This window comes from Takifugu flavidus, chromosome 15 (assembly GCF_003711565.1).
Source record: "Takifugu flavidus isolate HTHZ2018 chromosome 15, ASM371156v2, whole genome shotgun sequence".
NCBI classification, from domain to species: Eukaryota; Metazoa; Chordata; class Actinopteri; order Tetraodontiformes; family Tetraodontidae; genus Takifugu; species Takifugu flavidus.
Genome location: NC_079534.1, coordinates 4,004,793 through 4,067,998, shown reverse-complemented (window position 1 = coordinate 4,067,998; position 63,206 = coordinate 4,004,793). Strand labels below are relative to the sequence as shown.

The window sequence follows — 63,206 nt, the reverse complement described above, 5'->3', positions numbered from 1 at the left end:
TCAGGTGAGCTTATACCCCGGTATTCATGGTACTCGCTAGTGTACATTTGGACACATCTGTCGCATCCTCAGAAAGACCAGAAGTTTCCTGCTCGCTCTTGCAGCCCATGAAATTGTCTACCCCTCAGTGTGACACACCCTACCATCACCAGATTTACCACCCATATAATCATCACGGTGGTGCTGGCAAGTTCCTCACAAGAAGCGCGTAATCCAAAGATTCTAAATACATATGTCCTGGTGTTCAGGCTGAGTTTTAGTTGGTCCTCGTGCACTCAGTAGTTAGTGCATTTGAAAACCTTGGAAAGGGATTTGCCCAGTGAGGAGAAGAACCTGGTGATCACACTTTTCTTTTTTCTTGGCATTAACAACTGTTTGTTAATGATCAACATGATTTGATCAACAACTACTGGCTCTTCACAGATGATTGAAAACATAACATTGTCTGGAGAGCCCAACACTTTGTAGAGCAGCTTCTTAATGTTCTTCTCCAGATTCTCAAAGACTTCAGAGTCTGTGTAAAACTGCTCTTCTTTGACTCTTTCCCACACTATTTCTACCAGGTTGTTGATTAGATCATAGGCTGTCATTGGCAGCATCTTTGCATCCGAGCACACCGTGAAAACTACCTTCTCGATGACAAACTTCACATACAATCTGTTTTTAGCTCGCAGTGCCTCTTGGCGAGCTATGTTTTCATCACTTCTGACTGGTGCTGGCAACTTGTTCATCCCAGAGCGGTTCACATAAGGCACCGTCACCCTGTCAATGACCCAGTTTACCTGAGTCTTCAGGTACCACTTCATTAAACCGATAAAGACCCATGCTTTGCTCCTAATGTCTGCATGGACTTCACTCTGATCTTCCCTCTCAACTGTGGGAGAAGGATCTTCTGGTACTGAGTGATGGTAAATTTCATTACTCAGTTCTTGGTTGAAATCCAAGACTTTGTTCCCACACAAGTCTGTGAACACCTGGACTAAGGCATCCTCACATTCAGTATTGTGATCTTCCTGATCCAGAAACTGGGATGAAAGTTTCTCCAGTATCGTCTCTACTGAGTCACTCTTGGCTTCGGCCTGCTTGGAATGTTTCTTCTTCAGCTTAGCAAATATGCGCATTAGGCAAACTTTGGCAAAACTCCTTGCGAAAAACGACTTGATTTTTTTCACAACAGGTTTGACAGCTAATGTTTCTGATCTTGTCTCAGAGAAGGTGCGTATTTCTTCAGCTACTATTTTAATTTCCTCCGATATTTCACGATGCAAGTCCTTACATTCATCTTCTGGAAGATCTACCATCAGAGGACTGAAGATATCCCTAAACTCATCATTGATTTCCTTCCTGATCCCCTCTGCAATGGGTGATTTTATGTCCTCGTCCAGTAAAAGATCTCTTGAACTTAGTGTGCATTCACTAATTTTATGTGGACGAGGGCCAATAAAAGTCTTGATCTCATCTGAAAACTTTTTGAAAATCTCCACAAACTGGACAATCATGGCATTGATTCTGGAGATCGGGGTGATTCGCTGGCTGGCTACTTTTTCACTGCTGGAATATGAATGGTTCAGGTTAGCTTTCACCTCCTTTTGAATGATGTCCGTCAAGGTCTTAATTTCATCAGTGTCTACTTCATCTTGAATTCCCAAAGCTCCTGTTTTGTCTGAGAAAGATTTTCTTCCAGCTTGGTCAGGACACTCTCCTCAGATGTGGGTGTGTGAGACGCCAAAGTTGATACAACGGAGTTGTACAGAGCTGCAATGATTTCTAGAATCAACTCTGCCACTAAAATTGTTGTAGCATCGTCAGGACGACCCTGAATAAAGGACTCCCACTGTTCTACGGTTGTTCTTTCCAGGAAGGAGCGAATCAGTGGATGAACATTGTCCATGGCAAATTCATTTGCATGTGGTGTGTAGCTCATATTTGTTGGACTGCTTGTGAATCTATTAAATATTCAGTTGTTTATTTTAGCCAACATACATTTAAAATGTACAATTGTATTGTTGTATCAAAGCACCAAATGTTTAGTACTTCAAAGCCAATTCACCATAGCATACATTAAAGCCTCTTTAAACATATCAGTTAATATATTAACGTTAATTTCCCCCATGAAAGGCAGTTTCCTCCTTTCATTCTCTGTCATTCCTCTAGAGTTACAGTCTGCTCCAAGCTAATCAGAACACTCTTGCATACCTGTGTCTTCCCTTTGCTCGTCAGCCCAATCTAGCACACCTGTTCAGATCTCAATTATCTAAACCCCCTCCCTATTCACTACTCGCCACATGGGGGACTTGGATTGAGTGAACTACGTAGCGCACTGAATTTAAAATGATCTTTCGGACACTATGGCACACGTAAAATAACGTCATGGTGTCGCATAATAATTATGACCCCGGTCGAAGGTAAAAATGGCCAAGTCCATTTAATTATTTTTAATACACCCCAATACATTCAGCGGCCGTATTTTAGAAATGCAATATTTTACGCTAAAATTAACTTTAGATAGTAAAATAAAATATCAATGTCCATAATGATAAAATAACAATTACTTAATACGTGAAATAATTAGTGTCCCTTGACATTTTCAAGACGTGATGGCACTTCTCAAGTTATATTCCGCTGTTGTAAAAACATTTAATAAAGCAATTTTTCATCAAGAAATGGATCCAGAGCTACTTTTCATCTTTGTAAATATTCTTTTACTGAGATCCTGTCGCCTGGTGAGGAACAGACAATTTTGAAGAACAATTTAAAGTGAGGGAGGGGGGGGAAACAGTGTAGGTTGATTTTTTTTTTTTTTTTTCACATTAATGTTGTAATATTTTAAGATGATAATATTGGACCCCTACTGAAAGAAAACAATTGTAAACTACACATTGAGTTCTTATTTCCCAAAAATTTCATATATCAAACTGCACAGTGGAAATTACCTTAAAAAAAAAAAAAAAGGTCATGTGATACCATCAAGGCTGATGGGATACATTTCTGAGTTAGGGTACATCGGTTGTACACTACTTTTTCCAGTGCATTGTGGGATACATTGAGTGCACTGCATCGGGTCGAGCAAATGCTCACGAAGAATTCGGATATAATTTCAAAATGGCGTACACACTCTTGAGTGCACTATGAGGGTATAGGGGGTGGTTTCAGACACAGCGCTTGTAGATTGTTTGCGATCCCGTGCCCGATTCTCTAGCGTTATTTTTCGGGCCGATTTCTTGGTTTTGACCCTGCCTGTCCTGGTAAACTAGTCATTCTTCCATTTGACCAAGACTGTGCCTGCTCTCTGCCCGTTTCCATTTGCCTTAAGGAGGTGGGTAGTGGGGGGAGGAGAGGATAGGCCGGTATACCTCAATGTTTTTGTATGTCGGTGTAGTAGAGAGCTTTTCTGGAAGGATTTATTTTTTATTTTAGTTTTTTTTAATATATTGTAGGAAAGTAAACGTCAGGACTGCGGTGCTAAGGCACAATGGATCTCAATCTGAATGGTTCTGGCCAAGGTGTCAGAATGACACAGCAACAGCATCTTCAAAACCTTTCAAGAAAAAAAGCCTTTTTGGGGGGGAAATTTGTTTAAAGTGGAAACTTTTCATCTTCAAAAGAATCAGGGAGTCCAATAAATGTATTGTTTTAATTTATCTTCAAAAGTTCATCATACATGGGTTGACAAGATGTATAACGACACACAATGATATCCAGTATGCAATTTACATATTCACAATTCACACAAAACCTCCGGCAGCTTATCCAGGTAACTGTAAATTTTCAGGTGAGCTTATACCCCGGTATTCATGGTACTCGCTAGTGTACATTTGGACACATCTGTCGCATCCTCAGAAAGACCAGAAGTTTCCTGCTCGCTCTTGCAGCCCATGAAATTGTCTACCCCTCAGTGTGACGCACCCTACCATCACCAGATTTACCACCCATATAATCATCACGGTGGTGCTGGCAAGTTCCTCACAAGAAGCGCGTAATCCAAAGATTCTAAATACATATGTCCTGGTTTTCAGGCTGAGTTTTAGTTGGTCCTCGTGCACTCAGTAGTTAGTGCATTTGAAAACCTTGGAAAGGGATTTGCCCAGTGAGGAGAAGAACCTGGTGATCACACTTTTCTTTTTTCTTGGCATTAACAACTGTTTGTTAATGATCAACATGATTTGATCAACAACTACTGGCTCTTCACAGATGATTGAAAACATAACATTGTCTGGAGAGCCCAACACTTTGTAGAGCAGCTTCTTCTTAATGTTCTTCTCCAGATTCTCAAAGACTTCAGAGTCTGTGTAAAACTGCTCTTCTTTGACTCTTTCCCACACTATTTCTACCAGGTTGTTGATTAGATCATAGGCTGTCATTGGCAGCATCTTTGCATCCGAGCACACCGCCGTGAAAACTACCTTCTCGATGACAAACTTCACATACAATCTGTTTTTAGCTCGCAGTGCCTCTTGGCGAGCTATGTTTTCATCACTTCTGACTGGTGCTGGCAACTTGTTCATCCCAGAGCGGTTCACATAAGGCACCGTCACCCTGTCAATGACCCAGTTTACCTGAGTCTTCAGGTACCACTTCATTAAACCGATAAAGACCCATGCTTTGCTCCTAATGTCTGCATGGACTTCACTCTGATCTTCCCTCTCAACTGTGGGAGAAGGATCTTCTGGTACTGAGTGATGGTAAATTTCATTACTCAGTTCTTGGTTGAAATCCAAGACTTTGTTCCCACACAAGTCTGTGAACACCTGGACTAAGGCATCCTCACATTCAGTATTGTGATCTTCCTGATCCAGAAACTGGGATGAAAGTTTCTCCAGTATCGTCTCTACTGAGTCACTCTTGGCTTCGGCCTGCTTGGAATGTTTCTTCTTCAGCTTAGCAAATATGCGCATTAGGCAAACTTTGGCAAAACTCCTTGCGAAAAACGACTTGATTTTTTTCACAACAGGTTTGACAGCTAATGTTTCTGATCTTGTCTCAGAGAAGGTGCGTATTTCTTCAGCTACTATTTTAATTTCCTCCGATATTTCACGATGCAAGTCCTTACATTCATCTTCTGGAAGATCTACCATCAGAGGACTGAAGATATCCCTAAACTCATCATTGATTTCCTTCCTGATCCCCTCTGCAATGGGTGATTTTATGTCCTCGTCCAGTAAAAGATCTCTTGAACTTAGTGTGCATTCACTAATTTTATGTGGACGAGGGCCAATAAAAGTCTTGATCTCATCTGAAAACTTTTTGAAAATCTCCACAAACTGGACAATCATGGCATTGATTCTGGAGATCGGGGTGATTCGCTGGCTGGCTACTTTTTCACTGCTGGAATATGAATGGTTCAGGTTAGCTTTCACCTCCTTTTGAATGATGTCCGTCAAGGTCTTAATTTCATCAGTGTCTACTTCATCTTGAATTCCCAAAGCTCCTGTTATTGTCTGAGAAAGATTTTCTTCCAGCTTGGTCAGGACACTCTCCTCAGATGTGGGTGTGTGAGACGCCAAAGTTGATACAACGGAGTTGTACAGAGCTGCAATGATTTCTAGAATCAACTCTGCCACTAAAATTGTTGTAGCATCGTCAGGACGACCCTGAATAAAGGACTCCCACTGTTCTACGGTTGTTCTTTCCAGGAAGGAGCGAATCAGTGGATGAACATTGTCCATGGCAAATTCATTTGCATGTGGTGTGTAGCTCATATTTGTTGGACTGCTTGTGAATCTATTAAATATTCAGTTGTTTATTTTAGCCAACATACATTTAAAATGTACAATTGTATTGTTGTATCAAAGCACCAAATGTTTAGTACTTCAAAGCCAATTCACCATAGCATACATTAAAGCCTCTTTAAACATATCAGTTAATATATTAACGTTAATTTCCCCCATGAAAGGCAGTTTCCTCCTTTCATTCTCTGTCATTCCTCTAGAGTTACAGTCTGCTCCAAGCTAATCAGAACACTCTTGCATACCTGTGTCTTCCCTTTGCTCGTCAGCCCAATCTAGCACACCTGTTCAGATCTCAATTATCTAAACCCCCTCCCTATTCACTACTCGCCACATGGGGGACTTGGATTGAGTGAACTACGTAGCGCACTGAATTTAAAATGATCTTTCGGACACTATGGCACACGTAAAATAACATCATGGTGTCGCATAATAATTATGACCCCGGTCGAAGGTAAAAATGGCCAAGTCCATTTAATTATTTTTAATACACCCCAATACATTCAGCGGCCGTATTTTAGAAATGCAATATTTTACGCTAAAATTAACTTTAGATAGTAAAATAAAATATCAATGTCCATAATGATAAAATAACAATTACTTAATACGTGAAATAATTAGTGTCCCTTGACATTTTCAAGACGTGATGGCACATTCTCAAGTTATATTCCGCTGTTGTAAAAACATTTAATAAAGCAATTTTTCATCAAGAAATGGATCCAGAGCTACTTTTCATCTTTGTAAATATTCTTTTACTGAGATCCTGTCGCCTGGTGAGGAACAGACAATTTTGAAGAACAAATTAAAGTGAGGGAGGGGGGGGAACAGTGTAGGTTGATTTTTTTTTTTTGTTTTTCACATTAATGTTGTATTTTAAGATGATAATATTGGACCCCTACTGAAAGAAAACAATTGTAAACTACACATTGAGTTCTTATTTCCCAAAAATTTCATATATCAAACTGCACAGTGGAAATTACCTTAAAAAAAAAAAAGGTCATGTGATACCATCAAGGCTGATGGGATACATTTCTGAGTTAGGGTACATCGGTTGTACACTACTTTTTCCAGTGCATTGTGGGATACATTGAGTGCACTGCATCGGGTCGAGCAAATGCTCACGAAGAATTCGGATATAATTTCAAAATGGCGTACACACTCTTGAGTGCACTATGAGGGTATAGGGGGTGGTTTCAGACACAGCGCTTGTAGATTGTTTGCGATCCCGTGCCCGATTCTCTAGCGTTATTTTTCGGGCCGATTTCTTGGTTTTGACCCTGCCTGTCCTGGTAAACTAGTCATTCTTCCATTTGACCAAGACTGTGCCTGCTCTCTGCCCGTTTCCATTTGCCTTAAGGAGGTGGGTAGTGGGGGGAGGAGAGGATAGGCCGGTATACCTCAATGTTTTTGTATGTCGGTGTAGTAGAGAGCTTTTCTGGGAAGGATTTATTTTTTATTTTAGTTTTTTTTAATATATTGTAGGAAAGTAAACGTCAGGACTGCGGCGCTAAGGCACAATGGATCTCAATCTGAATGGTTCTGGCCAAGGTGTCAGAATGACACAGCAACAGCATCTTCAAAACCTTTCAAGAAAAAAAGCCTTTTTGGGGGGGAAATTTGTTTAAAGTGGAAACTTTTCATCTTCAAAAGAATCAGGGAGTCCAATAAATGTATTGTTTTAATTTATCTTCAAAAGTTCATCATACATGGGTTGACAAGATGTATAACGACACACAATGATATCCAGTATGCAATTTACATATTCACAATTCACACAAAACCTCCGGCAGCTTATCCAGGTAACTGTAAATTTTCAGGTGAGCTTATACCCCGGTATTCATGGTACTCGCTAGTGTACATTTGGACACATCTGTCGCATCCTCAGAAAGACCAGAAGTTTCCTGCTCGCTCTTGCAGCCCATGAAATTGTCTACCCCTCAGTGTGACACACCCTACCATCACCAGATTTACCACCCATATAATCATCACGGTGGTGCTGGCAAGTTCCTCACAAGAAGCGCGTAATCCAAAGATTCTAAATACATATGTCCTGGTTTTCAGGCTGAGTTTTAGTTGGTCCTCGTGCACTCAGTAGTTAGTGCATTTGAAAACCTTGGAAAGGGATTTGCCCAGTGAGGAGAAGAACCTGGTGATCACACTTTTCTTTTTTCTTGGCATTAACAACTGTTTGTTAATGATCAACATGATTTGATCAACAACTACTGGCTCTTCACAGATGATTGAAAACATAACATTGTCTGGAGAGCCCAACACTTTGTAGAGCAGCTTCTTAATGTTCTTCTCCAGATTCTCAAAGACTTCAGAGTCTGTGTAAAACTGCTCATCTTTGACTCTTTCCCACACTATTTCTACCAGGTTGTTGATTAGATCATAGGCTGTCATTGGCAGCATCTTTGCATCCGAGCACACCGTGAAAACTACCTTCTCGATGACAAACTTCACATACAATCTGTTTTTAGCTCGCAGTGCCTCTTGGCGAGCTATGTTTTCATCACTTCTGACTGGTGCTGGCAACTTGTTCATCCCAGAGCGGTTCACATAAGGCACCGTCACCCTGTCAATGACCCAGTTTACCTGAGTCTTCAGGTACCACTTCATTAAACCGATAAAGACCCATGCTTTGCTCCTAATGTCTGCATGGACTTCACTCTGATCTTCCCTCTCAACTGTGGGAGAAGGATCTTCTGGTACTGAGTGATGGTAAATTTCATTACTCAGTTCTTGGTTGAAATCCAAGACTTTGTTCCCACACAAGTCTGTGAACACCTGGACTAAGGCATCCTCACATTCAGTATTGTGATCTTCCTGATCCAGAAACTGGGATGAAAGTTTCTCCAGTATCGTCTCTACTGAGTCACTCTTGGCTTCGGCCTGCTTGGAATGTTTCTTCTTCAGCTTAGCAAATATGCGCATTAGGCAAACTTTGGCAAAACTCTTTGCGAAAAACGACTTGATTTTTTTCACAACAGGTTTGACAGCTAATGTTTCTGATCTTGTCTCAGAGAAGGTGCGTATTTCTTCAGCTACTATTTTAATTTCCTCCGATATTTCACGATGCAAGTCCTTACATTCATCTTCTGGAAGATCTACCATCAGAGGACTGAAGATATCCCTAAACTCATCATTGATTTCCTTCCTGATCCCCTCTGCAATGGGTGATTTTATGTCCTCGTCCAGTAAAAGATCTCTTGAACTTAGTGTGCATTCACTAATTTTATGTGGACGAGGGCCAATAAAAGTCTTGATCTCATCTGAAAACTTTTTGAAAATCTCCACAAACTGGACAATCATGGCATTGATTCTGGAGATCGGGGTGATTCGCTGGCTGGTTACTTTTTCACTGCTGGAATGTGAATGGTTCAGGTTAGCTTTCACCTCCTTTTGAATGATGTCCGTCAAGGTCTTAATTTCATCAGTGTCTACTTCATCTTGAATTCCCAAAGCTCCTGTTATTGTCTGAGAAAGATTTTCTTCCAGCTTGGTCAGGACACTCTCCTCAGATGTGGGTGTGTGAGATGCCAAAGTTGATACAACGGAGTTGTACAGAGCTGCAATGATTTCTAGAATCAACTCTGCCACTAAAATTGTTGTAGCATCGTCAGGACGACCCTGAATAAAGGACTCCCACTGTTCTACGGTTGTTCCTTCCAGGAAGGAGCGAATCAGTGGATGAACATTGTCCATGGCAAATTCATTTGCATGTGGTGTGTAGCTCATATTTGTTGGACTGCTTGTGAATCTATTAAATATTCAGTTGTTTATTTTAGCCAACATACATTTAAAATGTACAATTGTATTGTTGTATCAAAGCACCAAATGTTTAGTACTTCAAAGCCAATTCACCATAGCATACATTAAAGCCTCTTTAAACATATCAGTTAATATATTAACGTTAATTTCCCCCATGAAAGGCAGTTTCCTCCTTTCATTCTCTGTCATTCCTCTAGAGTTACAGTCTGCTCCAAGCTAATCAGAACACTCTTGCATACCTGTGTCTTCCCTTTGCTCGTCAGCCCAATCTAGCACACCTGTTCAGATCTCATTTATTTAAACCCCCTCCCTGGCACTCGGTCCCTGTCAGATTGTTTGGGATCCCGTGCCCAATTCCCCAGCATTATTCTGATTTCCTGGTTTTGACCCTGCCTTCTTCATTCTTCCATTTGACCAAGGCTTTGCCTGTAGGGTAGTGTATGGTGGGGTAGAGTAGGGTAGGGTAGGGTAGGGCAGGGCAGGGCAGGGCAGGGCAGGGCAGGGCAGGGCAGGGCAGGGCAGGGCAGTGTGGGGTAAGGTAGTGTAGTGTAAGGTAAGGTAGGGCAGTGTAGGTAACTGTTTTGTCGCAACAATATTACTGTTTTCACGCTGAAATTAGCCCGTTGATGCAATATTTTCTGATGCAGGTCAACCAACCTGTTTTTCACACGACCAACCTCCTGCTGAGAGGGGCATGGCTGGTTTTCCCTCCCATCGCCTCCTCGTCATCTCGTCACCTTTTCGTGCTCCGGAACACTGCGAGATGAACCAAGGACAGCACGGACGCGAGCGAGTCGAGTGTTGTTGCTCCGTACAAGCGGAGCTGAGCAGCTGGTGGAGCTGCTGATCCTGCCAGTGTGCGCTCACATTTGCGGATTTGCGGCTGCAGGAATAGAAGAACGATGAAGATGCTGATGAAGGAAAAGTTTCTGGTGACGAGAGCAGGAAGACGCGTGGATGAAGAAGAGCCGACAGGAGTGATGAAGGAGGGCAGGAGGGGTTGAGAGAAGCACCGGTCTTCCTCATTAAAAGCCTATCAGCCGGCTGCAGCTTGAAAAATGGAGCCAAAAGAGGAGACACGGTGGAGTTTTCGCATTTGAAGGTCGACTAAACGACCTCTCCGAGCTCCACAACCAGCGGTTAAAATTCACTCTGGCTGCGTTTTAACATGTAAATAAAAGGCGATAAAAATAAACACACTCAGGATCTGAAGGTCAAACACTCCCACACATAAATAATGAGCTTCTTATCTTCCTCCTGGCTCATTTCTACAGGAATCTGAATCGCTAATCACAGTTAGCATCCAGAGATGGAGCAGCGTATGTAAATGGAGAAAAACCCCTGAAAAAGTCCAGAAATATATTTAAAAAATTAAGAATGATTTGATGATTTGCCAGTGGTATTAAAATAATGGTTCAAAGGTGTTTTAAACACCCCTGAAATAAGTGACATCGGCAATAACAAGGCTAATTATGCTAACTATACTTCTGAATAAAGGAGTTTCAGATGATATCAGTCCGGTAAATTGCATATTTGACTGATTTATCATGTCCCCCATGTAACACAATTACCCAGGAGCCTCTGGGGCCCTGGCACAGGGTTGGCTCTGCTAACAGACAGAGGTGGGTGGTTTGCTCTGTGAGCCTGTAGCTGCGACCACCTGCAGCATTAAACTGGGTCTGGAACTCACGATGTCACAAATGTGGCGGATTCTGCTGAGCTGCAGCAGCAGGAAGACTTCTGGGTGGTCGAGAGGCCGGAAAAAAGGGGCGGATTTAGCTGCTAAATTAACCCAGAGGCTAATTGATGTTATTAACAAAACAGAATTTTGCTAAACTCGCCGTCGGCAACAATAATCTGACTTTAAAAGGGATATAAGATATAACAAAACAAGAACAGTAAAGGACAGGAAGTCATCGGCCGCCGGTTCGCTCGCCTGGAACGGGAAAATCCCAGCAGAGTCGTGTGGGACCATAAATAGAACAAACAATCATCCAGCGGAATGAAGCACAAACCCGAGCTGAGGGCGCTTAAAGCCCAGACTGGCGACCAGATGATCTGTGATTAACCTCACTTTGAGGCAGCCGCACCTTAAGTAACGGTGGAGGCGGGGCTTATCCCCTCTGGTTGCTCTCGTGGTTGCCATCAAACATGTGGAGACATTGTCTTCGTGTCACACCTGTTTTTGGCTCTTTAGCGTCCCGAGGAGCGGCGCAGGGGCGACACGGCTGTGAAAGTCAAGCTGAACCCAACGCACGAATTATTCATTAGCCAGCAATTAAAAGTGGGCGGGACTAGAATACCAGCACCGTCTCCATGGAGACGATGGGAAGATTGCTGGATTAGCGTCGACACGCAGATACCGAATCACAAAGACCTTTGTCTCTGCATCACGTCGACACAGGTGTGTCACAGCGAAGGAGAAGAACCTGACTTCAGGTGGCACAAACGTTGCTCTGCTAAGATCAGCGTCAACATTAGCGTTACTCACCTGACACACAAAAGTCGTACACCTCCGCCAGGTCAGAAAACGTTGGACTGATGTCACCTGTTACCGTGGTTACTTGACTCAAGAAGATTTGGACCAAGGACGTCAGCAGTATCAAACACAAGGACCAGTTCTCGCCTGATTCCAGAACCGCCTCCACCGGGGCCTCTAACCGTGCGTCTGCTAATATACCTGACCTGTGATAAACCTGTGTCGCTGGAAGCCTGAGTGGGCGGAGCCTAGATGCTCTTGGTGTTGCACCTGGGATGGCCGTATATGCTGCAAACGTTTCCATTTACATTCCAGACAGAACATTCAATCGAGCGCTTCCCGCCCTGTGTGTTCCACCTCCGGAATTCTAACGGTTTACAGGACTGGATGCATCTCGCCGCCGAGCTTTGATTTAGGCTTTCCTTTATGTGCCGAGTCGGTTTCATTTGCGGCTTTAATCAGCGCCGCGGCCTCGCCCGGTCGGAAAATTCCCACTTTATCAAAGCTAAAATGAAAGAGACGGATAGCGAGAAAGTCAAATTCCACCTGCTGGGGAAATGAGGGCGCCAGCTCCATCTACGCGCCGCCGCTACACGCGTGAACAAAGGAACAAACATTTGATTTGGTTAAAGAGATCCGCTCAGAAAATACATTATTCATCGACTTCCTGAAAGCATCTCTGTTTGCTGGAAACAGGGAAACATCCACAGGTGATTCCTCACATTTACCCGCCTGCGTGTGACATTTACGACCTGCTCAGACGACATCAATAAATAAACGTGTGTTTACCCTCCGGATCTGGGATCGTAGGTTCGGTAACGTCAGGATGCTATTACAGGTTCCCGCCGCCAGGAGGCGCCGGGCAGCTAAAGCAGGAAACAACGTTTCAAGTTGACAGAATCGTTTCAAAATGAGAGAGAATGAAGTTAAAGAGCTAAATAAGAGAATGTGGCCATTAAATGACTCGACAGGTTTCAATCTGAGGTGTCACCTTAAGATAGAAGGACTCTGGCGGCACAGAAGGTAGCGTTAGCATTAGCGATAACGAGCGGGAGGCTTCTGTAGGTGTCGGATGTGTGAGGTGGGAGGTGCATCACACAGCAGATGAGGGGCTCCCGCTGGAAGAAGCCCCCATCGATGGGGCATCCGGACTGAGCTACTTATGGGAATGATCGAGTCCAATGGAACACAGCACAAAAAAGATGAGGCATCACAAAGAGGATCAAAGCACTCTCGAGAACATCACAGCACAAGAAAGACCAAGATGCAATAAAGAAGAGCAAAATAATAAAGGCTATCAAAGCACACGTTGTCGGCAGGACTTGTAATTCCATCGTGACATTAAACATCGTTTGTGTTGCGTGTTGCTCTGAAGGTCACCTGAAGGTTGTGAAAGCCTTGTTAAACATGGAAAAGACAGCGATGTTTGAGGGTTTAGCCATTAGCATGTTAGCTAACCTCGGGCTAACACACTGATGATGATGGACGGAGTAAGATGAGATAGGAAATTACGTCCTCTCGCTAATCTCATTCCTGATGGGAAAATGAAAAAAAGGCATCAGTGAGAGTAAGACTGTTAAAAATAGCGGCCTTGAACAGATATATTCGCCCACAACCACATCACAGGACTAAAAACAGGAAGTTGAGGCTTTTATTGAAACGCGACCTGATGATTGAATCACCTGTACATCACAGCTGGCACGTACACATTAATACAGTTGTAATTAACATTTGTAACTATGACGGAGGAACAAAGATAACACGACGGCTTTTAGATTAGCCTCTGAAAGCGCTAAAACGGGGCGTTAATTGTCCGTAATGAGCCGTTTGCTTGTTTCACTCGTCTCTCCTCGCAATTAACGCGGAACAACATCCATCAGATCTGGGGGGGTGGGGGGGGGGGGGGGGGGTGTGACGGGGTCGGACTCTCCTAGGGGCGGCGGGTGGGCTGACAATTGCAGAGTACACGCTCATTACTCATGTGTTTGAACTCAAACTCGGCAGTGACTCACATCTCCAACACCACTCGGATTACAAACCGTGGGTGGGCGAGATAATTACTCGCCGCCTGCTGGGGGGGGGTGCACGGTGCGAGGAAACGCTCAGAAAACGTCTCCCCTGACATCGAGCTAACGGCGGTTCAGCAGCTATAATATACCAATGTTCCTTTTTTTTAACAGGGACTGTTGAGTTGCCAGTTGCCTCAAAGGTTGCTGGTGCAAATCCCAAGTTTGAATGTCTTCCCGTGCTGAGGGTGTTCTCTCTGTGATGACCTCTGACCTCTGGACTTCCTGCCTCTGAGGAGGAGACTGGGACCAGTGTTTCCAGTAGGAGTTCAGTCCAGTTGTTATTCCAGCCACATGACCAGGACTCGAGGATCAGAATATTTCAGCTAGTTTTAAGATTAAATTACACTCTTCTCTATAAATGTGGGGGAAAGCAGGATTAATTCGAGCGTAATGATGGAGGGAAAGGATGATGGATGACCAGGCTGCTCCGCGCTTTACGGCTCACCGTTTTATCAGGTCGGGCGTCGGTTTCCTGCTAACGTGGCGCCTGGATCGGACTGACCTCGCCGCTCAGTCATTACGTTTATCAAAGCGAAGCAGCCGGAACGCGACGAAACCTGGAAAACATTCACGCTAACGACGAAGCAGTAGCTAACGCTAAATGATGATCCTGCCGATACGGCCCACATTTCCAATAGCTTTTCTTTCCGTTAACGTGTCCGCGTTGGCTTCGGCCGTTAATTCTGCACGTGTTAGCGTGATGACCTCTGACCTGAGTGGAGGTTTCAATCTGACGGGTGACGCAGCAGCGGGTGATTGTGTTTATCAATATTCAACACTTCATTTCGCCGTCTGTTTGGTGGAAACATGGAGGAACGGCTTGAGTTTGAGTCTAACAAGCTTCGTTACTGGGAAGATTCGTGTGAGGAAATTCATTACGCTTCGGGAGGAGGCGCTCACACAAACTCGGCTCCCCAGGAAGATCAAACGTGTTGGTCCTGTACATCAAAGGTGATCCGACACGTCAGTCATCAGCGCGCCTCTGATCACAGGCGACAACTGGAAGATTTAAACCAGCTTTTGCTAAGTGGATGCTAGCTCCTCGGGCCTTTTTCCACTGAAACGCCTGTGCTGACAGCTGCACGTCCCCCTGCGCTTCGGTCTGAAGCAGCAAAAACACGTACTGATGTGTGTAAATCGTCCTGTCGTGGTTGTGCTTCCGGGGGGGGGGGGGGGGGGGGGTCAAATGAATCTGACAAAGAAGAAGAAAAAAGCTCCGAAGCGAAAAACAGTCTCGCTATTCATCAAATTGGTTTTCTGTTCAGAAGCATCCGGACAAACTGGTGCGCGACCCTGATGTGTTTTTGTTAGCCGGCAATGCTAATGTTTGTATTGATCTGGCTCCTGGATTCCATCAAAAAACATCAAAGCTGTGCAACTGCTTCCAATTTCCCCCCATGGAAGCGCTAATTTGATGTGGAGAATTGTTGCTTCTTAGCTTCACCGACCAACTGGCAACATCTCGCTGCTTCGTCGCTGTCAAGATCAAAGAACGGGACAATCAAAGTGACTCGGCGTTTCCGTGGGCAACCAATCGAATGTTTGGCCTGAATTAGTTATGCAACCGAATTTCTGCCAACAAAGCAGTTTAGTCGGATTATGGGTGGAGTCGGCGTAAGTCGTAGCGCAAGCGCAGATCGCGTATGCTAGCTCGCCGTCCACATGCTCGCGCCATTAGACCGGCTACAGTTGGAGTTGTCTGTGCTGATTTTAGTCAAGCTACTTTATCGCCGACGAGAAAACACAAACAAGAAAGAATGATGCGCTTTGAAGTTTCGGGAACTTTGGTCATTAAATTCCCATCTGTGCTTGAGGGTTTTCAGAGTGATAAACAGCTGCCGTCGCTCCCTCCTCCGCTCCTCTTCCTCGCTCCGCCGGCGACGCTCTTCACACGTCGGAATCGGCTACATTTTCCAACATCCGGGCGTGTTCGGCTCGGTGGCTTCGTCCCGATTGTGGGGTCAGGAAGGACCCGCCAGACTGGATCAGAAGCATTTCAGAAGAGGCGCGTTAGCGTGGAGGTGGGAGACAGCCATCAGCAGGAGAAGCTTTGTTGTTGGGAGACTTTCAGAGAGCTAAAGCAGCTCCCAGCGGGCCGCTGGCGGCGCGGAGGAGGAAACTTTTACAATGGACAGACGCGAGGCTTTTAATGGAAAACTCGCTGAGAACAGGAGGGAAATCGCTCGGGGACAAAGTCTGTTTGCTGCCTTTCATGTTTCAGCGAAAGGAAGGAAAAAAAGGGTGAGAGGAAGCTGAAAAATCCTGGGAGCTGCAGAACACTGCGGGGGGGGCACTTTTCTGAGGGGAGCTGGACCAAACCCGATCACGGGAATTCTTTATTTCATCATCCCATCCAAAAAAACTCCTCACTATTCCCTGAAAGTGCCGTGTTGACGGAGCGGCGGACTGTCCTTTAATGTCCTTTAATGAGCGCTTCATTACCCCTCTGAGGAGCAGCAACAGGAGTCCTCCCGTCAAACGTTCCCTCTTCCCAAAGCAAACGGCCCTTTTTATCCTCGGACAAACGTCCTCCGCTCACGGAAAGAACACGTCCAAAAGGCGAGGAGGCGTGTTGACATGAAGTACAGATCAGAAGATGGACGAAACCGCCACATTAATAGGTTCAATATTTACATTTAGGAAACGACGCCACCTGTTTGTGCACGTTTCTACTTCCTGTCAGTCTCCGAGCGTCCAGGGGCGGGACAGGAAGTGACCCCCGCCCTTTAGCTAGATAAAATACTCCTTTGTGTTTTCCTCTGAGGTGTTCTGGGAGGTGGCCCGGCTGCTGAACGGGAAATCCGGGCTGTCTTCCTGTTTGACAGCCTTCACTTCCTGGTTCCGATACGTCTCTTTTCTCCGGTAGAGGAACCGGCCGGCTATCGCAAGGCCCGCCACCATCACAAAGATCGCCACGGCGATGACGCCTGCGGGACACCACACGGTTAGCCTCCACGTCTCAGAACCACTGGCGTCAATATGATGGATGAGAAGCTGCTAAAGTGACGCTACGAATATGTCGACGTGTGGCTACGCTAGCGACACCCTCTTGTTATACAGTTAGCCATAAAAGCTAGCCAAAGTTAGCCTTTTCAGTCGAACATACGGACCTCTCGGTGCTGGAAGCCTGCGGCGCTCGTTGGATGACAGCCGGCTTTCTGCGGCGTTAATCTCTGGTGCCGGACTTTTGTGAAACGACTGTGAAGTCCAAACACGATTTGTGCGTATCGCTCCCTCCTGCGGCTACGCTAAATTCCTCCTACCCAAAATCGGCCTTGTGCTGCTAATCTGACATCCACAGATTGTTGGAATTTCACAGGCTGTGACTCGGCCGGACTCTTGTGTTCACCGAATTTCATTATCCGGACAAAGTTTAGTCCAAATTGGAATTCTGAAAAATGGCTGAAGACAATTTCACACTGGATTACTGGACTTTGTGTCTGAATGTGAGGGTTCGTTCATTAGCTGCTTATTTCACAGAAGGTTTAAGAAGCTCCGCCCGGACGCAGCTAATCAATAAAACCACCTTTTCCTGGTGTAACGACCTTTACCTTTAATATCAATCAAAATCTAATCGATCCCTGATGTTTGATGAGAAGATGAGAGGTGGAAGTGGTGGAAAAAAAGGTCTTTGGGTACCTCCAATCAGAGCCGAGTCAGTCCTGACGGCATTGACTAAAGGCTGACCCGAACCCAAAGATCCCGACCGATCTACAGCAGAGACAGTGAGGAGAAGAGCGGAGAAGGGAAAAGTCAGGAGAGACTAAAGGAGGAAGCAGATTTAGGAGACAAAGATCAGGAAAGGGAGCAGAGCCGAGACCGGGTTCTGTTCTGCCGCAGCAACACCGATGAGCTGGTACAGACGAGGCAGAATCCCGTAGCTCACCTGAGCGTTAGCATCACGTTAGCTTCGCCTGACAGCAACATTAGAGCACGACTGGTTCAGACTGGACCCACCTGGCAGGAGGGGGGCGTCGTCCGCTGCGTCGGCGTTGGCTGAAGCCGAGGAGCCGCAGCCGGACCGCACCAAAGGCCCGGTGACGACCACGGGGCTGCGGTCCGGGTGGAGCAGCGCCGCTTTCAGTGGGTTGATGGAGTTAAAGCGGACAACAGAGAGGCAGCCGGTGAAGCCGAGCGAGGCCACCCGGGCCAGTTCTGGGTCCGACTCATCGGCTTCTGCAGAGGAAATGTAATAATTGATAATTGACAGATGTTGAGGAAACAGCTGTAAACCTCAGCGCGGTTGACATGACGACGGCCGGCGAGGACGGCAGGAACGCTGCAGCGACTCCTTCCTTCATCACCTCTCTCCTCCTAAATTCCTTCCGGGTCCATTAGTCGGGCTGATGGATGACGAGGTCGGTGCGGAACGACAGGAAATCTGCTTTCCCGCCGTTTCCGCGGCTCCTGATCCCATCGACTGCCAGCTCTACTTTGACGGGTCACTTTCCGACACGATGGGGTCGACGCGGCGCCGCTCAGAAACACGTGCGCTTTACCGAGACACGTGAGCGGGACCGCGTTAAAGCGGCGGCTGGAGTCAGATATAAAATCTCGAAGCACGTCGGCTGTGGCGGCTCGAGTTCCACGAAAACTCCCGAGTGCCTCTAGAGGAGAGACGCGGCATTGCAGGTCGTTAACAGACCGCCATCGTATCGTGGTATCACGCAAAGATCCCTGGTTCCTTCAGGAGCGTTCTAAAGACGGAATGAAAGGGGAGCGAGGATGAATGCAGCAGCTGCCGTTTTCCTCTTCAGGCCTCGCTCTGATGGAGGCTGCGGTCGTCACGGCGATATCAGAGTGCCGCGGCTGCAGCCTCTCAGCCTCTGGTGTTATTACCGCTCATGTTTCAGTCATCTCTGCTGGAGCCACTCAAAGAGAACACCATCAAGTCATGACGGAGCCAATTAGCGCCTCACCCCGACGTGCTTCCCGGCCCTTTTCCAGAACCGCGCGCAGGAGATCAATGAGGACGCGTCTCAAATCCGCCCCCCCGGGGGGGCGACGGTTCCTCTTAGAGGATTAAAATCTGCGCTCTGAATAATCGTACGGCAGAATTCTGTTTTAAACTCGGTGGTTTGTGGGAGCTAAACAGCCATGACGCACGTTCGAGCTGCACGTTTCGCCCCGTTCATCCGCCGCCCTCCTGTTGGAGGACAGAAGGCGACGTGTGTTACACCTGAATCTTGGCAGCATCACGAGGAGTCACGGGCAGAGTGATGCTCCGTCTAATCAAAGCACGTGAACACGCTCGCGGCTCCTCTTACCGTCAACTCTGCCCAGGACCAGCGACTTGACGGCTCTGAATTCTCCATCGGACGTCAGGTTGAATTCTTCTACGGCCTCCTGGTCCACCTGGAAGGGGAGAAATATTCCCTGCATGATAAACTGCAGGCATCCATCTTCAGCCGCTTTCTCCCTCGTGGGGTCGGGGGGGCACATGAAGCTCTACGTCTAAACCAGCGAAGGTAAACATGCTTCCGAACTGCTTTAACACGTTATTGCTGCCGTCATAAATGCCCAGAAGCTGCAGGTTAATGTCACCAAAACTGCGACCAACCAAAATCTGGCTTCCGTCTTCCCTATTAGGGTTTAGGAGCAGAATCCTGATTCCAGACGCGTTCAAGGTCGGCACCCCGGAAAAGGTCGACCCGTGTTCCAGAGAGTCGGGGTGCTCCCGTTCAGGCGAGCTTCGCCTCACGCACCATCGGGCTGCTGCTACGATGAGCCATTCAGCAGATTCAGACACCAGCGAGAGGCTTCGTATTTCATCGGAGGCTCTTTGTGAGTGTTCTGTCCTCGTGGCCGCAGGTGGTCGACGTGAGGCGAACGCGTTGCTTCCTGGATGGATCGTCCCCGTTTGTCCTCAAAGAAACCTTATTTCATAACCATAGAAGGCGGATGTTTGACGGCTTTACACGTGTTTGGCGCCTGCATTTCCTGTTAAACGTCCTTGAGTTTCCACCCGTGACCAGTGTGTTGTGGCCTTTTTACCTGCAGGGACACGGACGCCGAGCGCCTCCTGATGCTGACGCTGTGCAGTCGTCCGTCAGCCAGGTTCTTCGCTCGGCTCCTCAACACGTCCGCGTCTCTGCTGCCGTCCAGTTTGTACCTCAGCTCCAGATTATCTTTAAACACGGGAAACAGTGTCACAAATGCTCCATTCTGCTCTAATCTGCACCAAGAGCGTAAAGACGTTTAATCCTTCAAACCTAAATCCAAATTGTTTGGAGGGTTTTTGAGATTTTAGAGTTAATTCCCCGTCAATAACGGAACTAATCTGTCATTATTGCTCCTAATATACAGAAAATTAAGTGTGAAAGGGAAAGAAATGACAGTCTGTCCTTGAATGCTGATGAATTAAAGACTCAGAATCCCTCAGATTAATTAAACATTTGAGATTAACTGAAGCAGAGGTGGAGCCGGAAACCTCAACCAAGCAGAATGAAAGAAAATGTTAATTCCGTTTTCTGGATGGTAAATATTTGATGTCCAATAATGTCACACAAAAGGTTAAAAAACAGCTCAATAACCTTTAAATATATTCAACCATTAAGGAGCGGATAAAGGTTAACAAACAGGTCTTATATTCTGGGTAGAAGGCGCTAAAACCCTCAGAATAATGAAGGTTTCCCGGCCGCTCTCCTCCTCACCGTGTGCGTGGACGAGCACGGCGAGGTACTCTCTGTAGAACGAGCCCACGTAGAAGAGCACGGCTGGACTCTGGAACGTCCTGAAGCTCAGGGACACGTTCTCTCCTCGGAGCGAGACGTCAGAATGGATCGAGGACGGAGCGATGCTGCTGTTCCTCGTGAACTCCAGAGGTTCCTGGATGGTGTAGCTCACCGACGTTCCTGACTGGAAGCTGGCTGAGACCTCTGGAAAGACAGAAGATCGACTTTGTCAATGTGGAACGTGTTCGGAATACAAATAAAGTGATGGAGAGGTGACCGACAGGGAGGGAGGGGCGCATTGATCTCCCACAGCCTCTCACTAGGGGGCGCTAGAGGTGTTCAGCTTCACCTTTCCTGGGTACCAGAACTGGGCGATAACGATCACGGCTGTTCTAAAACTGCACACAAGCTTCTCATTTTTATCAACAGATAAATTAGGGACGCACGATAAAGAACTTTCTCAGCCGATACCAGTAAATGATGATTAATTCATAACGTGGATGAATTAAGATGTGGCGAGCGGTGACGCGTGTTTGCTAATTAATCTGACATAAATTGTACTGATGCTTGAAAGTCCTACATCAGAAATATTGAAATTCTCCCTCCTACTTCTGCATCCTCTATTTTTAAAGTTGTTTTGACTCTGAAGTTGAAGAAGTGGTTTTTTTTGCTTCTAAATAACAGATTGAGACAGGCGGCTTTAACCTCTGCGGTCGAGATTGTCCACAAACTCTCAGTAGATGCAAAGCAGCAGGAGAGGACGGAGGCAGGAAGTGACAGAGTGCAGCTCCTCATCAATGGCTGGACAGCTCTCCCACGGAGAGGTCGCTGCAGGTGGCACCACTGATGGTGTTCTCCACTCCAAATCCTCCTTTAGAATATCAAACACACCTTGGGGCCGAAGGCGGTTCCTCCAGACCTACAGAGCTGGGACTTTTCTCTCTCTCTCCGGCTCCTGTCTTCACCAAAAACTTTCATTTCACTTTCATTCCGGAGAGAAACGCCAGCCTGCCAGAACTCTGGATGTTCTGCAATAATTCGCTGAGGTGAGAAGCATTTTGGGGAGCGCAGACGTGCACATGAATGCATCTGCTGACATGCAGACGGTCAAACAGGCTCCTTCCCCCCCCCCCCCGGGGTCCTACCCTGCATCGAGAGGGGCGCGTTACAGGAACCGGTTTCTGAGAGTCAATAAATCACTTCAACTCCTACCTGTCTGACAGAAGACCCCAGCGTAGGCCGAGGGCCCACAGTCACAGTGGAAACCAGCTTCGTGCTCCACGCAGCGGCCGTGGTTCTGGCAGAAGGAGCCGTAGCTGCTGCAGTGACCCGGGCAGCCGGGTCGGACCCCCGGTGTGATGCTCGCCCTCTCCTCCAGGTCCAGCGTGACCCCGTTCAGCTGCAGCGAGCGGATGCAGCCCCGGAAGCCCTTCTGCCTGGACGCGGTGCCTCCTGAAACACAAAAGAACAACAAGAGCGTTAAAAAACAAGGAAGTAACCATCACGGCTCCATTAAAGCTAAGAACTAATGCTAACGCCCAGGTAGACGATGGCGGGACGGAAGAGGATTCGCGTCCACTGCAACAGCTGCACTTCCAGAATCAGATCCCTGTGGAACTCCTGATCAAAGAGAACAACCCTCTAACAGGGAGAGTTTAAGGTGGGCGAATGTGCTCACAGGGAATTCTGCAGGGAGACCAAAGAACAGATGAAAGCACCCCATTCCAGATAAACTCCACCCCAACCGGAGGAGAGACACTCAGCGGGACCTTAATGAATTTATCCACACATTCGTCCACCTGCGTGATGGGAAACTAATTATTGGGATCAAAGGCGACGCTTCTGCCAAACTCAGCAACGGGCTGGTAAAATGTGAGGAGTCTGTGGTTGACGGATTAAGAAAACAACTCATTAAAATCTGTGTGGTGCTTTAATTCCCCCTGTTGCTTCCTCTCATCCCACAAATACCACCGCGAGTGTTCAACACTGAACTTTCACCATGATAAACCGATTCAACTATCTAATCAGATTACTGAAATGACGCCGCCTGGAGTAAACGATCTTTTCCCCGGTCCTCTGTGGGTCCCTTCAAGGACACGGTGCATCTCTGTGAGGAATGTGGCTGTTGGGAGAGCAGAATTTAGCAAAATAACACCCACGTAGATCAGCAGCAGCCCCGGCTGCTCTGAACAGAGCTTACATTAGGATGATCTGAAATCAATGCCGCTGCTTTTCCAGGAATGTGTGAAGCCGTGATCAAAGCGCTCCTCTAAATCCTCTTAACAGCTGCTGCTTCCACACGCGGTGGCAGAGAGGAGCAGCCGAGGTGCAAAAACAATTTCCTTAAAGCTTTTACAAATATAGATTTTTGCCGCATGTGCATTCTTAAAAACCCCACGATGCCGTTACGGAGCTGGAGGGGGGACAATGGCGCAGATTATTAGACCACACAAAGCAATAACACGGCTTACTAATCATAACAATGGACTTCCCTGGCTCATAAAACAAGGCGGGATTACAGGCCGTAAATACAGCCCATTGAAATATGGCTTATGGATTTATACGCCGCCACACAGTAACTTAGAATTCAAACAATGGAAACAGTTTGCTTCACAAATCCAGACTCATAAACAATCCACGAGGGATTTATGAGAGTAAACAAGTCAGCGCTGAGGCCGTTAATCCAAATAAATCTGGGAAATACGGCCTGTTGAAGAGGAGGGACAGATCCTGAATACATTCCATTCGTCGCCACGGTGACGATGCACAGAACCGTCGCCGGGGTTTCGCCTTTACGTATTAATGTTGTTTACTTGGGTGCCTCCCCAGCCTGACAACACTGTACCAGCTGCATCATGAGAAGCACATCGATACATAAAGGGGTTTATTCTGTAACTTCCAGCTAAACATGCTGCGTGGAGCTGCTGCTGACCCCGGAGCAGCGGATCAGTTAAACACATTTGCCTGATCAATATTCTCCTCAGTTTCCCTCCAGCTGCTGCAGCTTCTATCTGGACTTGTTTATTTTCCCTCCGTGTGTTTACAGATATGAACCCAATATCTGCGGGATGATTACGGCTGCTAATAACTTATGGATTCTGAGACTCTGCGGAGCAGAGAACCGATGAGGTCATTTATGGATCAGGGGTGCCGTATTGATGGAGCTGGAGACAGTTTCCAGGTTCGGCTCCATTTCCAGATGGAGAACATGTCAGACTCGCTCACGCGTGCTTTATTTCTGACATGATTAGCGCTCAGTGGTCAGGAAAGTGGGACTCAGCACTTCCAGGTCAATACTGCTGATTTGGCAAAGAGCAGATCAACAAATGTTTACTTTCTTCTTCCAGAGTTTTCCAGATGGGATCCAGCAGAAACAGAGAGGCTCTGCTAATTAGTATTCACCGAGGATGTCGTGGTTATTATGCAGGGACCATGAATAAGGTAGCAATATTGTGGGGAGCTGTCGGGGTCTGAGCCGCACACACCAGCATGAATTATTAAGTAGAAGGAATAAGATAAATGTCACACACAGATGTAAAACCGCAGCCTAGCTAGACTCTCTGCTGAGAAGAGCTACTTAAAGAACCACGGGAGCGTCTGTCAACGATGGACCGGACAGGTGTCCACCTGCGCACGCCTCCCCACCTATGAACAGCTGGCTGTTGAGCTGCAGGTGGAAGTGCCCGTCAGCGGGAGCTTCCTGTGTGGCCGGAGCCAGGTCGTCCAGTCGAAGCGACGCCTCCTTGATGTTCCTCTCGGCCCGGACTCGGTGCCACCGGTTGTCGTTGAGCGGGACCGTCGAGCTGACGCGGACCTCCAGAGGCCCGTTGCCCACGTCGAAGGAGAAAAGCACCTGAGAGGAGGCTGACGGAGGCGGAGGAAGAGACGGAAACACTCTTTGTTAGGCGATACAAGGACGAGAAGGTCAAATCAGGCCAGTTCTGCTAAAAACGAAGAATTTCCAATCAGGGCAGCTTCATACAGATTAAGTCTTAAATGTGGGTTTTCCATATTTTCATGGACTTGCAGGTTTCTCTGAGGCGTCACTCTAATCCGGATTAACTCTCACCCTCACTTCTACTCACAGCTCAGCTCGATCCGGATGAAGTCCTTGATTCCCAGGTTTTCCAGGAAGACTCCGGAGGAGGCCGTGGTTTTGAACAGGAAGGAGATGTCTGCGCTCAGCTCCCCGTGGAAGGTGGGGAAGTGCAGGTACGACGTCTCCCTGTCGAAAAACGCGGCGTTCCAGAAGTTCTCTGGGGACATGGTGAAAGAAAAACGGCCTTCTGATAAAAAGCCCCGAACAAACAGATGTGAAGGACAGATGTGAAGGCTGAGGTCGGCGTTAAGGTGTCTTTATTCAGATGTGAGTCAATCTGGAAATATGCAGGCTAAACAATTCATCTGCATAATTAGCTTGTAAAAGCCGAGGTTGTGAAGGGTGAACAAATAACTATCGCATCATTGACGGAAGAAATTAAACGTTAATCCCATAATCCTGCATTTTCATATAGAATTTCCATGACGACAACAAACCCCAATTGAGAATTTCCATGACGACAACAAACCCCAATTGAGGGAGTGAGATGTTTATTCTCTGATTTATTAGGAGTTCTGAGGGATCAGAGCCAGACTTACTGTCTCCGTGACAACGCAGCGGTCCCACCCTGTAGGCGGCCTCTGACTCCGGCCTGTGGATGTCACCCAGAACCAGCGAGCGCACTGGGAGACTCTCCTTATGGGTGAGCAGGCCCGAGTCTTCGGCCCTGGAGAAGAATTCAATGAATGACTACGCATGTTCCCCCTGAAGCTTCACCGCTGCGTCAGTGTGTTCAGTACCACTCCGCTCTGTTGGCGTCGCAGTTGCAGTAGTGCTGCGGGTCCACGCAGTCGCCCTGCAGGCCGCAGGCGCACTGCTGGCTGCCCGGCTGGGCGCCGCCCCAGTAAGACTGCAGCCGACCAGGACCGGGACCCCCGACCCACCAGCTGAACGGAGAACCCTCTGCAAGGCACAAAGCTGAAGAACGTGAGGGTGATTTTACTGCTTCGTCGTTACCTGACCGAAGAGGTCGCTGGTGCTTTTGGCACACCTGTCTCCTGAAAAGGCAGGAAAGCTGATTACAACCACAAATGCTCCCAGGTTTCTCTCTTAGCATGAAAAGTGAGGAGTGTTCGAGTTAGCAGAAGCCCCGGGGGTCGTGTTTTACATCCCGGCTCCTTCCCCGAACACTGATTGTGTTATTTTTGGATGGCGAGCCATATTTCACAGTGAAAAATCTGCTGTGTTTCACCTCCTGTAAGTGAGCTGGTGGCGAGGAGGTGATTGGAAAGGGCCCTGCTGAGTCAGCGAGGAGGTTTTCCCAAAGAGCAACCAGGAGGGAGCGCCTGGCGGAAATCCTATTTATCTGTGTGTTTTTGATGGCTTTCACTATTTTCAGCGGGGAAAAGGGAATTGATGAACTAGCAATGCTAACACGCTGGTGTTGGATGGGTTTCAGTCCCAAATTGACCCGGATCTGTCGTGATTCTCCGTGTTGTCATGAGGTTAGAGGCTAACAAACATGGATAAAAGGACAAATCTTTCTCACACAGACGTTCGGATATTCACAGACACAGACGAGGTTTCATGCTTATGGATGAGAGCGGAGTCTCCGGATGAAGCTCTGCAAAGAGAGCCGATGAGAATCCCGGATCAAAGCGATGCGGCGTCTTTTACTGATACTCAGCACATCTGAGTCAATACAAGAGCAAGAAAACACACGATTTAACAAAGGACACACTGATCTCAATCCACACTAATCCCAAGAGGAGGTATTGAACTAATCCAGAGAAATCGACCAGTCTGGGCCGCTGAGGGAGAGATGAAGAATTCCTGAATTCTGAAGAAGTTTGAAACAAACAGTAAAATGATGCTGCTGTTGGAGCCAAGTTGTCTTTATCCAATTCAGACAAACACATATCGGCCCCCACAGATGCAGTTATACAAGACTGGGATTATCAAAGACAATCTGAGGGAACACATCAAAGCCCTCACCTGGGGTGTTGAGGAGGCGGGACTTCCTGCAGCGGTAGGACAGCTCTTGCTCACAGTGCTCCGACTGGCCGATGGCAGCCGACAGCTGCTCCTCTTCAGTGAGGAAGTCAAAGTGAACCGAAAGGTGGTTTAGACCCGGAGACGGCCGCAGCTTGGTGAGCGCCGTGTTGTTGTGCTGGATTATCATCCACGTCTTCTCTTCTAGATCAGCAGACGGACATCCATTATTGATCGGTCTCTTTTGCTCTCGCCTGGCTAAAAATGGCTTTGGTAGTTTTGTTGTCATCTTCGGTGCGTTTGTCGTGTTTTTCCTCACCCGTCATGTTGCAGTAGACCAGCTGCGGCCCGATCGGCCCGCTGCCGTCCACGTCGATGTGGAAGTGTCCCGACGTGCTGCCGGCGTGTTTGTACGCCTCGCAGGAGCGCTCGTACGCAGCTGGGAGGGGAAATAACGAGATCAGCTCTCAGAGAGGCAGGAAAGGAAGTGTGAGGAGGACGAAGATCACAGGCTGAGGGTTACAGGTACGGCCTCAAACGTCTGCATCGCCGCCGCACCAGCATCTCACGAGCTGCCTCTCGCCTGTGGTTAGATTCCTGCCGCAGCGTCCCATAAAGTAGGGACGAAACCAGCTGAAGAGGACAGTGATGACTGATGGGAGCATTACGAGTCAATAAATAAAACTTCTGAGCCTCATCGGCTCTGCGTCTTCCTCCCCGTCTCCATAAATCTGCCTCGCCTGCTCGCTCTTTTGCAGCGTTGCATTCGTCACACGCCCTCCGCGGAGCAGCTACAGAGGCTTCTGCAGAGCCCATCGCTGATAACACTGCGAGCAGGGTGGGTGTTTTGGTCTGGCGCGGATGATTCACTGGGCTACTGTTAAATCTCACTTTGTAGTCGATGATTTGGGCGATTTAGACGCAGCTACGGTCTCCGTCACGTACAAACGGGATATAAAATACAGAGAAGAAAGGATGCTGTCAAACCAGGCTGAGTGGGACGGCCCCCTGTACGGGCCCGGGTCCAGCCGGGGAAGAAGCAGGATCATTGCTCCTTTATGAATCAGCAGTAAAGATGTGCAACGCGAACGGCCCGGTTAGGTTCTTCAGCGTTCTTAATTGACAATGATGCGTTAACAGGGCTTTAATGGGCTGCTCCGCTCCAATTTCTTGAGGTGACTGACAGGTGACTTACAGCTGTGGCAGGTGGCGCCGCTGTAGCCGCTGTCGGAGCAGTTGCAGTGGAAGCCGGTCCAGGACTGAGTGCAGCGGCCGCCGTGTTCGCAGGGACTGGGGGAACACCTGGGGGGGGGGGCAGAGATGTTTGGTTTATTAATCAATGATTAATTAAGACAAGAGATTACAGTGAAAGCAAGTGGCGGAAACTTGGTATTTCCAGGGTTTTTCATTATAAAATACTGTCACTGAAGAAAGAGAGTGATTAACACTCCATCTCTGTCTGGAGCTAATTCCAAAATATTCATCAGCATGTTAAAGCTAATTAGGAGGAAAAACAAGTGGAAAGGCTTTATATTTGTTAAAGTTTGGAATATCGCTGCGCTGAAAAACAAATAAGGTCCCTGTGATGAGCTGAAAAAGTGGATTTAGAGATGATCTGAAACACTTTCAGTCCCGCTCAGACAGATAAAAAGAATAATTTCACTTTTCTTCTTTATTATTTCACTTTTATGTGAAAGGTAAAAAGCTGAATATAAGAAACTCTTGTCAGATTGAACCGATGGTCTGAAGGGTTCCCACACTCTTTGAAGATGCTCTTTAAATGAATCCAGCTCCCAGGAGATGCCGCTGAAGCTCTCGGTGTTATTTATAGATAAATATCATATTGCTATAACATCATGAGATCTGAGGGAGGAGGGAGGGAGTCCTGGTCCAAGGAAGTTTCTCTGCATATGTCAGATCTATACTGGAGGCCTGAGGCCGTCACTCACACAGTTCTATACACACACAGTGTTTTAGAATTCTGAAGTAAATTTATCTCAGGCAGAATCCTCTTCAAACAAACGAGAGATGGAACTAAGAGTTCCTGAAGCCGAAAAGACACAAATTCATCCTCAAATCCATTAAAAATCAGCAAACGGATGTGAGCAGAGACTTTACACAGATTTACATCTGATCCGACAGCAGTTTGGTAACAGAAGATGAAGCGTCGATGTAATTTATGCAGGTTCCCAATTCAAATCCTGAATAATCACAAAGCCCCAAGAAAACCAGTATGGCAGCGGATTCCCTGTAGCCAAACTGGCCTGATGCAGCGTTGAGTCCCATTCAGGCCTCAGTGGTGTTGACTGAAAGCCGGGAAAAGGAGACAGAGAGGATGATGGGAAATGATGAGTAACCGTGTTTTTAATCAGCACCGGTTGCTTTCCATCTGTTATTAGACCGGCTGGCACCTTCAGGAGGTCTCTCACTCACACACACACACACACACACACACACACACGCACACACACCACACACACACACACACACACACACGCACACACACACACAACACACGCACACACACACACACACACACCACACACACACGCACACACACACACACACACACACACCACACACACACACACACACACACACACACACACACACACACACACACACACACACACACAGGTTTGAGTCTTGGCTGTGGGAACTATCTGGTCTCTTTTAATCATCTATTCAGAACGACACCCAGTGTTTCTTTATTTCCACACTGGTGTGTTTGAGGACTGAGAAGAAATCAGAACTGAACTGGCGACTTCTTCTCTTTCAGAATAGAAACCCTGACTCTGCAACCTGCAGTCCTTTTTCCATTTACCTCTATCCTGTTTAATCTAAGAGTTAAAGAGCCTCGCAGATAAAGCGCCGCCTTTGGCGTTGATTTAAGTCACGACTCCGTGTACTTCTTTATCCTACATACAGCACTTATTGAGTGTGTGTGTGAGGGACAACACACTTAATTTAAACTGTTAAGGCTGTAATGACTGCGCAATAATCAGCTGTTGTCTAGCGGATCAGCGGGTCTCCATGGTAACCACCATGTATCTGCAGCTGTGTGATTGATTAACTTTTGTTGTTTTAAAGTCACTCTTAGCTAAAGGTAGCCGTTGGCCAGCAGCCCAACAGGTCCCTGGAGGGGAGATGGATTACCTCTCCAAAGGTGATAGTGGAAGGATTTTCTTTACCTGATCTGGGTTTCAAACCCCTCTCCAGGTAGGTGCTATGCATCTTAATGATAAACTAAACCGTGGGGTCTAAAAAGACCACCTACTGTGTTGAATCAGACTCTCCAACTTTATTTCTAGGTTATATGTTACATATGGTCTGAAAACACTATTGTAGAGCTGGAACCCTGGAATTTCAGGGAAAAAACTCCCTGTAACAGGACCAAACCTTGATCAGAACCATGCTGATATGGGGGGGGGGGGCACGCTGAATGATGAGTAGGGCGGAGTTCTCCACCTCCGACGACGCACTCGACCATTGAACATTCTCTGGATGTGGCTGGAGGGACGTGAATGGTGAGGAGGATGGATGTTCACCTCTTTAGAATAGAAATGAACTTCAGCTGTAGGTTTGATTGGGTTGTTTTGTGATCTGGAGCTGGACTAGAGCACATAGGCCCAACCAGGATGGCCGAGTGGTTAAGGCGTTGGACTTAAGATCCAATGGACAATTGTCCACGTGGGTTCGAGCCCCACTCCTGGTATTCCTCTAAATCCTTTCCATGGTGGGAGTTACGTGACTATGGCTGTATATTTTGTTTATTATTATAACAAATCCCATACAGTGAGTACGCACAGCAGAGAACAGCGATACTAATATTATGAGTAGTGGGGGGATTAAACCCAGGCAGGGAAATGCTCGGTGGAGTCGACCCGCTCCACTGAAAAGACGAGCGTGACTGCAACAGTCCACATATTGGCTGCACTGACAGATGGAAAACAAAGCTACACAGACCAGGATGGCCGAGTGGTTAAGGCGTTGGACTTAAGATCCAATGGACAATTGTCTGCGTGGGTTCGAGCCCCACTTCTGGTAATCCTGTTTTACCAGTGGGTTCAAACACGCTGTTTGGAAAATGCTCTCCAGTGGAATATAATGAAAAAGTAACGTCTGCGGGTCTGACCTGTCAGTGATGCCGCACATGTCCATTTGCAGGTGGCTGTAATTTCCCAGCAGCCTCTGCTGCACCATCATGAAGTCGACCGGCTGGCTGTCAATACTCAGGAGGCGCATGCAGCCCTGAAACCTGCTGAAGGTGTTTTTACAGTCCTCAGATTCACCTTCAGGACAACCTGCACCAGAGGGTAAAGAAACCGCTGCAGAGGATGTGTGTGAGGACATCAGTCCTGGCTCCACAATGACACAGGTCTCACCACCAAAGAAGAGCTGACTTCCTGCAGCAATGGAGACGCTGGCGTGAGCCGCGCCGCCTTCGTCATTATCCACAGAGACGGTCAGACGTCCTCGTCTTGAGCTCAGCTCTACAGGATGCCACTGTCCATCACTCAGGGCAGAACCTAAAAAACACACCGGTCAGTCCCTGAAAATGTTCCCCAGGTATCATTATCCTCTAACACTACAGTAGGATTCTCTCTTGATACTTCTTCAGCCTCACCTGCACTGAGCTCCAGCAGAACCCTCCCAGCTTTGTGGATCTGCAGCCTCAGTCTGGCCTCGCTCAGGTAGAGCCAGACCACGCCCCCATCCTGACGCAGCGCAAAGGTGAGCAGAAGCCCCGCCCTGTTCCACGTCCTGAACTGGAACCCCACCGTCGTGCTGCCCGTGGAAGACGTTGTCCCTCTGGGCAACTGGAGGAAGCTCTGGGGGCCGGGGAACGTCACGGCAACGGAAACCGGCTCGTCACAAGAGAAGGTCACATTGCCCTGAAAGAGGGGGGGGGGGGCAACACGAGAGAGAGATAACTACAGAGATAAACGAACACAAATCATGAATATTAATCAGTTTCGACCTTTGTCACAATGATCTCATCAGAAAGCCCTGATATGGGATAAATGCAAACTGCAAACGCCGATGTCAGCCAGTGATGAAGCACCGCAGCGTGGGCGTGTAAGTGAGCCATATAGAGATCTCAGTTGCGGTCCATTGTTTTGAAGAGTGGTAATGACAGGGGGTCTATTGAAGGGCTGTGCTGGTGGTAATACATTATAGCGCCGGCGCTCTCCCGGGAATATCATTCTGCTATCTTTATAATGCTCCGGAACCACAGATGACATCTAAAAGTCCTTTGGTGAGGTGTTAAAGTGATGCATGGAAGTGCAATGAGGATGATGCAGCACCGGTGGAAAAATAGATGGTCAAACACGAGCTATAAAGTCCCATAAAAGCCATTGGCTAATGCCACCCCCTCCCCCAAACGCCATCTGTAAGTGGGGGAAAAGTCAGAGCAGATGCAGGAGGGCTCCCTGAAAAGCTAACTTCCTCTCCTCTCATTCGTGCCCTCATTAAACCGCTAGCGACTCGTTAACGCCTAACAGTGGTCATGTGACCCCCTAGCGGCGCTCCGAGCTTGTCAACATTTTCATATGGACGTGTGATGGACGTCTCGGCATCGAAGGCACATTAACCGAACCGCCGTGAGGTGGCGGCGGTGGAGACATGGGAAAAAAATTCCATCAGCAAGAATCAGCTGCAACGGAATTTTCACTTTGTTGGATCCTTTTTCATGCTTTCATCCTTTTTTTCCCAAAAGGAATTTATCAGCCTTGTCATCAACACACCTGAAGAATAAGGTGTCCTTCTGCGTATGCAGCCTATTGAGCTGCTACCTTAAAGCCGCCATGTTAAGATAACAAGTCAAAGCTGTGCTGAATAGCAGGGCTACTTGTACCTCTGTGTCAGTGTTCTGCTGAGGAGATAATTACAGATCTGGCTCCCCTGTGATATTTTCACTCAATATTAAGGCTCGGGGTGATTTGAGACGGTATGAGAAAAGTAGGGCTACAGCTAGAACTTCAGAACTACAACTTGCCCCTCAACGTCATTAGCGGATGTTTTAATGAATAAAGCTGCTGCTGGTGCGTTGTGCATGTGAACAAAGTGAGTACTTCCTGTACTCACCACCATGGAGACCTGGGGAGCTCTACGTTTGGCCAGTTCTATCAGGTTGAGGTTGTTGTAAAGCAGGTTTTCCAGACACCCGTGAAAGCCCCTCTTTGGTTTCTGAGATTCCTGGATCGCTCCAACATTCAGCTGCGACGAAAACAAAACAGGTTTGCGTCCGTGTTTGCAGGATTCATCGGTGTGTGTGTGAATCCCACCTCCAGGAGCTTCCGGTGGCTGAACTCTGCGGGGATGTGAACCGCTTCTGTGTGTTTATCGACAGTGAGGTTCAGGCGAGAGTTGTGCCACACCATCACCAAATGGTGCCAGTGCTGGTCGTCCAGCAGGCTCCCCAGGGAGGCCAGGCGTCGGGGTTCTGAGGATGGCGTCCTTTCTGGAAGAGAGAGTCTGTGAGGCTGGTGATCAGGCAGCGTGGAGACGAGAAGCAGAGAAGGTCAAGACTGCAAAGTCGCCGCATTTAAATGGTTCCTCCTTCTCTTCTGTTGCTTTCTCTGTTTGTTCCCTTCATCACTTGACCCAAAAGTCTGCTCCTCTCTAAAGTTGCGACCCGGTGTCAACAACGCTGACAGCTACAACATGTCAGCCTCCATAATGGGCCTACAAGTGTCATTTTCCTGCGCTCCGCTGAGAGGATCACAGCGAGGTCAGCCGTCAGCAGGGACTACAGGAAGCCTGCGAGCTTCCACCGGGGACCAAACTCCGCCATCGCGTCGAAGCGCAAAGACAAACATCATTAATGATAGATGAGCCCCAACTGGTCTACACCAGTGTCTCCATCCTGCCCGTGTGCATTGAGAGAAACTTTGCTTTTCTGTTGAGACGGAGACGCCGCATCAATTATTTATCAGACATTCTTTAGGGGAAGACAACTCAGACTTCAAAGAGAGGGACCAGAACCAGATTGAGACATGATGAGCAGATGTATTTATGTCCGTGTGATTGACTGCTTTGGGTGGGGAAAACAACTTAATCAGGGCTGAGAATGGCTGAGATGGGTTTGGCTGTCACCAGGGGGCGTGCACGAGGCACTGACGTCGATATGAGGGAAGAATCAAAGCAGGTTGATTGTTGAATATCGCCGGTGGAACAAACATGCTGATTAACATTCACCAAAAAAAGCAGACTTTCTTCTTCTTCTGCTCTAATTAACAGTTATCTGTTTCGTGATATTAAAAAGTTCAATTTGTTACTGCGGGCAGAGGTCACAGCGTTGACAACACTGTTATTTCATGGAAAATTGGCCAATTAGACTCACAAAAGTCCTTATGTCCTGCTCCACAATGTCAGGAGATGGCTCACCAAAACTAATCAGAGAGCTGCGGGAAGCATTCGGATGGTGACGTGACTGGAACTGCAGACAGCTAATTAAACTGGTCAACATTTCAGAATAATTCAGCTTAATTTCCCGCCACCGGTGGAGAGCGCTGCTGTTTTTTGTCATTGAGACTTGTCAGATGAGCATGATCTCGTGCTGGGAGGGGGGTCTCAGAGTTCAGGTTTGGTCCATCATCTCCATTCCAGCGCCACTTGACTCGGTTGTTGACCGCTGCAGTCACAGAATCTGACCTCAACCCTCAACCGTGGACTCCAGAAACATGTCAGGTCTAAAAACTTGGCTTGTACCAGTGACAATATTAAAAATGCTGACAGATTTCCTGCATACTTGAGGATAAAGTTTCTCTTTCTGAGCCTGGTTGTTACTCAGAGTTGGCTCATAAAGAGAATTGGACCCCTGTGGGAACCCACACTATTGTTAGCACCAACAGAACAAAGCAGCTCCTGCGTGACCTCGGCAGATGACCTAAATTACACGATCTGCTCAGAGCATCTGCGAGGCGTGAAACATAAGGCGGAAAATCTGAAGGACGTTAAACTACAGAAGCCTCAAAGCAACTCTGAAAGAGACGAAGGAGCGAATAAACGTGCTGACGTACAGAAAAAACAAGGATGCATTACACAAAAGCGAAATGAGATGTGGTCAGCCAAAAGGCTCTGTGTGTGTGTGTGTGTGTGTGTGTGTGTGTGAGGGCCAGGGATGAGGAAAGAATAAAGAGATAAGAAAAATATGTACATCACATTTTATATCAGAATGCATAATGATAAATCTATTAAAAGGTAAAAACTAAAAAAAAAACACAACTTATTTAACAGATGCTGGTTTATGTACATAACACACATGTCTATGCTAGCCCAAATGTCCTCACTAGGGTAGTAAAACCCATATTCTTGTCCTCACTACGCAGCCTGTATGAGAACACACACACACACACACACACACGCGTGTGCCGGTACCTTGTGTGAGCAGCAGCTGCAGTCGTCCTCTGTGTAGCTCCAGGCTGAGGCCGGGTCCTCCCTCTCCCTCTGCGTGCAGCAGTATCCCAGAATTCCTCACGGTTTTAAACTTGACAGAGACGGCGTCTCCGTGCGCCAGCCTCGGCTCAGGATTCAGCCTGTACGCCAGGCCGCCGCCCTCCAGACTGACGAGGTCGGAGGCTGAGAGACACAGAGGGAGGGTCTGAAGCTGAGACTGTTCCGAGGACACTTGGGTTCCAGAGGTCGAAGCCCAGAAGCTTCGGCTTTTGTTCTGAATCATCTTTTTGTGTGTGTGTGTGTGTTAACTCGCTGCGCTGCTTCAACCCTGACGCACGCGTGTGGACGCAGTTGCCAGTTTTCTCGTGTTTGCACAGTTGTGATAAAACCCTTGTTTAGGCGGAAGGCAAATTGCGTTTTTATTCATTTGTATAGATTTGATTTGGCTGGGAGCGCCAGCGTTCACCGACTCGGCTGTTCTCTTTGGGTCTCGGCCTGGAATTTCATTTTGTTACCTGTCAAAACACATTATGAAATGTTGTGTTGTGTCGCCTCAGTGACAGGCTAATACTCACAATGAATTCTTTATACTGTGGTAAACTGTTTGCAACTATCAGCCACCTCCTCTATATCACATTTGTTTTTCCCGGGGAGGATTCTGCCGTGCACGCCACATTAGTTCAGCACCAGGAAAACCCGGATTCTTCTGCCATGCTTCACACCGGCTGGTAAACATCACACAAATGTATCTGCTGTGTCTTTAAACTACCTGACACAATATTTCCAAACCTCGACAGATCGTTCGTCAAAATCACTCTTAAAATATTCTGCATAATCCATCTCCTTCTGGAAAAGACGTTTTTACTGGGAAAATGTGCTTTTCCATCGTAAATCAAGGTTCCAGTTGGTGAAATAAGGTAATGAATCAGCGCTCAGAGGTCGGCGTGTTATCAGCTGTGTATCTGGCTACACGCGAGGTGGAACGTTTATGATAGTGGATCTTGATCCCTGAATGATGCTCCATCCGTGTTGGAGACCATCAGTGAGGGTCGGCTTCTTACCACCGATTCAAACCTCCACAAACACGTGTTGTTCTCAGGACGGCTCTGTTATTGATGAGAGACGGGAGGCTTTTAGGGAAAAAAGACGCCGCGCTGTGCTGTTTCCTTTTGTTTCTTGATTTGCTGCCAGGGCCACTTTTGTGAACGTTGGGAATTAATGAGCAACGAAGAAAAGCGTCAACAAAACACGCTCTGTGCCAAGGAGGAAGCTGCGAAACATCAAAATAAATTAAAGCCGCCATAAAAGCTTTGCTGTTTTGTGTCATTGTGGATAATCCCAACAAAATGTCATTATCACGCCGGCTGGTGAAGATTTAACTCTGTGTGACTGACGGATGACTGAACTCGCATTTTCCCCAGCCGATCCTGGAAAACAAACTCCAGAATGTGCTGACAGCCGGAGGTGGGACTCACTGTAAGGACATCCGTACGCCTCCAGCCGAAGTCCGATCCTCCCGTTGGGGTTCCAGCCCAGAGGAATGAGCCGGAGGAAGCGAGCTACGACCGGCTGCTGCAGCTTGTACTGGACAACGCTGTCGGCGTTACTGTTTCCTGGAAAAGACTGAGAGGACAACAAACACAGCGATGATGAGGAAGAGGAAGAGGCTCACCAGCCTCTCAATGCATTAAACCAGTATCCAGGGATTCCCATCTCCGTCCAGCCCAGTCCTGCACTGCCTGCAGTTTCTCTCAGTGCTAATATGAATTTATCCGTAAAATAACCTCTTGCTTCTGCACAATGTCCATTTCTGTGTAATTCAAGCAGCCGTATCTGAAGCCGTCACAGGTCTCTTGAAGAGGAAGAGCTAATTTTACGAGTGGATGCGTCAAAGTGGTGACTTTGGTTTTACTTCATCCTTCCACAGCGCTAATCCTCTCGGCTACGGATCCCCAGGAGCATTTGGCCCTCGACTCTTTTGGCTCCACTGTCTGAGACCGTTACTTGAATTAAACTGCTCACGGTACAGAGTATAAATCATCACACAGTTGACTCACCGCGACCAATAAAATAATAACGTGAGTTCTGGAAGCTACCCGCCCACGACAGGATTTCGCTCCCAAACACGGCACTGAGGGCGGGACACAAGAGCCAGATGGAAGGAGAGTCATTCTACAAAATCAGACGGGCCAAATGGGCTTTTGGAAATGAGGCTGAAAGAGAACGAATGGAAGACCTCCTCTGGACTTCTGTCCTCATACCACAGACTCCGTGAGACTCCGAGGACGTGACGACTCCGACGCTCTCCTTCAACAGACTCTGAGCCGACAAATGGAGACAGTCAGAGAAGAATTAATGTGGGCTTGTGCTCAGTTTATGTGAAGTCTCAGCTCAGCCTCTTCTTAAGCTGCGAGGCTGCTCTCTGAGAAGATCCTCAGGGCAGAGATTAGCTGGATTCCCTCCTCTCTGCATCATAAATGCTAATTTATCGTGCATAAAGCTGCAAACAGTGGGAAAGACTTCCAGGCTCGCGTGTTCTTAGATACTTCAAACTGGATTTTTTTTTCCTGCTGAGAATCCATCACTGTGTTTGCTTGCTGCACAAAAAAGGTCAAACCCACTTAGTATTCCAGGAGCTACGTGCTGAACCATGTACCATCACCACACCGGGACAAACGCCGCAACAGCGTGACAGGAAACGACTGAGGAATAGCGCGGCGTCTACCAGGAGGTGGGAGGTGATGCTCCGCTGCTTCTGCTGTCCATCTGACTGATTTCTTCATTAGTCAACCCTGAGCAGAAGCTTTATCACTTCCTTCCCCCATAGGAACGCTTCTTCTACCAGGTTGTTACTCAATCAGTGATGGAAAAAGGTTCAGGAAGCTGTGAAAGGACCATCAGTGGTGCACTGATGTAACGAAGCTGCCGGATGAAATCAAAATGTTGTAGACCCGAAAAGACCTCACAGCAGCTGTGACGGGTCAGCATTAGCTCTGCGAGGGCTATTTATTAACTCCAATGAGCCACAAAATCCTGTAAGACTCTATTTGCTCTGACAACGGTGTGTCAGCACTGTGCACCTCCGTCATGTCTAGCAACTGAATCGATACCGGAGGACTGTAGCGTGTCCCCGACACACACGAGGCAACACAATCCAGAATAGAAAAGAGACACAAATAAAACAAGGGAGGCTGGAGCCTTGCTGGACAGAGAGCAGGATTGAACAGGTCAGAGGTCAACAGGCACATGCCATTAAGCTAACATTTAACACTCATCCAGTGGAAGCTGGTTGCCCCTAATTGGAGATTAATCTTCTTGATCCCCTCATTAAGTTTGGAATGACATTTATGTCGCTTTGATCGTTCAGGATTCATCATTCTTCCGAGAGCTTGTTGCTTTAGTTTACCACCGTTTGAAGGTCAAACAGCGCTACAACATGTACGCACGCGACACACTCACCCCTAAACTGTCCTCCTGCCGGTACTGTTTCCAGTTGTGTCCCGTGTCGCTGAACATCAGCAGGTAGGAGGTCAGCCAGTCGGAGCTGCCGTAGCGGCCCTGCGTGGCCACCGCCGTGACCTTGGTCCGCTCGCCCAGGCTCACCTCCAGCCACTGGTACCTGTCGGAGGCGAGAGGAGACCAGCCTCCGGCTCCTGCAGGGGGAGAAAGACCAGCGGAACCAGTTATTCATCCATGTGGGAATAGAAGAAAATTCCTCTCATCTCACAAACTGTTATGAAGCCACAGCGGAGCATTAAAAAAAAAGAAATCACACTTTAGGGCTTTAGATCGTCTGAACTTTCTAAAAATGCGTTAAAATTGCAGCATTATTTACATCTCAAAGCACCTAAAGATACATCGGCATATCTAATTGTTTCCTTGTGACACATCTTTATTGAAAAACGAACACTAGTTATTAATATTGTAATTGAAATAGAACATCTTAGATGGAGTTAGCTGACAAATTTGTTTTAGCCACAGTGTTGCTACTCCGCGGGTGTCCCAGGAGGAGCTGGAGAAGCTCAAACTGGAGCAGAAACGAGCTATAAAGAAGCAGCTACACAGCTATAAAGAGCAACTTTCCAGCGAGGTAAAAACGCAGCTTTCACAACACTAATGAAACAAAAATGATAAAGCCTGTAGAATATACAAGAGAACACACACGGGCAATAAAGGGCGCCCAGATGCCTGATGGTCACGTTGCTGCAGTGTGGGAGGAAACCAGAGCCATCAGACAGACATCAGAGGGGATCACTTGAATTTCCTGATTTCCAAAAGGATCTTCAAGTAAATCAAGATAATGACAATTAAATCATCACTTTAGCTATTTCCTTGTGAAGTGCTCTTGGTACGAATCCTCTCTGTCATATTCCCACTGGACGGAGGATTTGGAGCTGTCCCACTTGACTGGGAACACTGGTTCACACCCAAGCAGACTGAACTGACGCACTGGTTCATGAGTCTGCGTGTGAAATGCTTCCAACAGACCAAAGCAGCCACTCAGAGATCCAACAACAGATGGAGGAGATGAGGAAGATGGCAGCTTGGCACGGCGACACTGATCACACACACACACACACCCACACACACCCACACATGATGTTCACGCTGATGCAGTTAGCTTGTTCTTGCAGTAACATCTTCTGAAACGCCACGGTAACAAACATCAATTAAAATAAGCTGTTAAGCGTTTAGAAAATTTACCATCTAAATATGAAAATGAAATAATTATCATGACAATCCTGCAAAACTGTTCTACAACAAAGTGCTCGGCGGAGCACGATCCTCACGGAGCTAAATGCTAATTAGCACTTGAATAACCAGCAGATGTTCTGACCTTCACTGGTGAAGACTAAACAAAGCAGGAGGAGGAGAAGAAGGAAGAGGAGAGGCTCCACAAAGATTTACTGTGTCAACACTGCTGGCGCCACTAAAGCTAATATAACAGGAGAAGTGATGGCGGCTGGTCCACAGACTTGTGTCAGAGCTGTCAGCTTAAATCAAGGAGAACTCTCTTAATGACATCTGTGGAGGCACCAGACCAGGAAACCCTCTGAAAACTGGGATTACTGTGGGATGGAGGAATATTGTTAGAGGCTGGCATTACAGAACAGGTTGGAATATAGTGATGTCAACAGAGACACCTGCTTTCACCGAGCAACCATTGTTGACAGAACTTAACGTCTGTTCTGTGAGTTCTACCATCATGAAAATTAGTAAATGCTCCTTAAAATCAGAGTAATTCTATTACTGTGTTTAAAGGGTCAACGGCTCAAGACCACCTACATTTAATTGGTTCCCCTTTCACTTTCCAACTGGTGAAAAAGGAGTTTCTCCTGCTGTGAGTTCTCAGACGTCCACCCTGAAGAACATCTACGCAAAGCTGCAAAATGTGGAGGGCTATTTTTTTGAGGGTGAATTGACAGGAGGTGAAGCCAAAGGCCCTCTTGTCCTGGCTGAGTCCTGCTGCTCAGGCCAGAACCGAGAACAAGAAGCCAGAACGGAGGGTTCCTGCTCCACGACCTCATCAGGGAAAACACTTAACAATTCCTGATTCACCCCCCCCCCAATAAAACCCAAACCTGGTTCATCATCAATAATGCACACGGGTTGAGGGACTAGGGACTGAAAAGGAAGGAGCAGAAAGCCAAGCAGCACACGTCCAGCACCAGCACGGCCCATTTGCATGACAATTCAAAGTCTGGAGGATAATTTCAGCAGACTGCTAACATGTCGCTGTGAAAGAGAGTCCAACAGGATGCTAATGGGCACCATGCAGCAAAACGCTGTCTGCAGGTAAAGCAGGACAGATTTACATAGCGAGGCCGCTTTAAGAAGGATAAATGATATAACATCACAATGAGAGTCATTACCTGACAGGAAACAACAGGAAAAAGCAGCCGGTGAGGGAAAACTGCATGTTTTCACCCAGCTGGACTCAGGAGCTGGACTCAGGAGCAGGAAGCCGAAGCTGCCCAAATTTCCATGTTTACATTTCAAATGTTATTTCGCAATAAAATCATGAGCCGGAAATGTAATTTTCAGGTCCAAGATTGCGGCGGCGACACCAAAACGACAGCCCGAACGTGTCATGAAGACAGAACATGTTTAAAGTTTAATACTGGCACAAAGACGGAGCTGAATTAGAATGAAAGAGGGAAGCTAATGATTACAACGGAGAGACGGGGAGGAGGAGTGGATGATGGACAGGGACAATTTAAAAGTGGGAGGAAAGATGGTGGAGAAAGATAGAAAGAGCCAAAAAGAGGTTTGAAGGAGAGAAAATTAAAATGAAGACTATAAGAGACGCCTTTGCATGGACTGAAAATAGTCAAGGTCCCGGTGAGAAGGCCATTAATTTCCAATCAATAGGCTATCAGGGCTTTTTATTGACTGCTGCTGTTGGACTCAGACACATTAGGCCTTGACTGGGATCCACCGGGTCAAAGTCTGAGGCGGAACATCAGCTATAAGGAAACATGCTCAAATTTCGCTTCGGTGCCAAAGCTGATGAAGGCTTCACTTTCTTCTGCAGTTAATAATTCATGAATCCTCAACTGCAACTTTATAGATTTAGAGAAGAGGACAACTGGTCCCACAGCTGGATGGAGCTCAGCCGCCAGGAGAGTCTTTAACAATGATCCTTCCAGCGGCCCGGCGCAGTTTAATCCCTGTTAGCAATATTAGCTACGTGGCTTGATACAAGATTCAGGTGGTGGTGTCGTGAGCTGTGTGTTACCTGTCTCACAGTGACCTCCTCAAGCTTCCGTATAGGTGGCCTCCCAACGCTGTGATGGTCTCTGCTCACTTAGCGCTTAAATGAATTGAGCGGAAAGCTGCTCCTCAGAGAACAACTGGAGGGGTTGCAGCAGCACCAGGAGATGGAAATGAGATGAGATGCTTATTCATTCATCCCCTCAGCGAGCAGATGGAACTGTGGAAAGCTGCAGCATCGCCGCTGCCGGGCAGGAAAAGTGACGCAGGTTTCTCTTTTTCAGACGCTTTCTTTCTTTCTGCAGGTGGAGAATTTTAACATTCCTGCTGTACAAAGGAGGGTTTAAAAAGTGTCTCAAACTGAGACTGATCACCGTCGTTAGAGTCTTGAACAGCAGGTCCTCCTTGTAAAATCTGTTTATATCTACAAGGTGGTTCTTGTTAACTACAGAACTCAGTAACTGGAGGAGGAAGATGGACCCGACAGAATCACAACAGCTGGGAACAGCTACAGTTTGTGTTCTTAAAAGGAGATTAAGTGTTTTAAACTGTTGTAGGAGCTCTCAATCTCAGAAGGCATCAGAGGCATCAAACCCAACCAAGAGGGAAGGAAACAAGCAAGCAAACTGTTAGCATCGGTGCTTAACTGGGACACTAGGAGGCCAGATTTAAAGAAATGCCCTGGAAGCTAAGGATTCTGGAAATAAAGTCAGTCAGAGGTCATTTTTGTGTAATGCCTGGTTCTCCATGGCCCAGACTTAGAATGCAGAGTCTTTTTTTGTTCACAGCGCATGTGAGCATTTTTTGATCATTCCCACAACAGCAAGCTGTTTCCCAGAATTTGGTGGGAAAAGGTAACAGTCGGGGGCTTTTCAGACTTGAACCCAGGACCGTGAAGCAGCAGCGGAAGGTTCTGCAGCCTCCCAGGTGGTGAGAATCATTCTGATTCAGATTAAATCTGTCTCAGACCTCACGCTTGTTCACTCCTCTGATGCTGGCGCTTCTTCTTTGGAGAAGCTCCACAACGAGCACCATCTTGTCAGAGTTCCCCGTCAGCCTCCAGCAGATCCTCCGTCCTCACATTTACATTTCTGCCACAAAGCATCAGCACAACCTGCAGAGAATAAAAGCTGGGCCAAAGCAAGAAGTCCTCACTCACCGTCTCTCCTGTTGAGTCTGGCGAAGCTCGGCGCGTGGCTGCTGGACAGCTGGGAGGAGCTCCTGAAGGACGACGGTGGTAGGTTGGCCAACAGCGCGCCGTCACACTCCTCTGTTAACAATCACAAAGCAGGAAGTCCCTCAGTCCCGTCTCCACGGCAGCGTACTTACATTCAGCACAGACGCTAGCGTTCGGGCGTGCACCGAGACGAGCGTCAGCGGTGTCAATCATGGTCAAAGTTATGATTCTCGGCAAAACCTACACAGACCAGGAGGCTGGAGCGGAAGGGCTGAGATATGAAGAAAATTGTAATTACGTCAACATCAGCATCGTCTGTCATGGAGGCGCGTCTAACAATGCACAGAATGATTAAAATAATTGACAATTACTAAAGTTTTACATACATAACACAGAAACTCTACACGTAACCCACTGAAACAATAAAAAAAAACCACCCTTAAAACAGTAAGTTAGTGTATTGTTGGTGGAGAAACAACTACAGCACTTATCCGGCGTGATGGAGCACTTAGAGGTCCCAAAAATCCCAAGCATCACTTCTGAAGCCGAGATAAATTCAGGGTTTTATGGCAGTGGCGGCGCGGCGGGTTGAGACAGGGTCGTCTCTTTTGACAGCATGTGTACACGCTGTGATGTGGTTCATCATCAAAGTGGCTGGAAAGAAGCATTAAAAAGTTCTTTAAAGTGAAACAGAGCGACTGAATGGATGAGAGAGGAGATCATCGACGGAAAAAAGACAGAAAAGATGCCACAAATCACAACCGCAGAGTTCCTCCACCTTCAGAATGGTTGTCAAAAACAGAGGAATGAATGGTTGCTCAGCAGCACTTCAGCAGCGTTGGCTGTTGGTTACAGAGACCTGCAGAGTTAATGTTGCTCTTCTGGCACCGGACAAACGGCGTCCTCCTGCTGGATCCTGTCGTGCTGGGGAGATAAAGGGCCTCCTGACCGGCTCGTTCCAGGCTGGACTCAGATGGAGATGAATGAGCGCCATCAGGAAAAACACCCCCATGTTTTTCTGGGCTGCTATTTTTCCCTCGTGGGGTCACGGGAGGGTGCCGGAGTCTCCTCTGGATGGGTCGCCAGCCTTATCTGAGCATTTAGGGATTCGGTACCTTGCTCAAGGGTACTTCAGCGGTGCTCTGAAGGTGTCCTGGCACCTCACACGGCTACCGGCGCACCTTCAAGACATTTCTTGAAGATGTTACTTTCATGGTTTACAGGGTGTGACTGCAAATAAACCGCCGTAAAAGGCCGGCGCTCAACGGTTCTGCTCAAACTGCGTCATCAGAAACAAATGACAGAACAAAGACAACAAATCATAATGTTGAACGCCGCTAAATATTCATAGCTGTCCTCTGGAGTCAGACCGACGCGCCTCCATCAGCAACATCTTTATTAATGACATTCTCCGCCCTAGAGACGCAAAACGATTCACGCTCCGATCGCAGCCCACAACCCCTAAAACAGAACATTAGCGCTAATCCGTCACTGCTACATCTCTACAGCGCCGGGAGCCTCGGCAGCTGCCTGGAATCCAGCGCAGCCTGCTCACGTTAGCGCCTGAGGAGGAACATTATCATGCTAGCCGCTAACATCTGTACACGCTCCTCCCTCCTGCTTCTCCAGGTCAGTACGTTCGATCAGGGCTGCTGTTTTGTTTGAGTGACTGTAAATACTGAATTGGATCTCCATTGAACCCAAACTGAGCCTAAAGAAGAGGAGGAAGAGCTAATCTACAGGGTCACAGATGCACAATGGCTGCCCATATCTGTCGGATCAACGATGTTCACCCCCACAATCTTTCACTGAGGCACACACAACTTACCAGACAAATAGTCGTTTATATTCTGAAGAAAAAGGAAAAGTTTGATGACTAATTACTCTGGTCCTAGCTGGGCTGCATGCGGACATCACACCGCCTCCAGCTTTGCCCTCTCTTGATACAGCTCTCCTCCAGGTTTTTTTCTTCCAAATGTGCACTGGTCTGAATGTGGCGTGGATCCTCAGCAACCACCAAAAGGTTGGGTCTCTGAGGATCTTTGAGAGTTGTTATCCCTGCAGGCAAACTTTTTATCCCTGCAGGCGCCAGACTGGCAGCAGCTTGTGCCTCCGGGTGGAGGGCGGCCCTCGCCGTGAAAGGCACGCGAGACGCTGGAGCCTGGAAAGGTTAAACGCGGGCCGTGTGCTCTAATCCCAGAGGGACAAAGACGATGTGCGGTGAGAGCGCATCCTTGTTCGGGGAGGGGGGGGCGAGACACCCTGACAGCTTTTCTTCAGTGCAACTGTGAAACTTGAACGAGCACGTTTGTGACACCGGAACCAGGCGAGCGCAACTGCGGCTGGTTCAGAGAGGACTGGACCTGAATATGGAAAAGCTGCTGGCCTCAGCAGTGACCCCGGGGGGGACGCAGGATCCTGAAGACCCACTGGAGCCCCTCCTCAGGGTCAGAGTCCACTTTAGTGCTGTTTTATGCACAGAATAACAGCATAGATGCTGTCATCCTGGTTTAAAGGTTTATCCATTAGCCCCAATAACGTAATGACGTTTCGGAAAACTCAGGAGGCAATTATGATGACATCTGACCGATTCCTGTAAAGATAATGTCTCCTAATCAACTCACCCGGCCGCTCTAATTCAGGTTGTTGAACAGCGACGTAACCCACAGAGCCGGAGACCCTGAATCCCAATGAGCTCCATCCATCACCTGAACAAACAGCAGCGAGCAGAAGGTCCTGCTCTCGCAGCTCTCCGAGCCCGGACTTGGGTGCCGCTCGGTACACGCTGAATTGACTTATCTAACCATTCAGAGCACACAGCGGTAAGCAGGATTAATGAGGCCCCGGCAACGCTTGTTTGCTGCAGAGCGCTAACAATCATCCTCATGCAGAAAACGTCAATGTGCATTTCCATAATCCAGCCGACCTTCAGCGCAGAGTTCTGCTAAAAGCCATGGCAGCAACCCAAACAGATCAACATCCTGCTATTATTTTCTTCCTGTGCTTGTGCACGAGCTGAAGAGGGTTGATTCTACTCAAGCAACAAGCAGGAAGTAGTCGTGAGCGCGGAGTGCATGACTTTCCAACGCTGCGCGACCATATTTGTGCTTCAGGGATTTTCGGGGATGCACCGGTCACACATTGAGCTGGTCGGCCGAGATCTGAATATCTAGACAGGCTTTTACATATGAAAGGAAACATCCTCGTCCGTCTGCGGTACCACCTGAGAACACCTGTTCTGTTGGTGCCACAGGTGACGGACTAATTTCCTGTCCTCACGATGAAAGCTGCCAGCGCCTGTGGCAGCTACAGACCCCAGCAGCTCGGCACCTTCGCTCTGCCTGACCGCTGGATGCAGATTTCCTTCCGGCCCTCAGCCTTTATCCACAACTCCTCGTGCACTGGAGCGACATCGGCGCAGCCAAACACAAACGGCGCTCGTTAAACTCAGCACGACCATCGTCCTCAATGAGATTTATCGCCCGCCCACGTCAGCGCTCGGCGGGCAGCAGGCAAACGAAGCGATCAAAATGGCAGCGAGGCATGTCGACAGGTTTGACTTCAAACGCCGCCGAGGCCCCGGAGGTCCTCGCCTCACCTCCCGCCGATGTTTCGCAGAGAAGCGTGGCGTAATAGAACGCCGGTTTCTTCGGCAGCCACGCCGATAAACGGTTTAATCTAAAGGTGTCTTGATGGGAAGCAGCCGAGCACGGAGCCACTACGGTAGGGGGAAAAAAAATACAATTTAATTCTGCCGTTCAAGTAAAATACACAGCGCAAACATATCGCTCACCAACCTCTGCAGATGTATTTAGGAAAAATGAAGCTGTATTGTACACTGGGGAGCGAAAATGAAACCCTGCAGTGCAGCATGGGAGCAGCTTACGCTAGGGTACAAGCTATTTTAATGCAAATGAGCGGCCGAGCAGCAACTGTATGTAAAGATGATTTTATAGACACTGCGGGCAGAAATTGGATGCAGTATAATAGAGACAGACAGCGAGTCGGTTCCTCTCCCCCTCGTTAGATCAAATAGTCACAGTAAGTCATCTATTTTGCAAATTGCTGACAGGTAAAACATACATAAAGGTTCACCCAGAGGAGGGGAGATGATGCTGCCGCTGGCCTCGTGAACGTCCAGTCCTGTATTCTCGCCAGCTGATGCTAATTTCTGCTGCCTCCCCGGAGTCTAACCTCTGCAGGAGGTTTAATCCCTGTCTGACTGGAGCGAACAGGCGAGGTCCTGCACATTCAGAGCAAAGACGTCATAAACACCAGCTGGCTGAAGAATGCGCGAGGGTTCATTGATAAATAAAAGTGCTCATCGCACTAAGGAGAGCCCCCGTGTCCGGGCGGGACCGCTGGTGCCTGCAAAAGAGTGGTGTAGGTGGTGCCGCTGCAGGCTGGCGCCACTCTCATCCGTCCTCCGCCTGCCTTTAATTCAATCTTTCGCCAAAGCTCGAGGTCAGTTTTATCTCCAAGTTGATAATAAACTCTGCAGGAATTCAATTTGTTGTTGGTTTCTCTGGGTTTAGAATTTATCATCCGTGCGTAACGCGGCCCAGGGAGGATGTGAGGTGCCAGGCGGAGCAGCTGCTCTCTGCTCCCCGAGGACCCGCGACCGCCTCAGATATTGGAAATAACAAACGCTGCATTGGAAATCTGTTCACACGCTGGCGCGCTGCTGCCTTTGTGTCGGTGTGGCGGCGTGCTGCAGAGCTGCAGCAGTGTGGTCTGACCAAGATCTCCCGAGAAACGTGCGCTGCAGCGTCCTCCAGACCGGTGCGATTACGCCTGATGCCACACGAAGACAACAGATGCCCAAAAATATGGCCACATTTAAAATCCCAATTACAATTAATGAGTGGATTAAACAGAAACTGTGAGGAAACTGTAATGAAGCACTGTCCAAACCCGCCTGAGGCTAAAACCCTTTCAAACACAAGCCGCTCGGGCAGAAATCTCATTTTTTATGCGTTTCTCTCACTTTTTTCCTCAGATATCGATACTGGCCTTTGTTATTGTAAAGCCAATATTTCCCCCTGCCTACAGCCAAGGTCGCAGGCTTACAGGAAATAAGCATGTAAACCCCAGATTATTCCGCTGATTTGAGTCTCCGCTTGTCCCGGAGAGGAAGACACGCGCATCCAGTCCAAAGTGTAAAAACGTCCCTCAAGCTTCCCTTTCTCCAGTCGGTCATTAATATTTATGCCAGCTCGGTCTCGCTGGTGCTCTGGGGGGGTCTGGAAACCTGAAGGCTGAGCACTCGCAAGCCCGTAAAAGCCAACAGGGGTGAAATTGTGGAGGCTGTTGACAATATTGCGGGGGGTGGGACTGCTGACAGGGGGGACGATTAGCAGGACAAAGTTTTTCATTATCCTTCTTTTCTGTTTTCCTCCCCTCCTTTTAACCCAATCCCTCCTCTCTTCACCTTCCTTTCTTTTTAATTTCAGCTCTCCAGCTCCTCTTCATCCCCGCTGTCTTCTTCCTGTCTGCCCCTTCTGCCCCCCCCCCCCCGTTGACATATCATCACAAGGAGAAGTGAGGCGGAGAATCCAGAAAACAGACGGAGGCTGCTGCACGTACAGAGGAGAGTCAGTGAGGGATTAAATAAAGGCGGGAGGCTTTTCTCATAGTTTCCACTCCTCTTCCCGTCTTTAATCCTGCCATCCATCTCTTCCTCCCGCTTCACCTCACTGTGTTTGCCTCTAATTAAGCTCTGTCCTGCGGCGTTACAATCCAGCCTCTCTCTTCACTGACTCAGCTTTGTCCTCCTCTCTAATACCAGCTGATTGCCTCTCATCAACAGTCTCTGCAGCTCCGTGGTCGCCCGGTTCGGGGGGAAAAAAAACCCTGACGGAGAGCGAGCAAAACGCCAGGGTGACGTCTCGGAACGTCGCCGAGGCTCCCGGATCTGCAAACACACTGTCAGAGCGCCCAAATTAAAAACATTCTCAGGATTATTGGGACAAATGATGTTATTATCTTGCTTTGGCAGCTGCAGCAGCGATGTTCCTTCTGTGGGGAGCCAGCGGAAAGCGCGGCGACCTTGGTGATGAGTTCGACGCCGCCAGCAGAGCGTCTGATTACGACAGTCGTAACTAAGACGGGCCGCAAGAGTCCGCCGTCAAAGCGACCGCGGGTCACCACCTCAGCGCATAAAAGCCAATTTTTGAAGCGGCAACGTGTCGTCTTCAATGACAACAGCTGGATTTGACAAATGGCCCCATTTGGAGGGGGTCAGATTTGTTCCAGGGGTGGCCTTCGAGGGCCGTCCAGCAGGTCTCACATGGACGGACACCAGCTCCCGCTTCCCGGTGGATAAAACCAAAGGTGGAACGCGAGCGCGAGTTAGCCCGCAGGTATTTCTGGCAGAGGTTTGCTGGAAATGTCTCCATATGTTCCCGATGACACTGAACTCATCTTGAACGCATCTGTCAACGCTGACAGGAGATCTGCTTCTTCTGCTGGTTCCAGAGGGCTTAATCCCAAACTCTTAACAACACCCTGGGGCACCCACACCTTAAATAACCTGCCCTGCCTTCAAGCCCCCAGAATCCTTCACTGGGAGACTAAAAACACTCTGAATTCACCATTCAGCCCCCAGCATCTCAATAATTTAATGGCACTCATTCTGAATCCTTGCACCGCCTGCAGCCCCTGAATAATCAAACCTTCTTGAACGCCACGTGTGTTTTACAGCCTAATTAGTGAGGTCACTGGTTGGTAAGTTCAAGGCAGAGGAAATCCCATTACCTGTCCATCATGTCAGGCCTCATACAGTTTAATCACAGAACAACGGGGCAGAATATGAACCAATTTCACCTCCACCGCCCCCCCACCACCAGTCTCCCGTCAAGCCTCTCTGACTTTTTAAAGTTAGTTTAAAGACAAAGTTTTACACTTGCAGTGAAGCCCGTGACTAAGTGGAGTAAAGTGAGCGGACATTAAATATCTGAAAATCAGCATATCAGCGCACGCAGACGCAGCAGGAGAGTAATGGTGTTATCTGTCATTAGGCAGAATTTAAGTCACTTAGCATTCTTGAGATTATCTGTCATTAGTTCGTGATTACAACTGGCTCTCCAGTGGCTCTAAATCAGCTCCGAGTGAAGGATAAATACCTCTGAGAGGACTGATGAGACCCAGGGAAAATATACGTGAAGATAATGGCTGGAAAGGCAGTAGGGATGAATAATTGAGTGTGCGATGACTCTTATTCAAACGCTGTGGATCTGCTGTAAGTGTAGCTAAAAGCTTCTAGATTGTCAAACGCTCAATGTGGGAAAAGCACAAAATTGATGAATTGTTGTCCATTGTTGACCATTTTACTTGTTATTTAAGGACATTTTAAGGTTTCCTGACAGCGAGATGGGAGGATAAGAGGCTTTAGAGGTGTTTGGGCGCCTGTTTAATCCAACATAAGGACGATTCTGTGAGATTATAAGGGAACAGCTGGACCTCTAAGACCTACAGACAGTTTCCACAACAACTGAGGACAAAAGGTGTCCTGTTGCCAGCAGAGACGATTGATTGTCCTGAAAACTGAGCTTTTCTCCAGACGGACATTTGGCAGACTCATTTAACAGATTTCAGAGAGAAGCTGTTGGCTCATTTAAGCTAATGTTTGGATATGGATGCATTTATTCCAAACCCAGAAATGCTACAAATCCATCATCTAATGCTGCCATTTGGATCTCTCATCCATCTCATATTTGTTAAATTACCACCATCACAGGCAGAAACACTGAGCTCACATCTCAAACTACAGTATTCCCACTCTCGATTTAAGTGATATTTTTAGCCATATTTATCTTTCTACACATCTGTGACCCGTTTCTCCCGTTGTAACTTAATCCCAACACTTTTATTGAACCCTTGTGTAATACGTGACAGCAGTACTGAATGATTCTGATCAATGCACACGTATTTGTGTGTGCATTCATGTCTGGAGGCATTCATGGACCAGCCCAGAACCTGCAGTCCCCGGGGACCTGCCAGCTCACAACTACGAGAGCAAACGTGCACGTGGGCATCGATGGAGGATAAGTCTGTCAGTTTGAGCCCATTGTGGCTTATTTGGTTTGGAACAATCAGATTATTCGGCCTATATTTTGCCACAATAGTGTTCAGTGAAAGAACGTGGGCAGGAGTCATTTCAGTACCTTGGAGAGTTCTCTGTGTGTGTGTGTGTGTGTGTGTGTGTGTGTGTGTGTGTGTGTGTGTGTGTTTGAAGGTTACGACGTGGGTTTGAGGTTATAATTGGGTTTAGATCACAGTCAGGATCAGGGGGTTAGTTAGGGGTGATTAGGGTTGGGGTGGGTAATACAATGTGTATATGAAAGTCCTCACAGAGATACAAATACGAGGAAGTGTGCGTGTGTGTGTGTTTTTGAACTACACATTAAATATAAATGAACGTGCAGTAAAAGGAGGGAACAGGAGACTGTGCCAGTAGACCTCTTGGTGGAGTGTGACGTACAGTGTGTGTCTGTGGGGCAACTGTAGCAAAACTATGTGCAAACGTGTGGTTGATGGAACACATCGGTGACTTCGGATCGTTTCGGACACCCGGATGAAGCTTTTCTCAACCTACGAGCAAGTAACAATTTACATTTGCATCTTTCAATCCTAAAGAAAGTCAAGCGTCAGCAGTAGCTGGGTGGTAGCGCCCACTGGTGGTGGCTGTACAGCTACGGAGGCGATGGATCTTGGTGGATCTGCACAGCTGCAAAATGCACATTTCTGAATGTTCTTAGTTTAACAACTTTCCCTTCAGATGAATGCGTGTAAACCACAACAACAACAACCTGACAACTGCAATTTCCCAAACTGAGAAACAGGCTCTAAAAAAGCACAACCAACAATAAAGCCAATCAAGCTAATTAAATCGTGCAATGAACACAGACGTGAAGTCCAAGCACCGCGGTGCTCAGAGGAACCGAAATAAATCACAACTCAACAAGCCACAGGTCAACAAAACCTTCCGAGAGCCTGATTAAAGCAGCAGCTGTCTCACCAAAAGAGACCCAAAAGAAACAGATCCTCTGGTTCTGCCTCTCATGTACAGCTCAGGATGAACCACCAGGAGGACACCCATCCCATAATGATAGCACAGTCATCACGTGGTGTGACGGTAGCTGAAGCTGAACCACACACTACTGCCTTCATACCTGCATGTCCAGTAGGTGGCGCCGGAGCAAAGGCGACGTCAGAGTCATCCAGCACTCTGACTTTGCCGAATGTCTGAGGGTGAAACATTGAAATGAGTCTGTTGGGGACTGTTTTAGGCACCATCGCCATCAGGGACTCTCAGGCTAACAAGTCATCAGAGCGCCATCTGTGCACACGGTTTATGTATTTCAACTGTTGTCATTTATTCTGACCTCTGTAATGAACAGTCAACCAGGCTGGGGGGTGGGGGGGTGGGGGGGCTCTTACTGACACCAGCAGCTGGGATCCCTCCAGTCTGCAGTCTTCGCTTATTAAGGAGCTGTGGTTTATGAAGCGTGCATGATGGGCGCGCTGCTGGGCCTGATGGGAGAGAAGAAGGTGGATTCCAGGACAGGGAAAGACACATCGGAACTAAAGTGCAGCAACACGAGACTGGGGGCACCTTCCTGGAGCCCTCGCACGGAGCGGTGGCGAGCAACCGAGCGAGGTGCTCACTTCAGGTCCCCCCACTTATCATCGCAGCTTCTCTCGCCGTCTGTGGCGCCGCACGAGAAAAAAACGTCTCACACCGGTGACAGGAAAATCGACGTTTCCACGTGTTAAAGGACAGGCAAAAAGGCACCGAACAGGAGACAAAACAGCAGCGGGGACAAAGGACGCCAAACCACCAAATAATAGTCCAAACAAAAGACTGAAAGAGCACAGCACAGTTCAATGCTTTGTGCGCACGTTGCGGTCCAAATGCCAATTGCGTGGTTTTCTTTGGCAATCCTGAGTCTTTCCAGCAAGATTACCTTTGCTTTTGTTGACTAATTGCAGAAAAAGTCTCTCTTTGGCTTCCAACTGCCCTCGAAGCCACTGCAACGCTACAACAAAGCTCCTGCAAAACCCAGCCTGAGAAAATCTGAGAGGGAAGAGAATCAGAAATTCAGATTTTAAAGAAAAAGTGTGTCTCGGAGAAGCCCAACGACGAGAGCAGCTGAGGTTCTCAGAGACGGCTGGATATTCCCGGACCTTTGGGTTTAAACGTGCACACCTTGAAACGTGCACGCCTTGAAACGGAGCACGGGTATCCAGTTTGTGCTGCGGCAACAGTGACATCTAAACACACGACAGATGGGAGCGTCGGGAGGAGGAGACGGAAGGAGGGAGAGCTGAGGCTCCAACTTGGAACAGGTAAGACGAAGGAAGAATGAGGGATAAATGAAGACTTCTCCAAACCCTGCCTCCATCCAGGACGGAGAGGCTTCTCCTCCACCCAGGACGGAGAGGCTTCTCCTCCACCCAGGACGGAGAGGCTTTCTCCACCCAGGACGGAGAGGCTTCTCCTCCACCCAGGACGGAGAGGCTTCTCCTCCACCCAGGACGGAGAGGCTCCGCTCCCCGTATCAGCTGATCCCAGGCTGATCCTGAAGATGTTCTCTGCTCCAGCAGGAGAGAAATAACCTCATTTCACGTTTCAGCTTTTTATAGCGGCTTCACAGCAAAACACAGAAGCCACTTTGGTGCCTAAAACCTTTCACAAATGCAGGAGTCGAAAATAAAGTTTCCCGGACGATGATTCGAATTAAATATTGATTCTACACAATTAACAACCTCAACTCGGATTTTTGGCTGACAGAAAACTTTAATGTCCTTAAATATTCATTCACCGAGCAGCGATTAGCCAATTTTAACGAGACAGAAAGCCAAACTTTCAGAATAGTGCCAGAAAAACGACAGAAACGGGGGTTCTGTGTCGTACAGACCGCCCCGGTAACCGCGACCCTCTCCGGGTCTGCGCAGCCGGGACTCACGCCGCCTCCTCCGGGAGGACGAAAAAGTGAAAATGCTGAAAAGCTCCGCTTACCTTCCGAGGTTGTCCTGGAGAGAAGCAGGGCGGCCGTAAGGATAATCCCAGCGGCTGTTTTAGTCCATAGAACCATGGTGATGCAGCAGGGAGAGCGCCGGGGTCTGCCGGAGGAGAGAGGCGGGAAGACAACCTCTCTTCTCCAGCTCCGAGAGAGGTCTGTCCCACCCTGGCTGGAGCGAGGCTGGGAGGGGGAGGGGGGAGGGGGGGGCGACGCCTCCAACTTCGGCGAACCCGCCAATTTCCCATCATCCTTTGCGTCCTCGGCGATGTCAAATTTACTAGCAAGCGCTAATATTTGCGGATAATTGAATGGAATATTCACACAATTTAGTCTATGTCTGTGAACGTTAAATGCGTCTTGGTCTCTGTACGACACATGTTTATACGCTTCTTACAATATCCGCGCAGATCGGCTAGATTTGCTAGTTTGCTAACTTCGAAGCGAACACTGGTCGCTATAGGAGACGTTTGTCCAATCAGGTCGCGATTAGTCGTATAACCAGGAAGTAGCGATGGCGACCTGCTGCGCTGAAATTAAAGTTGAATTAAGTGGCAGAAAATATAGCTAATTCGTGTAATTTACTCATGTACTGCAATTTTAAAGTACTTTTCGGGAGTATTCGCATTTTCTGCAATATTTGTTAAACGCTGAGCTCCAGCCAGTGAAACTGAACTGAAGAAGGCTTCTGGATAGAAGGCGAAACGTCTTCAAGAGAAGAAAAACAGTCCAGTTGACACAGAAAACATACCTTGGACAAATAAAAGATGCCAGTCTACAATTTTGATTGTAATAATTTTGAAGCAAACCAGTTTTTCATGGTTTTATTTCTCGTGATTTAAATCGCAGCCATACATGAACAATTGCAGAATGCTAAGGAAAGAATCATTGGACAAGAAATGTGTGAATATATATGTGTTTTCTGGTGGAAACAGCGTTTTATCATTTGAGTTGTTTGTCTTCACCTCTTGAGCTATTTCACAGTTGCTGTAAACCACTGGCTACTTGGGAATAATGAGCTGAAACTAAACTAAAAATAAAACTTGCCGTTTTACCCTTTTAAGGCTTACGGGGAGGGTCCTGGAGCCTATCCTCCAGGGTGAAGGTAGGAGTCACCCCTGGATGAGTTGTGGGTTCAGTATCTTGCTCAAGGGTACCTCAGCATCGCTCTGAAGGTGTTCTGGCACCTTCCCCTACCAGATTACCTTCCATGTTTTTGTCCGATCCGGGTCTTCAACAAAAAAAAACCTTCGACTTTCCCACCCAGTCCTCAAAAGACTGGGCTACCACCCCCCGATAATAATTAATCTGTTAATTATAATCCTGAAAAAGGGAAGCATAATGCAACGTTTAATTATCATTGTAGTTTCAGAGCTGCTCTGAGTGAATGATTAATTATCAGTTTCTCTAGCACAGACGCTCACCTGGGGATGAAGATGTAGCTTCATCAACCGCTCTCCTAAACATCCACTAGAAATGCAGGTTGTTTTCTACAGGTTCCTCCCTGTCTAAAAACAGCCAAAGATGAGTGGAAACTGTGTGAGCTACCTATCTAGGGGGTCTTCCTGCCTCTCCAGCAGGCCTGCACCCCAATTATAGATAAACAGCAGATTAAGAAGATGGGTCATCAGGAACATCTCACAAAAGGTCAGCTGACACTGAGATCTGGAGAAGCATGAACTGGTCTTGTTCTTCAAACATTCCTTGACCATTTTTGGAGATACGTTATCATCCCTAGAAGCCATATCATGTTTCTGATATATAAATGTAATATTTGCTACCCATTTATTAGATGATTTATGGTTTGGCTTGGAGATGCAGATGATACTGCTGTATTATTGGAACCATCTGAAATGATGATGATGATGATGATGATGATGATGATGGAAGGTGTGTTTCCCTTCACTTGTCAGTGTTTATGGCTGAGTGGGCCTTAATGAGAGGGAATTTCTGCCAAGAAGATGCTCTTAAAAACAAAAAGTAGAGCGACAGCATGAAGTGTCTGATGGGAAACCTACCGAGAGGATCAACAGCAGCTGAAACAGGTGGCAAAACCTGTTGAGAGTAAAGACAGCATGGAGGGAGAGACAATACTGAATCCAGAATCCTGCAGAAATGAGAAATCATGCAGGCACATTTGCTCCACGTGAGCATCAGCTGCCCCAGGATGCCCCTCCCGCTGAGATGTTCACAGCTGATCTGGCTTTAGATGCAGAAACACGCAGAGAGGAAGAAGCAGTGGGAATCTGAGACTCGATCCACCCAGAATCTCAAACAGAGCAATGTTCAGGAACAGAGAATTGAGAGGGAAGCTTAGCAGGATGGGCCAGGAAGCAACCAGGAAAACATCTGAATGAAGATGCGTGTGTTTGAGTGAAGCCAAGGGTTGTAGAACAGAAACCAGCTTTATTTATCTAAAGAAAGCATTTCTGAATGTTTGCAACATAGCAGGAGGGAGAACATTCAACTTGAATCGAGTCTTCAGTCAGAAGCCCTTCACAGTAATTCATGTGCCAGTTGTCGTTTCGGGACCTGAACTCCATGTTGGCTTTCTGGTATTTTATTACTAGGAAAAGTGTCCAGAAAACCAAGGTGAAGAAAGCTTCAATCCAGAAGAGCTAGAATCATAATAAACCACCTCTGATGCAGCATTTAGCACCTGATTTTCACCTATCACTAAAATATGAAGAACATATACCCTCTGTATTTTTAGCATTTGTATTTTAATGAAACAGAGCATTAAAATGAGTCCAGAAAATTACAATCTTGGTTTGAGCAACACAGATTTGATTTCTGCTTCACTTTTGCTATTAAAGAAGATCTACATGGACATTGCATGCAGTTACCATGATTACCACAGTTACTTTAGATAAGTGTGTGTCTTTGGTTTGTCTTTGATCTCCTTTATGGCTTTGGTGTCATGACCTGAAAGATTAAAGGAGAAATCAGAAGTGGGAGATCAAACACATCAGCTCTACCTCTTTCAGCACATGCCTGAGGAGCTCAACACTCTTGTCCCACACTGGTGACCAGCAGACGCATCAATGGCACAGAGAGGAACCCAGCAGCTGAAGGCAGAGCAAGAACCACTGGAATCATCAATGTATACTTGGAGGGAAGAGGTCCAGCACCTTAGAGAAGCCCTGGCAGGGTAGTGAAGAGGCGACAGCTGAGGACTGTGGCCCATGTGGAGACCCTGACCCAGCTGAACAGCACACAAGCTGCTCTGAAGGAGAGCAACCTCAAATGTGCTTCTCTGGAGGAAACCCTCCACAGTCAGCAGCAGGAGAAAGAGGAGCGACACAGGAGAGAGCTGATGGAGCAGGAGGAAGGCCTGAACCAGAAGCTCCTTGTGATCCAGGAGGAATTTGAGAGGAAGCTGGAGAAAGAGAAGCAAAGATTTAATGAAGAGAAAGAGGCATTGAGGCAGCAGCTCTTTTTTCAAGAAGATAAGTTCAAGAAACTGCTTGATGAAGAGAAACAAAAATATAATGAGAAGATCTTGGAAAAAGAGGAGTTGATGAAGCAGCAGCTGTTGGCTAAAGAAGAGAAGTTTAACAAGATGCTGGCTGATGTTCATCAGCGGTGGGAGAGCACAGCTCAAAAATGGGTCCAGATGAGGGAAGAGCTGGAGCAGGAGAGCCAACGGTTGAGGGAAGAGGAGGAGGAGAAGACCAAAGAGGAGCTCCAGAGGCTCTCTGAAGCAATCCTCCAACTTCAGGTGAGATGCTTTCGCCTTTGTTCCTCTTCCAGAAGATTTCAGATGATGTTCAGTGAAATCTAAAACACAATCTCTCTTTTCTCCAGCTTCAAGTATCAAAGAAGCAGAAGAAAAAATGCTTCTGTAGATGGATCTGGAAAAAGATGAGGTTCTGGAAAAAGATGAAGTAAACAACAATTCCAGAGCTCCCAAAGCCCTTGGACTCACCTGCGTCCAGTGTCGCCGGGACAGTCTGGAATTTAAATGCCCTGTCTGCCGTCTGGAGCAGCGTCACGCTGGACACATTTTTTTCCTCCTTTTGGATGGTGCAATTAAACGTTGTGCGTGTTGTCCAAAGACGGTCTATCGGCAGTTTGACAGAACAAAATGTCTGACTAAACCAAGTCACTTTGGAGAACTTCAGTTCAGTGATGCTTGTTAGGAACTGCAGTACGAATTTTTTGCATTTATTTGTTTATTTTAATGTCACCATTAAAGGCACATTTAAGGCCATAAATGTTCTTCTTTGCTAGGCTAAATACCGCAATGCGTCTTCATTTCTTATAAACTGGAGCCACTGGTTCCAGTTTTCCTCCTTCCAGGCTGCTGTTTTTCGGAGGAGCAGATGGAGCAAAATGCTCGTCGCTGCTCTACATTCATTGTGACAGCTGAAGGCCTTTAGTGGCCCTGTGGCCCCGCTGGCAGCCCCCCAAATCAAACAGGACGGAGCTTTACCAAGAGCCCAGTGGAGACAAGGCTGTGGGAGGCCAACACAGAAATTTTCCCTCAACTTTTCTCAAAGCTCTCTGCTGGTGTGGTGCATTGTGGGTAGACAGAGGCCGAACAGCGCTGAGCTTCATCAGGGAGGCCAGAGGAGGCAGGCAGAGCTCGACATCGCAACCAAACCGATTCGGCAGCAGGATGTTGGTTTGACGCTCTAGAGCAGCAGGATCACAGGATGTGAAGAGGAAAAACCCCTGGGAATTTAAACTGGTCACATGACATTAAAGCTAAAGGCTAGGAACACAGTGGAGGAGTTCAAATCAACACCGGGGTCAGTTTTCCTTGTTGACCTCAGATGTGCACTGAAAGATGACCCGGTCAGGGCGGGAGCTGCGCAGATCTAATCACAGAATATGACAGATTAATCAGGGATTCAGGGTAAAAGCAGCCGGCTGATGTGAACTTTAACGGCTGTAATTACCTCCTCTGTCTGGATCTAATGAACTTAACAAATTAATCACTGGAAAAAAAGGAAACACGTTGCCGCTAATGATCCCCAAAAGATCCTGGGAGGAAGGAAGTGAAGGTTCCACACATCTCTGAATTGTTTAATCCTAATGAAAGGATCATCGTGTAAGTATAAACACGGCTCGGCCCGCTCTGAACCTTCAACCATCCTGTCAGATGGTTGAAGGTTCGGAGCTTCATGGAGGTTTCTACCCAAAAAGGGTGATTAATCCTGGATTTGTGGCAGCAGAGACTGAGGACAAAAGTCTGAGTGGCTTCATCCTGAAACAATGATTCCAGACAACAGTGTTCCCTCATCCTGACGGGTTCATTCCCCATGTTTTGGAAAAAAACAAACGAAATCCTGGAAGGTGCCAGTAGGGAAATCTCGTCTCTTCCAGGAATCATCCAGCTCTCAAGGCTCTGCTACGGCTCTGGGGCAGACGCTGTCTACAGGTTATTTGGCAGCGATTAGCTGCTACGTTAGCATCATTATTGAGTCAATAATCCAGGAATATCTCTGTGGCTAACAGATCGACCAGGTAAACTGAGCTTCAACACATCGGCTGCTTTATATTTAGCATCAACACAAAATGTGAACAGGAAGCCCGGCGGGTTCTTCTCTCCTGCCTGAAGGTAACTGGAACCATCACGGTTCCACACAGCCTCATCAAAGGGAGAGAAGGTGGCTTTAATTTAAGCCCAAAATAGCATTTTCATTCCGGCTTCTTCATTAAGGGCATTGTGGAGACAAGATTAATCAAGACGTTCCCAAATTTAATTAATTAAACACGGAAATCTGAGAGTTTTAATCTTCCGCTGTAACTGGACACACAGAGGAAGTAAATCAGTGAGAAGATGGATGAGTGGATAGATGGATGGATGGATGGATGAGTGGATGGATGGATGGATGGATGAGTGGGTGGATGGATGGATGGATGGATGAGTGGATGGATGGATGGATGGACAGGTGATGGATGGATGATGGATGGATGATGGGTGGATGGATGATGGATGGATGGATGGATGGATGAGTGGGTGGATGGATGGGTGGATGATGGGTGGATGGATGGATGGATGATGGATGGACGTGTGATGGATGGATGGATGGATGGATGATGTATGACTGCATGCAGTGTGTGTTTGGGGGACTCATTGTTATGCAGCTTAGTTTCTTACCAAATTCCTGCTTCTTGCTGGCGGCTCCCTCATTGTGAAGACACTTAAAAAGGAGGGAGAGAAGAGGAGGGGGAGCGGGGAAATAATGATGTGCTCGCCTTGTTCAAACCAGCTGGATGACCGCGGGGGCACCTGCCGCGGCGGCTCCGGGGCCACTTACAGGAATCAGCTGCTACTTTTCCAGCTAAAACTGTTGCTTCTCCTCCGGTTTCATACCTGCAGCCGTGAAAATGTCCACAACATTTATTCCGGGGTGCAAAAGCCAATGAGAGCCTTTATTCGGTTACCAACGGCAACATCCCTGCTGTCACCGCAGCCCCCGTCTTCCCACATAAATCAGAAATTATTAAATTAACCTTAAAAAGTCCCACAGATGAACATTTGTGGGGTCAGTGGTGGAGTTCATGTTCACGTTTCCATCCCATCCCATCATAAATTAGCTCGCTGGAACATCTTCCTGCTGTTTTACTGTGTTTCCAACGTAAATGAAGCCAGCCGGCGGCGCCGCCATGACTTTTGTTGTGATGACAAAATGCTAATTAGAGAATAAAAGTCGCTTGTGGCGGCGATCCTGCTGTTTGAAGAGCGACTGACAGCAGCGCTAAAGACAGGCGAGTTCTCAGACGCTAATGTTGATGACAAGGGAAAAAAACATTTGAATGATAAAAATCTGTAACATAATTTCACAGGGAAAAAAATGACAAATATTCCTTAAAGTTACGTCTGCCTGAACTTTCACTGTAAATGTATCAAAGACAAGCGAGCATTAGCAAAGTTAGCTTCGATAACAGCAGTTTATCCAACCAGCATCTCTGTGAACTCTCTGGTTTCTTTTTGTTTGACGATCCGTTTCACCGTGACGTAACTAAACTCCCAAAATACGTTAAAAGAAATTCCTGTGGTTATGTTAGCGGCTAACATCTGTTTTAACGTCATTTTAAGGCGTTTAATCGATGGCGGGACGTGGCGGTGACGAGGGTGCGTTTGTTTCCCTCACCTGGAGCGCGGGAAGTGTTGCGCCTTTTGAAACGTCCTCTTATCGCGGGTGGGGCGCTGAAACCCTCTTCCCAGGTCTTCCCCGAGACTGAAGGGCCATGATTATGTTCTCTCCTCCACAGAGAACCAGAGACGCGCCGCAAAACGTGGGAGTGTTGAAGCGTGAGAGAGAAATGGAGTGAGGTTAATAGAAAGAAGCTGAAATATACGGCGGTAATTACGCCCGCGTGGGGAGGGGGCGCAAGGCAGAGACGGAGGAGAAGGTGACGCTTGAGCAGGACTAAGAAATACAAATTTTATGCTCTTTGGTGACGTTTCAACTGCAAAAAGCAGGAGGATGACAGAAAAACTAATTATTCAAATAGTCTCAGGACCCTTTAGAGTTTTGTGTCTTTTGTGCATCGAGCGTCTCCATCAGTTAAAAATGGTTAAAATTGACTGTGGTTGTTTCACACTTTCACCCACGCCGTTAGCATTAGCTGCATCAGTCTGGCAACATTTTAGTTACAAACCTTCACCGAGGGGCTAATGTCTTCCTTCACCCAGTTTAATCTTCAGTTCTCGGCAAATCTCACTGGTTTTAGGAAACTCTGCTAACGTAAAGAAATACGATGGTGAGGCTACTTTCGTTTCCTCCTGATGACACTGATGTCGCTAGCAGGAGCTAATGAATGAAAACACAATCTGATGCATTATCAGAAGTATTTTCACGGTTCCAGATTTTCTCAAATGGATCCTGAGGTGGAAAAAGTTGCTTTAAACAGCAGCTCAACGGATGGAATGTTGCAGGTTTGTATCCAGCAGCGATGGGGCGGTGAAGCGTGACATTAGCGTCCGAACCGTCCGGCAGGAGCCTCCCGCCGACCCCGGGATCTCCGACTAATCAGCCGTGACTGACAGCTGCTCTCGCCTGGAACTAAACTGGTTCAAATGACTGAAATTACAGCGAGGAATGGCGGATTATCGGAGATAAGTAGCAACCCTGTCGCCATGGTGACAATGTTGACTCACACCTGGGCTGAAAACATTAAAATGAGGGATATAGAAACATTTGTAGGTGTTTTGGAAATTAATCTTTGTTCCTTCCAGGATTTTGGGAAAAGTTCATGTTTCCTGGGTCACGAGCGGATCATCGAACCGGAAGGAGGTGAAAAACTTTTCAAAAGAAAACTTTCAGAGTTTCCAGGAGGAGGAAACTGTGAAGCCGCGGCGCTTGTTTCATGTCGGGAAACTCGTCTGAGAATATCTGAAAGTGGAGTCCAGAGGGAGACTCGTTAATCCCAGAGACGCTTTACATTCATCCGTCCTCTGATTGGTTCTGTGGCTCTGGCCCAGACCAGCCTCGCGGCATCAACACGTGCCCCTAAAAGATCTTTTTTTTTTAGCTAATTTTGTTTGTTTCTTCCTTGATACCAGGCTCTGCCTCTTACCACATCAAGATCGTTTGTGTCCGAGAAGGTCGTTTCCTTGACAACAGAAACGACTGTTACAGAGACAATTCGGACTTTCAATTAAGAGATTTTATTATATATTTTATGAGTTGTTTTTTTTATCAGTTTTGTGGCTGTAGCACCGTCGCTTAATAGAATTGCTAATTTGCAGGAAAAAACTAATGGTGAGGAGCCGAAGTCATCACTTAGGGCCACAGTAAATTAGAGCCCGGTGGTACCGGGGAGCCGTATTAATTGATGTTTGGATGAACAAATGCAAAATTAAATTGTCCAACCCAATGGAATTCAATTAGCGCTCATAAAGCAGCTCGGACGCTCTCGTGTAGCATCGCAGGAACGCGCGGGTTTGCTAATTCAAGTAGCGGCGGACAGAGGCGAGGTAATCAAACAGTGAATTCTGGGATGTTTTGGAGTTGATCTGCATTATTTATGATTTGAACGAGCTTCTCGCTTTATGGCTCAGATTTTAATTTAAAGCGGAGACTAATTTTGCTTCCTGGGAAAACATTTTAATTGGCTTTTCCTCATGAGGGGGTGTGCTGACACCGCTGATTGGTTTTGTAATTGGTTTGAAAGTGCAGC

General features: G+C 47.4%; 2 protein-coding genes and 2 non-coding genes across 6 annotated transcripts; 3 read left to right on the top strand and 1 right to left on the bottom strand.

The window, feature by feature from the left end:
* Window positions 1-13,613: 13,613 nt before the first annotated feature.
* LOC130538849 (contactin-associated protein-like 4) lies at window positions 13,614-54,227 on the bottom strand. Of its 3 annotated transcripts, none has more exons than XM_057056793.1 (24): window positions 54,068-54,227; window positions 43,027-43,137; window positions 38,613-38,806; window positions 36,629-36,776; window positions 35,136-35,336; window positions 33,041-33,216; window positions 32,841-32,972; window positions 31,378-31,645; window positions 31,136-31,279; window positions 30,886-31,054; window positions 27,946-28,052; window positions 27,070-27,189; window positions 26,754-26,954; window positions 25,559-25,736; window positions 25,358-25,485; window positions 24,805-24,975; window positions 24,365-24,583; window positions 21,932-22,171; window positions 20,699-20,923; window positions 20,040-20,173; window positions 19,313-19,400; window positions 18,003-18,221; window positions 17,685-17,756; window positions 13,614-16,972 (listed from the first exon to the last, which is right to left on the bottom strand). In XM_057056793.1, exons 1-24 carry the CDS (start codon window positions 54,141-54,143, stop codon window positions 16,776-16,778), a joined length of 3,918 nt encoding a protein of 1,305 aa, XP_056912773.1. In that variant the 5' UTR covers window positions 54,144-54,227; the 3' UTR covers window positions 13,614-16,775. The 3 variants fall into 3 exon arrangements, with proteins under 3 accessions (XP_056912773.1, XP_056912775.1, XP_056912776.1); XM_057056795.1 differs by having other exon boundaries at window positions 25,559-25,721; XM_057056796.1 differs by lacking the exons at window positions 43,027-43,137; window positions 54,068-54,227 and adding an exon at window positions 39,318-42,998.
* Window positions 30,383-30,465, top strand: trnal-uaa (transfer RNA leucine (anticodon UAA)). The gene has a single exon. It is a non-coding gene; the product is annotated as a tRNA-Leu (tRNA).
* On the top strand, window positions 30,715-30,797 carry trnal-uaa (transfer RNA leucine (anticodon UAA)). Its single transcript has one exon. It is a non-coding gene; the product is annotated as a tRNA-Leu (tRNA).
* A 2,993-nt stretch (window positions 54,228-57,220) lies between the features above and the next one.
* Window positions 57,221-58,307, top strand: LOC130539288 (golgin subfamily A member 6-like protein 22). The gene is made up of 2 exons (XM_057057525.1): window positions 57,221-57,789; window positions 57,876-58,307. The coding sequence occupies exons 1-2, from the start codon at window positions 57,385-57,387 to the stop codon at window positions 57,957-57,959; spliced, it is 489 nt and encodes a 162-aa protein (XP_056913505.1). The 5' UTR covers window positions 57,221-57,384; the 3' UTR covers window positions 57,960-58,307.
* The last annotated feature ends 4,899 nt before the right edge of the window (window positions 58,308-63,206 follow it).

Excerpts from the sequence above, each read along its gene's own strand:
- LOC130538849 (XM_057056793.1), bottom strand. The coding sequence starts at position 54,143 with ATGGTTCTATGGACTAAAACAGCCGCTGGGATTATCCTTACGGCCGCC. Across the intron at positions 22,172-24,364 it reads CAACAGCCAGCTGTTCATAG|GAGGCACCGCGTCCAGGCAG; the intron begins GTGGGGAGGCGT and ends TTTGTGTTTCAG. Across the intron at positions 17,757-18,002 it reads CGACGCCCCCCTCCTGCCAG|ATCGGTCGGGATCTTTGGGT; the intron begins GTGGGTCCAGTC and ends TCTCTGCTGTAG.
- LOC130539288 (XM_057057525.1), top strand. The coding sequence starts at position 57,385 with ATGGAGCAGGAGGAAGGCCTGAACCAGAAGCTCCTTGTGATCCAGGAG. Across the intron at positions 57,790-57,875 it reads AAGCAATCCTCCAACTTCAG|CTTCAAGTATCAAAGAAGCA; the intron begins GTGAGATGCTTT and ends TCTTTTCTCCAG.